At 40.8% G+C, this 72,089-nt stretch overlaps 1 protein-coding gene and 2 pseudogenes across 2 annotated transcripts; 1 reads left to right on the forward strand and 2 right to left on the reverse strand.

The window, feature by feature from the left end:
- Positions 1–1,388: 1,388 nt before the first annotated feature.
- GOLGA5 (golgin A5) lies at positions 1,389–44,983 on the reverse strand. Of its 2 annotated transcripts, XR_011073641.1 has the most exons (14): positions 44,818–44,983; positions 42,277–42,853; positions 34,486–34,713; positions 33,378–33,597; positions 32,804–32,927; positions 30,244–30,447; positions 26,242–26,412; positions 23,676–23,804; positions 20,298–20,396; positions 15,153–15,378; positions 12,815–12,920; positions 10,757–10,820; positions 9,162–9,425; positions 1,389–1,638 (listed from the first exon to the last, which is right to left on the reverse strand). XR_011073641.1 is itself a non-coding variant. In XM_068541330.1 (13 exons), exons 2-13 carry the CDS (start codon positions 42,821–42,823, stop codon positions 9,345–9,347), a joined length of 2,199 nt encoding a protein of 732 aa, XP_068397431.1. In that variant the 5' UTR covers positions 42,824–42,853; positions 44,818–44,983; the 3' UTR covers positions 8,948–9,344. The 2 variants fall into 2 exon arrangements, 1 of the variants encoding a protein (XP_068397431.1); XM_068541330.1 differs by lacking the exon at positions 1,389–1,638 and having other exon boundaries at positions 8,948–9,425.
- LOC137762868 (non-histone chromosomal protein HMG-14 pseudogene) lies at positions 37,032–37,356 on the forward strand (annotated as a pseudogene).
- A 7,107-nt stretch (positions 44,984–52,090) lies between the features above and the next one.
- Positions 52,091–53,055, reverse strand: LOC137771258 (serine/threonine-protein phosphatase PP1-gamma catalytic subunit A-like; annotated as a pseudogene).
- Between the last annotated feature and the right edge of the window lie 19,034 nt (positions 53,056–72,089).

Genomic DNA, 72,089 nt, shown 5'->3' on the forward strand with positions numbered 1-72,089 from the left:
TATGGCTGAAAATAAAGCAAACCCTCTTGTTTACCTTCTATAGAAAGGCAATTTCCTGCTTGGGTGGCTGATGGAGTGTCTGCTTCTAGAGCTCAAAGAAAGAAATCAGATGGCAGCAGGGAACACACACCTGCTTCCTCTCACACTAATAAACTCTCATCAGAATGCATCTGGCTTTGCCGCAGGACGAAGCATTATTTGAAAAAATATGGCAGGTTTTCTCCAGTGACTAAAAGCTACTGGAAAGTTCTTGCCAAGATGGTAAACAGAAGACCTGGTGCCAGACAGACCTGGTAAGCTGACATGTTCCGTAACCAAATAGTCCAAGCCCATGGCTATATGAAAACAAACAAAAGACATGTTTGATCTCATTTTTATAGCTAATTAGAGGACCTTGATGGGTCTCTGAACCTGTTTGCGTGTCTGTGAATTTAGAATTAAATATGAGGACCAAAGACCACACCTGTAGTCAAAACAAATAAACAAAACACAAACTTTCATAGTTAGGTTTCCCAAGCTTGATGCAGCCGAGGAGAAGGTATCCTCAGGAGGATCCCAGCAGGGGAGACGAGACGGGCTTCTTCTAGGGTTTGTGTTTGTGCTGGATGATTGTGGGGGGCATTAAAGAACCAGGGGCCTGTTCTGGGTTGGATGCTGTCAAGAAGCAGGGGCAACTGGGTGACTGAGTACTTCAGTGATTGTCACCTAGAAGGAGAGTTAAAATGGGGCTTGAGTTGTTATTGGTGAAACAGCAGCAATTGCTCAGAAAGGAGGAATGCTTGTCAGAGTCGGGGGGTGTTTAGTAATTTGGGGGCTCACAAGAGTGGCCTTTTCAATGTCTTCTTCTGAGTATTGTTCATGTTCAGCTGGGAACATGGCTGACTGTTTGTCAGTAGGGCCGTTTTCTACTTTCTCACTCCCATCCAGCTTTAAAATAAACATAGCACCCGATAAAAAACTAACACTCGGATACACTTTCAACTTAGAAAATGCTCTTTTTACCTGGGGAAATCCTTTGTGCTTCTTTCCAGCTTCTCCATTCTTAAAGATTAGGAAATCGAGGGTCAGAGACATTTTAGTGACTTGCCCAGCACCACAGCTGGCTTAAGCAAGCCAGAAAGTTGTAGCATCCAGCCTTAGGTTTATACTACTTTGTCACCCATCACTGTTCCTCATTAGTCCTGGTTTAGAAAGTTGTTTGTTCATTCCAGAATGCTGGCGTGATGGAAAGTGAAGAGGCAATTCAATTCAGCGTCAGTATTATGTTTAGGGAACTACTGTGTGATTGGGGTTCATAACCAGGGAAGGACACCGTATCAGAGTCTATTGCTGCTGTAACAAATTACCACAAACTAAGTGCCTAAAAACAACACAAATTTATTCTCTTACAGTCGTGGAGGTCAGAAGTCTGAAGTGGGTCTCACTGGGTTCAAATCAAAGTCTTGGCAGGGCTGTATTCCTCTGTGGAGGCTCTAGGGGAGAATCTGCTTCCTGGCCTTTTCCAGCTTCTAGAGGCTGCCTGCATTCCTTGGCTCATGGCCCCTCCTCCATCTTCAAAGCCAGCAATTCAATCATTCTGACTTCTGCTGTCATGACATCTCTGACTCTGCTGCTTTCTTCTTCCATCTTTTAAGGACCCTTATGATTACATCGGGCACAGCTGGTTAATTTAGGATAATCTCCTTTTGTTACAATCCTTAATCACATCTGCAATGTTCTGACATAACAAATTTATATGTTTCAGGGATTAGGACATGGACACATTTGGGGGGGTGGACGTTATTCTGCCTACTAGAGACACCTAGCCTGGTATTTTTTTGGTGGGGAGGGGAAGGGAGGAATTCTGACTTAATAGAGAAAGAAGCATCTAAGCTGACAGCAGGAGGGGCCAGGAACCAAGACGGGAAGTGTCTTTAAGCAGAGGGGAGGTCTGGAGGTGGAGCGAAAGCAGGGGGCATTGGTGGGTCCATTAGTCATCTATCGCTGGGTCGTGATGCAGTAACAACCAAACTCCCAAATCTCAGGGGCTCACAAAACCCAAGTTTTACTTTTTGTTCAAGCTACATGTCCATTGTTGACATGCGCCATGTTTTGGCTCTGCTCTACGTCCTCTTCATTCCAGGAGCAGCCCCTGTCTACAACACGTTGGGCTCATGGTGGAGGAACAAGTTAGGGGGCAAAACCATAAGATGATGCTTAAAACTTCTGCTTGGGAATGGCTCATGTCCCTTCCACTCACATTTCATCAGCCAAAGCAAGTCAGGTCATATGGCCAAGGCTGACATCAGCGGGACAGGAAGTAAAATCTTCCCATAAGAATAGGCAGTGAAGAGTTGGAACAGCAATAGACTAGGACAGTACAAGAGGCTGGAGGGTAGTAGATGTGGGGGTGGCTTGAAGCTCATGAGGCAGTGAGGGCAGATCATGCATGACTTTAAAAACCAGTTTCCTTAGAATGTAGGCTCCACAGAGATAAAGCCACGCACCTATGGTCAACTAATCTATGACAAAGGAGGCAAGGATATACAATGGAGAAAAGACAGTCTCTTCAATAAGTGGTGCCGGGAAAACTGGACAGCTACACATAAAAGAATGAAATTAGAACACTCCCTAGCACCATACATAAAAATAAACTCAAAATGGATTAAAGACTGAAATGTAAGACCGGACACTATAAAACTCTTAGAGGAGGGGCTTCCCTGGTGGCGCAGTGGTTAAGAATCCACCTGCCAATGCAGGGGACATGGGTTCGAGCCCTGGCCCGGGAAGATCCCACATGCCGTGGAGCAACTAAGCCCGTGCACCACAACTACTGAGCCTGCGCTCTAGAGCTCGCGTGCCACAACTACTGAAACCCGCGCACCTAGAGCCCATGCTCCGCAATAAGAGAAGCCGCTGCAATGAGAAGCCCGCACACTGCAACAAAGAGTAGCCCCCGCTTGCTGCAACCAGAGTTAGCCCGCACACAACAAAAACCCAACACAGCCAAAAATAAAAATAAAAAATAAATTTATAAAAGAAAAAAAAAAACTCTTAGAGGAAGACATAGGAAGAACACTCTTTGACATAAATCACAGCAAGATCTTTTTTGACCCACCTCCTAGAGTAATGGAAATAAAAATGAAAATAAACAGATGGGACCTAATGAAACTTAAAAGCTTTTGCACAGCAAAGGAAACTATAAACAAGACGAAAAGACAACCCTCAGAATGGGAGAAAATATTTGCAAACGAGTCAACGGACAAAGGATTAATCTCCAAAATATAAAAACAGCTCATGCAGCTCAATATTAAAAAAACAAACAACCCAATCAAAAAATGGGCAGAAGACCTAAATAGACATTTCTCCAAAGAAGACATATAGATGGGCAAGAGGCACATGAAAAGCTGCTCAACATCACTAATTATTAGAGAAATGCAAATCAAAACTACAATGAGGTATCAGCTTACATGGGTCAGAATGCACATTATCAGAAAATCTACAAACAACAAATGCTGGAGAGGGTGTGGAGAACAGGGAACCCTCTTGCACTTTTGGTGGGAATGTAAATTGATACAGCCACTATGGAAAACAGTATGGAGATTCCTTGAAAAACTAAAGATAGAATTACCATATAACCCAGCAATCCCACTACTGGGCATATACCCAGAGAAAGCCATAATTCAAAAAGACACATGCACCCCACTGTTCACTGCAGCACTATTTACAATAGCCAGGTCATGGAAGCAACCTAAATACCCATCGACAAACGAATGGATAGAGATTATGTGGTACATATATACAATGGAATATTAGTCAGCCATAAAAAGGAATGAAATTGGGTCATTTGTAGAGATGTGGATGGACCTAGAGACTGTCATACAGAGTGAAGTAAGTCAGAAAGAGAAAAACAAATATTGTATATTGACGTATATATGTGGAATCTAGAAAAATGGTACAGATGAACCGGTTTGCAAGGCAGAAATGGAGACACAGATGTAGAGAACAAATATATGGACACCAAGGGGAGAAAGCGGTGGGGAGGGTGGTAGTGGTGCTAGTGTGATGAATTGGGAGATTGGGATTGACGTGTATACACTAATATGTATAAAATGGATAACTAATAAGAACCTGCTGTATAAAAAAATAAAATTAATAAAAAGAAAAAAAAAAAAGAATGTAGGCTCCACAAGGGCAGGATCTAGGTTGCTTTATCTTTCTAGCCCAGTATTTCTCAACCTTTTTTTTTTTCATTATTACTCCCTACCCCAATAAAAATCTTAATGTCACAGATATAGTGTTATGTACTGCGTGTATATTTGGGCTTTATATATAAAAACAGTAAGATATTTTTCCCCATCTAAAAATCAATTTTCACCCCCTTGAAGGTGGTATCAGCCCACGTTGAGAATGCATGTTCTAGCCCCAGTTACATTTGTTTTAATTAATTCTTGAGTTCAGTTGACTTAAGCCACATTTGTGAGTTAAAGCACATTGTTAGTAGTTGATAAGTTTACACGCATAAACCTTATTATATATTTTGTGTAAACTCAGTTTAACTAGCACCACAAGAAGCTAATTGGCTAAAGAGGAGAGGTCCAGTGCAGTAGAGAGGAAACTTAATTCGACATTAGAAAAGAACCTGATTGTACCTACATGTTGCTTTGCAGAACTTTCAAAAAGTGAATCTAAATATCTTATTGCTTTCAGAAGGCTTCTCCACTGTAAGGCAGCCTTGCCTGTCTTTTGAGAGAGTCATTAAGCAAGACTGAACTTTCCCTGATGATTAAAGGTCTTCACTATGAACATCTAGGACCAGCGAAATCCTCAGGTCACCTTTTGCTTTTACATTTTAAATTACTATGGCTTTTCCCTCTTTGGGAAAACCCTGCCAAGCTGCCCAATCTAAGTCCTCGCTACTAGCAATGTGCCTGGCCAGTTACAGTTCTTTGCTCTGGTTTTGGAAACCAGAGGTGCTGCGTGGACGGGACAGATGCTGAGTGAAGGTCCGAGGAGCTCTCGAGGAGTCATGCGTGAATTTAGTGTTTTGCCTGATTCAGTCAATGAAGTTCAATGAACAACAACTGAAGGCCGATTATGTGTCAGGCAGTGTTCTAGGCGTTAAGGATATAATAGTGGATAAAAAAGGTAGTATCTTTGTCCTCATGGGATCAGAAATGTCATTTTGAGTTTACGAGCTCTGATAGCACAAGAGCGGTGGTGCCGGACAGTGAGCTGTGCTTAGGCTGGTTGATCAAAGGATGAGAGACATTTGCCTTCAGATATGAAGGGCTCTGCTCTTGGATTTCATTTTTCTCTTTGTCCTTGACTTGAACAAAGATGAGGCATTAACTATGAATGCGGAGACCAAGAAGTTATGGGGGAAAGTACCAATTCATTGACCTGGTATTTATTCCTTGCAACTACATAGGAAAATCACCTCCTTGGGTTCAGCCTGTCCTCACCTCAGCAAATTTAGCACCTTTCAGGGGCTTTGCACTTTAACCCACTGCCACTCCACTTTGCATGGCCTGTCACCTCATTCAGGCTCTGCACCAGTGTCACCTCTGCAGGGAGGACTTCCCTCTCTCCTCCCCCACGACTCTCTACACCTTTGCCTCATTTTTGTTTTTTTTTTTAAACATCTTTATTGAAGTATAATTGCTTTACAATGGTGTGTTAGTTTCTGCTTTATAACAAAGTGAATCAGTTATACATATACATATGTTCCCATATCTCTTCCCTCTTGCATCTCCCTCTCTCCCACCATCCCTATCCCACCCCTCTAGGTGGTCACAAAGCACCGAGCTGATCTCCCTGTGCTATGCGGCTGCTTCCCACTAGCTATCTATTTTACATTTGGTAGTGTATATATGTCCATGACACTCTCTCACCCTGTCACATCTCACCCCTCCCCCTCCCCATATCCTCAAGTCCATTCTCTATTCACAGCATTTAACTCTTAGTGACACATTTTGCATATGTTTGTAGTCTGCCTTCCCCACTCAAAGGTAAGCTCCAAGAGGGCAGGGACTTTTGTTCGCCACTCTATTCCCAGTTCCTAGAAGGGGCCAGCACAAGGGTATGTAATTTGAACTATCTTATAGTCTTGTGATGGCATAAGATTATTTTACCACCACTTTTTTTCTTCGAGACATCTTCTGTAAATGAGGTTTCTGTGTGTAACACACCTGACGGCTCAACTGTTCGTACAAAAAACAAGTTTCCTTTACTTGGAGGTGTTTGTGTTGGAATCTGTGTCTGAAGAGCAGACCACATGTTAGAACTGCAGAAGTTCAGAAACATTCAATCCACAGCCTTCTCACTCAGGAAAGAGTTCCTAAGAATACTAGCCTCAACATGTTCAGAATAACCACTAAGACATTTTTCTGTCATTTCTTTCTTCTGACCAATCACAGCCTGAAGAACTTTAGGCTATTAGTCCCTTTGGCTTTGCCAGTTCTGTCCTTCTACTTCCATCTAGACCAAGATGCCCATACTGGCCTTTTCCAATACAGCTGACCTCCTAAAGTAGGGAGCTGGAGCCCAGCGAGGCATATTTGAGTAGGTTGGGTTTTTTTCCCCTCCAGGGTGAGTTGTATGTAAGTCTTCCTAAATGAAGGCTAGAATGTCCAGCCCCAGACATTATTCCCTTATCGAAAAAACTAACCAGGGTAGACCTAGTTCCATGTTTTAACAACCCATGCTTTTCCTTTGAAGTCTCTGTTCTGCAGCAATAGAAATGGTAGGTTTTAGAAAGCACGAAGTCTAGAGAAAGGGAAATCTTAAGATAATAAAATAATCTTATTTTCCAACTGACAGCTATAAATACAAAGCGGTACATTGAGAAGAAAAAAATTCAGCTCTCACACAATCCTTTTAAGTAAGTCAAGAAGGTTTCGTGTTATCTGAGGATAAGTGAATGGGAGACTTTTAAAAATCCCCTAGTGTGTTAGTGGTCAAGAATACAGAAACTGAAAGTCAATTAAAGATTTAAGTAACTTCAGAAAAATAATCTCAGAAACACTTTGTCAAACTATTTCCAGGGCTTCCCCGGCGGCGCAGTGGTTGAGAATCCGCCTGCCAATGCAGGGGACATGGATTCGATCCCTGGTCCGGGAAGATCCCGCATGCCGCGGAGCAACTAAGCTCGTGTGCCACAACTACTGAGCCTGTGCTCTAGAGCCCATGAGCCACAACTACCGAGCCCTCGTGCCACAACTACTGAAGCCCGCGTGCCTAGAGCCCGTGCTCCACAATGACAGAAGCCACTGCAATGAGAATCCCGCACACCGCCAACGAAAAGTAGCCCCCGCTCGCCTCAACTAGAGAAAGTCCGTGCGCAGCAACGAAGACCCAACACAGCCAAAAATAAATAAATAAATAAACAAAATAAAAAAAAAAAAAAAAACTATTTCCAAAGCCAAGAATGTGTAAAAACTGAACAAAAGATTTAGAGCCATCCGAACAAAAGATTTAGAGCCATCCCAACAAAAACCAGGAGGACATGCAGAGACGGGAAGTCTGGCAATACACGATGATGAAGCAGGTGCCATTTTCCATTTTAAGTATGTAACCTGGTTTTAATCATTTTCCAGAAATGGTTCCAAATTAGAAGAGAAAAAAAAACCTTTAAAAGATATTAACAAGTCTAAACTCTTCACTCTGAGATAAGACTTGACTTCACAGCTCAGACTCTAATAGGCTATCACACCTGAATAAGAACTATGACATATAGGGACTTCCCTGGTGGTGCAGTGGTTAAGAATCCGCCTGCCAGTGCAGGGGACACGGGTTCGAGCCCTGGTCCGGGAAGATCCCACATGCTGCGGAGCAACTAAGCCCGTGCGCCACAACTACTGAGCCTGCGCTCTAGAGCCCGCAGGCCACAACTACTGAAGCCCGCACGCCTAGAGCCTGTGCACTACAACAACGAGTAGCCCCCGCTCGCCGTAACTAGAGAAAGCCTGCGTGCAGCAACAGACCCAACGCAGCCAAAAATAATTAATTAATTAAAAAAAAAAAAAAAAACTATGACATGTAGATTTAATAACATGTCTCTACCCTACCCTCCAAAATCTCATATCCACTTTTAGATGGTATAGAACTCTCTACCCTTTTCATTCATGTTAAATTGGAAAAAAGCCCAGACACACCTAAGATGACCTTTAAAACTTCATTCTCTGATGGAAAATAAGAAACATATACATCTAGGATACCAAAACTTTTGAAGAATTTATAGGACAATTAAAGTCATAGTATAAATATCATTAAGAATAGAAACTGGTCAGGTTTTCTGTTAGGCACCAGCAGGCTACTGCAAAGGCATTCCTGACAGGAAGGACTATACCCTTCGCCCAGCCCACAATCTACATATGCTAATTATATATGAAGAGAGACTGCCAGTGCCCGGCACAGACAAAATGAGAATTCAGACGTGTAGATGACAAGGAAAGCCAAAACAGACATTATACTGGACTTAAGGCAAAGAAAATGTCCCTTTTCAAAGAATAACTCTGTATCGTCTCTGCCTTGGAGTATTTTAAAAACACAAAGGGTGTTAAATCAAATTTGATTCCTAAATGCTACCAGAGGGGCTATGGGTGTCCTGAGCCCACCCAAGGTATAGGTAGAGAAAAGGAAAAGAGGTGAAGGAAGACAATGGATGAACGAATAAGAATCAAAGGAAGACAGCACGTGGGGTGGGGAGGGGGAGGAAAAGAAGCGCACACACCACTAATGCAATTACAAGTGGCATCAGCTCTGATTTCTGGCTCTGCTCGTGAATGCCCATCTGGAAAGGTCTTGTTTAAATGGGAGTGAAAAATTATTATTTTTAAAAGAAAAATGCACAGTAAATTTTACTTACGTATTTATAGAAAGATTTATACCAATCAAGCGTTTAACAATGTAAAAAATAAATCTACATTTGCAAAGTTAAATATATGAAAATACAAAGCAGACTGAATTATCAAAAAGAAAACATTTTATTTATATCACTAAATACAATTAGTTTCCCTGATTATAACCCATAATGAGTGTCACCTAAAATACAGGATGGTCTGTACAGAGGCAGACACCCCCAGCATCTCCGTGTGTATGCATATATACATTGAGCCCCTGACCTCAGGAAAAGCAAGAGCTGAGCTCGTTAGATTATTTTTGTTTTTAGAAACTCTTACCATTTGAAGGAAATCAGAGGAAGATTTCGGTAGCAGAGTACTTGTATAATAACTTAAAAAGTTAAAAGCTTGTAGTGATAAAATAATCTTGTGTACCCTTCTCAGGAATTTCAGGCAAGTGACCCTTCTGCAGACCCCAAAACTGGAGAGAGACGACCAATCACCAAAACAACCAGGCTTAGTTCATTTGCCATGTGGTTGGTCATGGTGCATTTCTGGTGTGTAAGTCAACAGAACAATCATGACCCAGAGGTGAAGCAAAGCCTGAAGAAAGAAAAAACAATTTATGGATTAGCCAATAAATCAATCCTCCCTAAAGGCCCACTGTGCAGTGCACTGAGGGCAGGAGCTACGTCTCGTTTGTCTCTGTATTCCTGTGGCTAGTGTGTCTGCAACTGTGCAGGCGCGCAGTACATTGTTTACTGGATAAACAAGGAAGAAACAACTGTATAGTCAAATGAGCTAAAAAGTGCAATGGAAGGTAATAAAGAGCTACAATACCTACAGCATTCTCAGTTGAGAGGAGCAAAGTCTTGAACACATTCAAAACATGCACACGTACACATAACTAACCCATCAGGGGATTACAATGCAGAGTAGATGGCCTGATTAAAACTGCTAGGTATACATGAAGTTGGCTGGAAAGGCTTGTTAGAACAGAGTTGTGGTTGGTGTTTTGAAAGAGGGTTTAGCCATGATTTGGTGAAGAGGAGATGGGAAGACATTCTTGACAGGAATAATGTATCAGGTTTCAGAGATCGATTTAGGGTCCAGAGCAAGGACCTGCAGTGATACATTTCCACTGACTCCCGCATGGTGGTGCTGACATGATGAGGTTCCATCACGAAGTGCCTTGCACACAAAACGTGCAACATGGCATCTCATGCTGACAGAGGGTGCCTGTGCTCCACATAATCTCCCCACCCAGATCTGGGCATGTTCTGAATCCTTTCTGATGCCATTCAGTAGTTTTTCTTTCGCTCTCCCCATCCCCCTCATCTTAAAACCTTTTTGTTGAAAGGAGTAACTCTTCCCTCCAGTGGCTCACAAGGAAATTTCTAAGTATGCTTTTTTTTTCTTCTCAAGAAAACTGCCCGTCTTAATTCAGTTCAACTACTTTTAGACATCCCCACTCAGAACAGTCAGTGGGCTTTTTAGGCTCACAGAAGATAAGACACGGCATCCCAAACTATGGTAACCATTTTATTACAGTTAAGAAATCTAAAAAAGAAAATACACCAACTTTGAGATCCCTTTAGGAAATAAAGCAAAACACACGGAAATAATTAAACTTTACTTCAAGATAAAAGTGAAATCAATTGTTTTGTATTGTATCACTGGAGGCGCTTAGAAATAAAGCTAATCATTAAACTGCACTACAGTTAGTCGGAAAAGCCATCAAGCAATTTATTTTTTCGACATAATGAATCATCAACATTACTTGCATACTTTAAGAAAAAAAATCTTAATTACCAAAAATGAGTTCTATTCTCTTTCAAAATTGATTGCTAAAAGTTTAGTCAAAAAGATCAGCAGCTGAAAAAAACTAGTTAAAAATCAAATGCAGCACTGTTTTTGCAAACAAGTTTACTTACCATATATATAATTACAAAAACTCGTGCTATGGGGTATCTTCGGAGAAAAATTCCCAGACGGATACTGTGCAAGTGGTAGGGGTGGAGAGAGAGGAGAGAGTTACACTCAAAACATGTTCCTGTGGTAATATCTCATCATGTTTTTTAAGACTTCACTCATTTAAACTATTTATGTGGCTACCACAAAAGACAGATTATTTCTGTTTTATAGTAGATTGTTAAATGATTACTTGAAATAACCATATAAAATATCATAGCAGTGAACAAATACTTTTATCATTATTTGGGGATTGACTGTTAAGCTTTTAGCACAAGCTATTCCTCTTAATTCTTCAGCTACAACTGTAGAAGGCAAACTTGGTCCCTCTAGCAATCATTTTTCTTTTAGGAACCAAAGGCAAGTGTGAACACATGAATAGGAAAAAAGAGTCTAGTTGGAATGATCCTGTAAATAGCTAATCTGGGAGCTTTAGCATGGACACATACTTCTAAAAGGTTCCCAACTACAGAAACTCAAGTAAACACTTTAAGTAAGAGTGGGAAGCACTACGATGTCCAGACCTATTACTATGCCTTTCTGCAACATTTTTTCCCTAAGACGGATACATGTACAGATACACCTTTCTTCTATGCCCTTCTGCTTCTTTCCTTACCCCTAGCACAATGCCGTGCCTTGCATATATGCTCTCTAAAAATTAATATGTATCTTGAATAAGTTAATAGTTGAAATAGATGTGCTCAATAATGTGGAGATAGTGACTATGGCATCCAAGGCTCATGGCTTCAGGAATCCAAATTAGTAAATCATCCTCATTTTTAATACCATAGCTCTATTCTGACACAGAAAGGTAAGAAAAGATTGCTCTGTTAGGCAACAATTCATTTAAACTATGTTTAATTATAAAAACTAAAAGGCAAGAGAGTTTAGTAGGTTATTTAGATATGAACTTTATCAAGGCTATATACATATACTGGTAAAACATTTTCTTTATAAGGTGGATGACTACTAGTATAAAAAGTTTTATTTATAAATATATATAACATATATATAAAATATATATGAAAATAAGTACTATTCATTTATATATAGTGGCATCTTTTATTCTAATCGTATGATGAAGTAAGGAGATAAAACATTCAAATGGATGCATTTACATGATAGAGGCTTTCTCAATGAAATTTAATGAGTTTTCAAACAGAGTTTATTATAGAAAGAAGATAAATGATCAGAGTTAAACACCTTCAACAAAATACAGGCACTGGCAGACCTCTTAAAGCAATTTCATGACACTGAAATATCAGCTCGGGGGACTTCCCTGGCGGTCCAGTGGTTAAGACTCCGTGCTCCCAACGCAGGGGGCCCGGGTTTAATCCCTGGTCAGGGAACTAGATCCTGCATGCCACAACTAAAAAAGATCCCACGTGCCGCAACTAAACATCCCGTATGCTGCAATGAAGATCCCGCGTGCCACAACTAAGACCTGGTGCAGCCAAATAAATAAATACGTTTTTTGTTTGTTTGTTTGTTTTTTAAAATTTATTTATTTTTGGCTGTGTTGGGTCTTCGTTTCTGTGCGAGGGCTTTCTCTAGTTGCGGTGAGCGGGGGCCACTCTTCATCGCGGTGCGCGGGCCTCTCACTGTCGCGGCCTCACTTGTTGCAGAGCACAGGCTCCAGACGCGCAGGCTCAGTAGTTGTGGCTCACGGGCCCAGTTGCTCTGCGGCATGTGGGATCTTCCCAGACCAGGGCTCGAACCCGTGTCCCCTGCATTGGCAGGCAGATTCTCAACCACTGCGCCACCAGGGAAGCCCAATAAATAAGTATTTAAAAAAAAAAACAGCTTGGGAATTCCCTGGTGGCCCAGTGGTTAGGACTCCGCGCTTCTACTGCAGGGGGCCCGGTTCAATCCCTGGTGAGGAAACTAATCCCGCAAGCCACATGGCGCAGTCAATCAATCAATCAACATGAGCTCTGCTGGACAGGACTTAATATGACTGAAATCACTGGAGAATGTTACAAAAATATGGTCCATCACTCATTGGTGCTGGCACTGCTTACCTAAACTGGTCAATTGAACTAGCAGCTTTGCGGACTTTTCCATACATTCCTGCCAGATTAGTTTCTGTGTCATTAAAAAGAACAGGAACATTTCGCAGACGTGTGCCTGTTTAAACAAGAAAATAAGTAATTAACGTACAGACACCAAAGTCAACTTTCTAACAAAATTACAGTTGAATATACCTTATGTTACATATGGAAGAAATTCTCAAGCTCAACTTTTAAGCAATAACCAAAGGTGAAAACATTAAAAAAAGACAGTTTAAATATGTAAACTTCCATACCTGCAAAAATCAAAATTTAAAAATTACGAAAATTATTTTCCCATGAAATTAGCAAAAATCAGAGTTTACCAAGTATTGGTGAGAGGCAGCATTAATGGGCACTTTCTTCCTGGGCCAGCAGGAGTGAGGCCGCACACCCTTTCTACAAAGGTGGTAACTCCCGAATTCGCATCTCCAGCCCAGTCCGCCTCCAACTCCAGGCTCGGCCGATCACCCTTTCATTTCCGTCTGGATGTCTCGTAGACATCTCAACCTGGCACGCCGCACACTGTTATCCTGATTGCCTGCCCTTGCTTCCCACCTTCTCTTCCTGCAGTTTTCCCCATCTCAATACACAACTCCACTTCTCCAAAACCTTTAACTCCTTTCTCTCAAACTCCACATCTAATCTGCCTGCAAAGTCCATCTGCTTTCCTTTAAAATAAATCCTGAACCCACCCCCTCCATCCCCACTCTGGTCTGAGTCACCAGCATGTCTTACATGGGTTAATACCATGCCCCTCCCTGGTCTCCCTGCCTCAGTGCTTAGCTCTCTGCAGTCTACTCTTGACACAGCAGCCAGAGACATCTTGTTAAAATATACAGGTCAGCTCAGTCACCCCTCTCAAGACCCTTCTATGGCTTCCGACTTCATTCAGAGTAAAAGTCCTTATACAGACCTAAACAGCCTCCTCCAAGTTCTGGCCCCTCATTCAGTCTACTCCAGCTGCACTGGTCTCCTGCAATATGCCAGCTATACTCCTGCCTCAGGGCCTTTGCACTTCTCTCTGCTTGGAACACTTTTTCTGTAGATCTCTTCATAGTCTACTACCTGACTTCCTTTGGGACGTTAATAAAATGCCACCTTTTCAACGAGCTCTTCCTTGACTACCCTGTTTAAATTACTATCCCCTCCCCACATGTGGCACCCTGCACATCTTTCTCTGCTCCATTTCCCTCTGTAGCACATATCTCCAGCTCATACCGCTTGTTTACTGCCTGTCTCCTCCTCTGTATTCCCCCACGACACCAGAATGTGAGATCTATGGGGCAGAGAGTCTGGCCTCTTTTGTTGACCACTGTATCTCTGCAACAGCACCTGATACTGAGTGGGCACTTAATAATTATTTGCTGATTTCGGGAACAAGAATCAAAAGCCTTTAAATGTGTGTACTTATTGACCCAACAATTCCATTTCTGATCATTTATCAATCTCCAACAATAAGGAACTGATTAAACAAATTACAGTATTTTCATGTGATAAATTTCTATAAAGCAATATATACATTATTGTATGAAATATATTATTAAAATATATTTATATGAAAAAAATTTAAAATCAATATAACAAGTACTGCAAACATATGTAGGAAAGAAGTCTGGACAAAGATGTTCCAAAATGTTATCTGAGGGCAATAGATTATCAGGTGATTTTAATTTCCTTTTTTTGGCATTTCTTTTTATAGTGAGCCTGTCTTATTAAAAAATATATATAAAATAACATGTTATTTGAAAAAAAGTTCTAAAAATTTAAAGCCAAAGAACTAAGATTTGTTGAATGACTACTTTGTAGCCAAAGTAGTTATGAAGTTCTAAGACTAAAAACCTGATCTGTTGAAACTTATGCTAAAATCTTCAACATTCTTCTTGATCATGTATTTTGAGAATCTATACATTTCTCCATTAAAATTATAGAGCACGGATATACTCATGTGACTATGTATTAACTTTAATATTCATAATTATGGTTATTAAAGCAAGTCTTACTTTAAGATTCCTGAAAGCCCCTCTCAACTGAATTATTTGTCCTCACCACCCTGTTAAGTGTCCTGGGCCTTCTTCTCCAGGTTCGAAATCAGTGAGAGATAGTATCAGCCCATTGTCCAGTTCATTAATGATCATATCAAACAGTGCATAGCCCAGGCCTTGAGAAAAGTGGGTGCTTTGTTAGATAAAGCTTCTTTTTAAACAAAAATGGTCTTTCTGTAACTTTTCAAATCATGTTTGAATTAGCAACATTGAAAATTAAGGCAATGAAATATTCTTTTGAGATTCCTTTTTTTTTTTTTTTTTACCTTCGCCACTGTCAACTCCAGACATGTTAATAGAAGACCCATTACTACTGCTTCCAGCGGTGGAGTTCATTTGCTGCTCAAGGCGCTCCAGCTGGAAGACCAGAGAGTTCTTCTCTGTGCTGAGACTCTCCAGCATGGTCTGCTTCTGGATGAGAGTCTCTGTCAGCTGATGGAGTCGATTTTCTAACTCTGACTGACTGCTATTGCTTAAAGTTTTATTCGTAAGCTGAAAGGCAAAGTATTCATAAGATTACTACATAAAACGAAAGGCATACAACACAGAAACCATGTTACTACATTCCCACAGGTAAACCGAGGCATCAAGTGATTTCTCAAAACTCTACGATTCTTTCACCATCTACAGAAGTGATTTTCAAACTCTATTAGTGGGCCATGAAATCGATTTTGGTGGGTCACAGTTGCCATTTAAAAAAACAGAACAGAATAGTACATAGAGGGCACAGCATATAGTGTGTGAGAGCATTCTTTTGTGAAACTTCTGTTTTGGTTTTATACGTGTAAGTGTGTGTGAGTATAGAGATGTGATTTAAATTTTATTTCTTGCTATGTCATCACAGTCAAAAATATTTGAAAGCACTGGTACACGGGACACAGTTCAAGTTTCTCAACCTGGATTCAAAACCCTCCATAAGTCAACAGTTGTGGTGCGGTGCAAAAACCACAATCTCTGTGCTGCAATTTCCTAGCTACCTGACCTTGGACAAGTTGCTACACTTCCCCGAATCTGTTTGCTCTTCTGTGAGGATAACAGTGCCTTCTGCACATGGTACTTTGGGATATGAAAGGAGAATTTTCCTAGTAGGGTCTGGCTGACAGTTGCTCCTTAATAACTTCATTCCATCTTCTATTTGCTCTCATCTGTATCATCTTCCTCTGCTCCCATTTGGCCTCTGCTCTGCTGTTCAAATTTTCCCTTTTGGGCAAACCCAGCCTCCTTCTCTTCTCCAGGCTCTGCCTCCCTTCAAAGCCTCTTCCTTGAAGCCCTTTCCAACTACTCCAGCCCGAGCTGATCTCAGCCTTCTTTTAGACTCCCGCTGACTATCTTGGCATTTATCTTCACTATGGTAACAATTTTGCCTCCTCAATGAAACTGCCAGTCAGCTCTGTGAGGGCAAGAATCACTGTCTGCATCAACACAGTCTGGAAAAGAGGCTGAGAGACTGATCTAAGTTGAAAACCCCAGCTCTGCCACTTCTTAGCTACAACCTAGGGCAAACTACAAACTACACTGAGGTATAGCTGACTTTTAGTTTCAGGTATACAACTTAATGATTTGAAATTTGTAGACACTGTGAAATGATCAACACAATAAGTCTAGTTACCATCCATCAAGCTTCCTTCCTTCTAAACCGCTTACAGCACTCCCACAAATTAATTGCAGGGCTAGGTCTACAACAAGTAACTACGAAATGGAATTATACTGAGTATAAACTAAGATTTACTTACTATTAAAAAGGAATGCTCAGTTTTAAGATTGTACTGTGATCCCCAATCTACTTACTCCACACTTCAATATTTTTTAGTTGAGGTAAAATTTACATTCAGTGAAATACCCAGATCTTAAGTATAAAATGAGTTTCGACAAACGTTATTAACTGTGCAACCAACACCCAGATCAAAACATAGAATATTTCCATCACTCCCAGACAACACTGCTCTGCTTTCTATAACCAGAATTTAGTTTTGCCGTTTCTTGAATTTCCTATAAATGGAATCATACGGTATGATCAGTTTTGTATGTGGCTTTTAAAAAGATTAATCCGGGGCTTCTCTGGTGGCGCAGTGGTTAAGAATCCGCCTGCCAATGCAGGAGACATGGGTTCGAGCCCAGGAAGATCCCACATGCCGCAGAGCAACTAAGCCTGAGCACCACAACTACTGAGCCTGCGCTCTAGAGCCTGCGAGTCACAACTACTGAGCCTGCGCACCAGAACTACTGAAGCCCACGCGCCTAGACCCCATGCTCCACAACAAGAGAAGCCACCGCAAAGAGAAGCCCGCGCACCGCAACGAAGAGTAGCCCCCGCTCGCCGCAGCTAGAGAAAAGCCCACATGCAGCAACAAAGACCCAATGCAGCCAAAAATAAAATAAATTTTTTAAAAAACTAAAAAAATAAAAAATAAAAAGATTTATCCATGTTGTTGTATCAGTAGTTTCTTTTTATTGCTGAGTAGTATGCAATGTGTTTATCCATGTACTTTTTTTTTTTTTAATTAATTAATTAATTTTTGGCTGCATTGGGTCTTTGTTGCTGCACGGGCTTTCTCTAGTTGTGGCGAGCGGGGGCTACTCTTTGTTGTGCGTGGGCTTCTCATTGCGGTGGCTTCTCTTATTGCGGAGCACGGGCTCTAGGCACGTGGGCTTCAGTAGTTGTGGCATGCAGGCTCAGTAGCTGTGGCACACGGGCTTAGCTGCTCTGCGGCATGTGGGATCCTCCCGGACCAGGGCTCGAACCCGTGTCCCCTGCACTGGCAGGTGGATTCTTAACCACTGCGCCACCAGGGAAGCCCCCACGTCCTTGTTGACAAGACATTTCAGTTGTTTCCAGTTTGGGCTATTTATGAACAAAGCCACTACAAATATTCCTGTACAAGTCTTTTTGTGGACATATGGCTTCACTTATACTGAGTAAATATCTGAGGTTATAGGTTAGATGTATGTTGTTAATCTTACCAGAAACAGCCAGTTTTCCAAAGTGGCTGTACTACTGTACCCTTCCACCAGCAGAGTATGACAGTTCCAACTGCACCACATCTTCAACACGTGGTATTGCCAATCTTTTCACTTTCTGCCAGTCTAGTGGGTGTGAAGTGCTGTATCTCCCTGAGGTTTTAATTTGCATTTCCCTGATGACTAATGATTTTGAGCACCTATTCATGTGCTTATTTGGCTATTCATAATCTTCTTTTGTGAACTGTCTACCCAAGTCTTTTGTCCATTAAAAAAAAAAATTAGTTGTGCAGCTCTTTATTTTTAGTAAGAGTTCTTATCCTGGTTACAAATCCTCTGTCAGCTGTATGTATTGTAAATAGCTCCTCCCAGTCTGTTGCTGACCTCTTTTCATTTTTGTAATGGAGTCTTTTTTTTTTTTTTTTTTTAATTTATTTATTTTTATTATTTACGACTGTGTTGGGTCTTCGTTTCTGTGCGAGGGCTTTCTCTAGTTGTGGCAAGCGGGGGCCACTCTTCATCGCAGTGCGCGGGCTTCTCACTATCGCGGCCTCTCTTATTGCGGAGCACAGGCTCCAGACGCGCAGGCTCAGTAATTGTGGCTCACGGGCCCAGTTGCTCCGCGGCATGTGGGATCCTCCCAGACCAGGGCTCGAACCCGTGTCCCCTGCATTGGCAGGCAGACTCTCAACCACTGCGCCACCAGGGAAGCCCCCTGTAATGGAGTCTTTTGACGAGCAAAAATTTTTAATTTTGATGAAGTCCAATTTTATCACTTTTTCCGTCTATGGTTAGTGCTTTCTGTGTCCTAAGAAATCTGTCTTCTCCAAAATTGCAAAAGATTTCCCTATACTTTCTTGTGGGAGCTTTGTAGCTTACGCCTAGCTTCATTCCAAATCAATTTTTGTTAATTTTACAAGTCTAACTAGGAGATAAAGATCAAGGTTCATTTTTTTCCACAAGTTTTTATCTAGTCCCATAAAATAGTTTTTAAAGAATGAAAAAATAGTCAAACTGCAATGTAATTTTTTTTTTTTTAAATTTATTTGGCTGCGTTGTGTCTTTGTGGCACATGGGATCTTTCGTTGTGGCAAGCAGGCTCTTCGTCGTGGTACACAGGCTTCTCTCTAGTTTGTGGTGTGCAGACTCTAGAGCACGCAGGCTCACCAGTTGCAGCACACGGGACCAGTTGCCCCGCAGCATGTGGAATCCTAGTTCCCCGGCCAGGGATCGAACCCACGTCCCCTGCACTGGAAGGCAGACTCCTAACCACTGGACCACCAGGGAACTCCCATGCAATGTAATTTTTTAACCAAGATATTTTTCTCCAAGGAGGCCCAAAGGTAATAAGATAAGCAGAAACAGCATTTTTTATTGTTCATTCAGTATATATCTTAACTCACTGATTGAGTGGGGTTTTGTTTTGTTTGCAGTGTATTAAGGGGTTGATATCTTTTTAAATTGTACTACTTCCTTCTTACTTAGATGAAAAATCTTTAAGAGATAACCTCCTATGGTTAATTCTTGATTAACAAAAATACCACAATATCTTAGACATAGTACGTACTCAATAAATATTTTTAAAATATTGGAATGTTTACCTAAGCATTAAACTGATTGGTGGTTTATGCTCCTTTCTTTTCTTTAATTTTCTGTTAGCAAGTCATCTTACCATTTGTAATCATTTCACAAATGTAGGAAAGGGAAGGAGAAGGGAACAGTCAAAATCAGTTAGCTGTCCCCAACTCTTATAAAAATTTAAAGTTTTTAAACATTTTAAGTTATGGACTACTAAGAAGTCTAAGAACTTAAAAAAATTAAATTATTTGACTTTTCATGTTCAAACAAAGTCATCACCTAACTGAAAAATGAACTAGTCAATCTTTATGCAAATTATTTAAATGATCAATAAGTTCATTATTTATTAAGTCAATCATGTGACTATAAGAGAGGAAAGGACAGTGTATAATGACAGGGTAAGTGAATGCACAATTTTGTCAGTTAATGATAAAGACTGGCAAATCTGAGTGGTAGGCACATGTTATTTTCTATGTTTCACATTTTCAGTTATAAAAAGGTCTTAGTGACTCTAATGAAAGATCTATTAATAAGAAAATGTATTGTTGGATTTTTCTTAGGAAAACACAATTATAAAACTGGCAATCAGCAAAACTACCACTGAAGTTAGATGGTATGAAATTCTGGAGTAACTCACATCTCCTTGGGTGACTGGTTACAAGATACCGGTATAAGAAGCAAGCCCTAGAATACAGCAAATGCAGACTCAAATGGCATTCGATGAAAATTCTATATCACATTGAAAATAACTTACCTCACTACTCCAACAATAGGATTCAGGTGAAAATACGGGAAAAGAAAGTCTTACTGTATCTCTGAAAAAAATGTAGTTTTACAATGGTATCTCTGCCCAAGTTGTGAATGCTGCTTCATACCTGATTCCTGAGTTTTTGAATTTCATCTTCTCGATCTTTAATTCTGCTTTGCAATGTGTTCTTTGTTCGATACAGATCTTCTTCCATGTAGTGGAATTCCTATAAAGTGAGGCACAAATAAACAAAAGCTAAGTTAGTGCTCCCTATGTCATCTCCAGTACCTGAAACAATGCCTGACACAAGGTAGGCACTTGATCAATATGTGCTGCGTATACACCGAATGAGTAAATGAACAGACTTCAAGGGATCTGATGAAAAGTTAATACTTCAGCATGATGTATCAATTTGTATATGATGACTATCTAAGCACAAGTCTTTTTTTTTTTTAAATAAATTTATTTATTTATCTATTTTTTGGCTGCGTTGGGTCTTCATTGCTGCGTGCGGGCTTTTCTCTAGTGGCGGAGAGCGGGGGCTACTCTTCGTTGTGGTGTGTGGGCTTCTCACTGCAGTGGCTTTTCTTGTTGCAGAGCACGGATTCTAGGTGCGTGGGCTTCAGTAGTTGTGGCTCACGGGCTCTAGAGCTCAGGCTCAGTAGTTGTGGCGCACGGGCTTAGCTGCTCTGCGGCATGTGGGATCTTCCCAGACCAGGGCTTGAACCCGAGTCCCCTGCAGTGGCAGGTGGATTCTTAACCATTGTGCCACCAGGGAAGTCCCAAAGCACAAGTCTTTATTGGTCATATGTTTTCATTTTTCTTGGGTAGAAAAATGTAGGAACAGAACTGCTGGATCATATGATAAGTGTATGCCTAGCATAAAGGAAGAAAACCTGCCAAACTGTTTTCTGAATGGTTTTCAAAATACCTGTACCATTTTGCATTCCTACAGGAATATGAGAGAGTTCCAGTTCTTCCACATCCTTTCCAACATTTGGTACTGTCAGTCTCTGTAAGTGTGGCTATTATAGTGGGCATGTAGTGATATCTCACTGTGGTTTCAATTTGCATTTCCCTGATGATTTTGGGCAGCTTTTCACGGGCTTATTTTTATCAGGCAATATCTTGCACCTGTTTTGCTCCATCACTGATAAAACACAGAGAGAGGAAAAAAAGAAATACCTCCAAGTTCACTAACAACTGCACCAAACTAGTTTGTACGATGGACAGGATCAGTAAGAGTCAGGTCAGAATTAAAGAGTAAAGCAATGCCAGGGAAGAAAGAGTAAATCATTAACTAAGTACCTTCAAAAGCATTATGCTTAACGGTGCAAAGTAAAGGGAGCTGTATGAAGAAGTAACGTGATAGGGAATCAAACTGCTAGAGACTACTTTAGACATTTAGTTCAACCTGCTCACTTCACAGACTAAAAAAACTGAGATAAGTGAGAAAAGAGAAAATGGGAAGGTAATTAGGTTAGGGAGGGAATCATAATTTACAAGAAGGTTTGCCCAGTTTCTTTTTTTTTTTTTTTAAACTAAATATTTCAGCTTACTTTTTTTTTTTTTTTAAACTTCGGGTTTATTTTATTTATTTATTTATTTATTTATTTATGGCTGTGTTGGGTCTTCGTTTCTGTGCGAGGGCTTTCTCTAGTTGTGGCAAGCGGGGGCCACTCTTCATCGTGGTGCGCGGGCCTCTTATTATCGCGGCCTCTCCTGTTGCGGAGCACAGGCTCCAGATGCGCAGGCTCAGTAATTGTGGCTCACGGGCCTAGTTGCTCCACGGCATGTGGGATCCTCCCAGACCAGGGCTCGAACCCGTGTCCCCTGCACTGGCAGGCAGCTTCTCAACCACTGCGCCACCAGGGAAGCCCCTGCCCAGTTTCTTTTAAGCTCTAGGCTAGCATAAAACTTAAGGCTGAAATTTACTTATATTACTTAAAGGACTATTTAATCCCAAGATTAAGTACTTCCCATCCAGAACATCTGATTACTAAATAAATAGCCTAGAGCTACATTCAGCTCCACTTTCCTTTACTTAACTCCCTCATTTTAGAAAAGGGCACTGCAAGTGGATGTGTAAAACCATCAGCCATAATAAAATGAAAGTTCTCTCACTAAACATCAAGAACATCAAATTCTTGTCTTTTAATATATACTAGCTCCTTAAATAAATTAAAATGCAATTTCTGAAAGGAGAGCTAATCTTACAACCAAATTATCTAAGATAGCCTATGATGTACCCTACAGGTTGTTACTCGGTGAATTTTTCTCTTACTACTCAGGAGATCACTGTCATAATAAAAACAAACACTTCCCTGAAAATAGAACCGGTTTCAGAAATGATAAATCCTAATGAAAAAAAATCTTTAAAGAATATAAATATGCAAAGCTGGAAACGTTATAAGTGATGCACTGAGAAATATACAAAGCTTTCTTTCCCTTTTGTAAAATGAAGAGAATAGTGATTTTATTGTGAAGATGAAATAAGATAATGTATGCTAAGCACCTATAACAACGTTGTTACTCAGTAAATTATAGATGTTACGAATATTAAATATAGATTCCTATTGTGAAAATGTGACTGTAAACATGTTTAACTGTGTTAGTACTGAAACTATCATATAAGTACATTAAAGTAAAATAATTTGGCTTGGAGAGCAGGCAACTGCTAATTGAATAATGAAATATAATTTTAAACATGATTTGTAAGTAAAGTCTGTTATAAGCATTTTTTCTCAAAACAGAAAAAGCAGTCTATTATGGCACTAATGTTGTATTTATATTTCTATTAAATAAAAGTTGCTACTGTTTCTAGAAGGTAAAAATCTGATAAAATACAAAAATCAACTGATGTTTTCAAGTGTTCTAACATACATACTCTGACAAGGAGATACAATAAAATACAGACAGAGCAGCAGAAAGAATTCTGGGCTCTGGGACAGGAATCCTGGATTCTATTCTATTCTCTAATTAGCTGTGTGATATTAAGCAAGTCTCAAAATCATTTTGTGTCGCTATTTTTCACCTGTTAAAACAAACAAACAGGGCCTCCTTGGTGGCGCACTGGTTGAGAGTCTGCCTGCCAATGCTGGGGACACGGGTTCGAGCCCTGGTCTGGGAGGATCCCACATGCCACGGAGCGACTGGGCCTGTGAGCCACAACTACTGAGCCTGCGCGTCTGGAACCTGTGCTCCGCAACAAGAGAGGCTGCGATAGTGAGAGGCCCGCGCACCGCGATGAGGAGTGGCCCCCGCTTGCCGCAACTAAGGAAAGCCCTTGCACAGAAACGAAGACCCAACACAATCATAAATAAATAAATAAATAATAATTAAAAAACAAACAAACAAACAAACAATGAGGAGGGTGGGTTAATAAGGTAGGAGGGACGTCTGAGCTCATCCTCTAAGAATTTCAGTACGCTGCTTTACTAGAAGTCTCCTCATATGACCGCTAGTGGACAGTCTTCCTAGGTAATCATCAATCTAAAATCCTTACCTGCTTCTGTCGGTCCAATTCGGCCTCTAGTTCCTGTTTAGCTGCTTTTTGTCCAGCTATTTGGTCTTGCAGATCCTGTAATTGTTCTCTTGCTGATTCCGCTTCACTAACCTGCTGAGCCTCCATATCCTAAAGAGATGAACCGTACATGTGAAAGCAATAATGAACTGTTCAGTTCAGTATTTACTGAGTGATCATCACGTGCTGTGAACAGGGCTCAGCAGGCACTGGAGGGATAAAGATGAATGAGACACAGACGCAGACTAAAAGGAGCACAAAAACTGGCACTTCATTACGTAACACGGCAAATGGTGAGAGAAATGAACAGGATGCCGCAGCAGAAACCGTTTGGTTTAATGCGCATGAGCAGACAGCGGCTCACTGGGAGACGTATCTCTCTACTCAAAAGCAACAATTTCAAGAATAGAAATGTAACATCAAAAAGGACTTCACTGCCTTAGTCCCCTGAAATTGCAGGTTATAATTAGTTTTTGTACATGTGTGGGTATCAACATACAGTAACATACAGTAAAAATAACTTTTCTCTCATATCACCTGAGGTTAGTATATTTCTTTTTTAGCTCTATTACTATTATCTGTTTTCACATCTTCCCATATTTCTCACTCTAACTTCTTCACTTGGTGTCGCTATTCTCACTTCCTCAAACTCAAAAACCAGCTTCTAGATATCTGTGAAATCCACTAGTGGCACAGAACATTGCTCTAGGTTTCTGTATTTTCCCTCTATGGGTTAATAAGTACAAGTCCATTCATACAGTACTACATGAAACAAAAACTGGCATCTTAACTTTGCTTTTTATCTTTTGGTACATTGTGTTATATACTCATCTCCACAAATTCTGGCACTTTGCGTATTGTTTGAAAGAACTGATAGATTAATGATACTCCCAGATAATCACAGTAAAATACTCTAAATTCACACGACTTTGTGGACTTAGTGGAAAACAGCAATAAGGTAAATTATTTTTCCCTACCATTTTCAGGGTGAGTAGAAAGTAGACTGATCTTTGTTATCAATTTGACTAAATCCGATGAATTCTCAAGAGATAGGCAGTAAGCGCAGTGGTTAAGGATACACGTCCTGGAATCGGACAGACTGGGTTCTAATCCTGGCTCTGCTACTTTACGAGTCATGGCAAGTTACTTTTCTTCTCTGTACCTAAATTTCTTCAAACTGTAAAATGAGAATGCATCATCTCCCTCACGGGGTTCTGGTAAGGAATAAATGAAAGGACATATGTCGAGGGCTTTGTGCAGCGCTTGGCACATGAAGTGCTCAGCAAATGACAGCTGCTATAATTAACAATTCTTCCATTTTGCCAGCCCTAATCCTACAGTCCTTATTATCAGTTTCATAAACTTCTTGAGAAAGGATAGGAAAATGTGTCAATGTCATCAATGATGCCGGGGTAGGGGTGAGATATTAAAGTAAAACAAATCATATTTTTCATAATCTCACCCAAAAGACACAGAATAGGTATGAAAAAGTTTAGCATTTATTCAATTTCAAATTCATGGGACTGAAGTCATTGGAATTCAAAATCATTTAGAGAAAAAAGATCCTACACTTTAAAGGACAGTAAGAAAAAACCCCAGAAATAATAGCAGCTACTATTTACTGAGACTATTATGTTTCAGGAACAATGCTAGGCCCTTTATACATAGTATACCTTATTCTCAAGAGAACCTTGTTCTCATCTGCAACCTACAGATGAGAAAACTAAGGCTCAGTGAGATGTGGTACCTGGTGTAAAGTAACACATCTACTAAGTGCCAAAGCCAGGATACAGGATCTGCATCTAGATCTGACAGTCAAACCCATGCCCCAGACAAGCCAGCCCATTCTCACAACTTCCACACTTGCCACTGTTGTTCATGTACATCTTACAAATCAATAATTTCCTAAGTCAATGCATGGATAAGTATTCTTGGCAGAAAGTTGGTTTGTTTTTGTTTTTCTTTTTTAAGAACAGAAGGCTCATTACCCCACACTTTTATCTTTCCCATCCTCAGAGACCCCTCCTATGTCAAAGGCCCCATGTTTAAGATAAATAAGTGGCCCAATTTTACCTTTAGATTAAATATATTAATTACACAAACTATAAATTATAAGATTATGCATGAAACTATAAAAGATCATCCCTAAGCCCATTCTAATATTAGACAACACTCTAGTTTTAGAAACAAGCCCAAATCTAATTTGTTTTTAACCACTAGAATGTTAGGTCCATAAATATGAAGATCGTCTGGTTCTGTTATAGCTCTAAGCCTAGAAGATGCCTGGCACATGGCAAATACCTGGTAAGTATTTGCTGAATGAATGAATCTAGTCACCTATCTTTCTTATTCCTGTAACTTTAAGTCAATCAATGGACAAGAAACCTATTGCTTTAGATTCACTTCTATATGGTAACTAATATTCCCAAAGTTTCACACATTATTTCACCAATACCCTTCCCCCAAAATACAGAATCCATCATGTCTCAAGCTACTAATATCTGAGGGTAAATGGCTGTCTGTGAAGCTGAACGGTAATGAATCTTACCTGTAATTCAGATCTCAGCTGATGTATCTGACCCATCAGTTTCTGTATTTCCTCCCTTTGCATCTCCTTCTCATGCCGAAGTTCTTCTAGTTCCACGCTATTTGCAGTACTGCTATCTAGGCCTTCAAATCCAGATCCTTCCTTTAAGCTGTTAATCAATTTTTCTTTAGACTATCATAAAAAAAAGAATAGCAAAGCAGAGATTAGCTTGTACACTGAATATCATCTACCACACACCAATTAAACTGTTATGGGAATATTCCAATTATATTCTCCACCAGAGAAAGTCCACAGAATGTTAAATCCATAGGGATAAAAATGCAACAGAGCTTTGCTGTACAGTGTTCTTGGACTGTAGTCCCCAGGACCATGTTATTGTTGATAACTTGTTATTAACAAGATTCTTCTCATACTTTCTTCTCATCCTTTCTTATACTTCACCCCCCGCCCACGATCACATTCCACTCAACAAATATTTATGGAGAACCTACAATGGGTTTGGCACTGTTCTAAGTGTCCCATGTAATAAAGACAATGTCACTCCAGATAGTGCCCTCTGCCTTATAAACTAAAAGGGAAGTGACAAATATCCGATACAAGGCAATAAACCCAAGCTGAGAGAAGGCTATACAGTAAGATTACCTGCAGAGTTCTGAGCAGAAAAAAAAACACTTCTGGGGAAGAGAAGGCTTTACTTGAAAGATAGCTCTTATACTGGTCCTGGAAAATGGCTAAGATTTTAAAAGGTGGAGAGAAAACAGAGGACAAAGCATAAAATGAAAAAGCACAAGGGCCCAAGAGTAACCTGGGATGCATTCAGACAGAATGTCAGGACCAGTGTGTGAGGGCTTCGGATACCAGGCTAAAATGTGTGAATTGTACTGGGCAGTCCAGAGCCAGTTACCAGGAAGTGATATGACCAGAGGTGCGTTTGAGGAGGGTAACTGTGGCAGAGGTTTAAAGCAGTAGCTCACAAACTATGGTTGATGGGCCAGGTCTGGCCTCTGGCCTTTGTTTGTATAGCTCACTAAGCTAAGAATGGTTTTTTACATTTTCAAAGGATTATAAAAAAGTAAAGACAAAGAATATGTGATGGAGATCACATACAGCCCTCAAAGTCTACAAAAGGTACTATTTGGCCCCTTACAGAAAAAGTCTGCCGACACCTAGTATAAAGGATAAGTTGGAAGAAGAGATTTGACATGGGAAGACTAGTTTAAAAAGTGCTGTAATCCTAGGCCAGTAATAAAAAGGACCATTGGTTCCTTCACCATAAATATTTGAAAGTCACTCTCCTCCATCAAAAATAGTTTCTCCTTTTTACGTGGTAGAATTATGGGTGATGTCTTCAAGCTTTTATGTATTTTTCAAATTTTCTATAATAAACATGATTAGATCTACATCTGTATTTATATATCCATACCTCCATGTAGCTAAAGAGCAGACCTCTCTACTGAGCTTCAGGCCTACATTTCTGATGGCCTTCCTGATACTTTCACCTCGATGTCACATCAATTTTGCAAACTCAGCATAATTTATCATAATCTCCTTCAATCCTAACCTGCTGTCTTTCCTTTTTTCCCTTTTGCAGTAGTACATGGGAACATCATTAGTACACTCAAACCAGAAACCTGGAATCATCCTAGATTCCATTTACCTTTTTCTCTCTTCTTCCAATTAAGTCTCCAAGTCTCATATATTCTACCTCCTACATTTCTCCTAGCAGTCCCTGGTTTGTCATCCTCACTGCCACAAACTTAGATCAGGTCCTCATAATTTCTTACCATTATTTTTGATAAAAGCCTCTTTATCATCTACATCTCACCATCCCACTCCTCATCCCTTCGATGTATTCAACAATTTACTGAGTACCTACTAAGGGCCAGGCACTGTGCTGGGGATTCAACGATAAACAAGACAGACATCCAACACTCCCCTGACCTCTTCATGGCTGCCACAGCTCTTACACCCAAATCTGATCATGCTGCTCAAATCCTCTGAAACCTCCCCACCCCCTACCATCACCTATAGGATAAAATCAAAACTCCTCTGCATGGTATGCAAGGCCTTCCACAATCTGGCATCTGCTGTCATTGAGTTTTCTCTCTCATCTCTTAATCTCTAATACTTGATGCTCTAGCAACAGAGAACTAGCTGCAGTCTCCTAAATACACCATGTTCCCTCAGGCCCGCTTTGCTCTGGCACAGGCTGTTCTATCTGAAATCTCCTCCCTATCATGAGTCTTCCTACTCATCCTTCAAGTTCCTCTTCATACAGCATCTCCAGTGATCCCTGACATCTCCAGGCAGGTTTTAAGGACTTCTTCTTTCAAGCTCCCATAGTACTGCGTCAATAATTTCATTTTATCAATTGCCTCACTTCAGTTTAGTGTTGTCCCACTAAACTGAATGCTCCCTTAAGAAAGAGGACACATCTTTTGAGCTCAGTATCCTCAGCACCTATCAAAGTGCCTAGTGAATAGTTAGGTGCTCAATTAAGTACCTCTTAGATGAATTAACAAATTACACCGATACAACACAAATAATTAGAAAGAAGAGTTTAGAGGAGATGGATATGATATTTCACGGAGGTAGAATAAAAAAGGTGTTCATAGCCAATAGGAGGCAGGCGCTAAAGGAAAAAGGTGGCGTCAAAATGACACTGCAGTTTCAAGCTTCACTGCCTAGGAAGGTGGCAATATCACTTACAAAAACAGGAGAATGGAGGGGAAGCTGATTTGGGGGTTGGGACATCCCACATAGAGAAGCATGGCAGGCATTCAGAAGCCAGGTGGGAAGTTGGAGCCATGCTGAAGTCACATCAAGTGACAGAAGCAGAGTATATGACAAAGCAAAATAAAAAAGAATAACAAAAAAGGACAGAAGAAGAGGACCCAACAGAAACAGCAGTAAAGAGAAGACAGAGAGCTAAGGCAGTACAAGCAACATTAGAAGGCAACTTTCAAGAAGGTAGGAGGATTCACAGGGTCAAAAAGCTCTACCAAAATCAAAGTAGATGGAAACTAGTCAGAGGACAGAAAGCATTTAGGTCACTAAAGACTTTTGAGAAGACAATTTCAGAAATGTAGTGGGGACTGAAATTACATAAAAGAGTTAAAGTTAACAGTTCTAAAATGAAGACAGCAGATATCACACGTCTGGCAGATGTCGCACGTCTGGCATTAAAAGAAAGGAGAAGGACAGCGAAATGGATCAAAGTGGTCAAAAGAGCCAAAAGCAATGTTTTTTCCTCAGTTAGGCGTTTCAAGATCTGGTCTTTGTTCTTCCACTAAGTAACCATGTGCTGTTGAGCAAGCTGAGCCAGAAGAAGGCAGCAGAGAGAAAGATACAGAGGAAGAAAGAGGACAGACTTATGGAGAAAGGGCTTAAATGAGGTGAAAGGAGATGGAATCAATGCACATCAATGATGGAAGAAAGAGGACAGACTTATGGAGAAAGGGCTTAAATGAGGTGAAAGGAGATGGAATCAATGCACAGGAGGAAGAATTATCCCAGAAAAAGAAAAATGAAAGGACACGTCTTCACTCTGATATGAAAGGCAAAGGAAAGAGAAGTTGAAAACTACATTAGATGACTACAGTCTTAGATCTAAGGGGGGGGGGAAAAGCTGGGAGAGGAGATCTGAGAGCTGGAGGAGGCCTAGACCAGTCACTCTGAAAAATTCAAAAGAGGATCAACAAGGAAGAACATAACAACTGTTAAAAACAAACACTGAAATTATTTATCACGGTGATTAAGGTGACAGGTTGAAGACCTGAACTAGGTAGTGGCAGAATGAATTTTTTTCTTAAAAGGAAAAAAGTGGTAGAAACGGGAGACATTTCATCTTTTTTATAATATTTCTAAGAAGAGCAAGGCACCTGAAGCAAGCCAACCCAGTCAAACAGTAACAAAGTATCTCACAGATCTGTAAAAAGTCTCAGAATGTCTCTCGGTCATCTGGCCTATCTTAACATTCACACATGTGCATCTCACACTTACCTGGAGTATTCTAGTAGCTTTTTGCTTGTAGTCAATTAATTCCTGCTTAGAGGACTCCAAGTTGGACTTAAGCATTTTGATTTGCTGCTGTAGCTCATCCGCTCTCTTCTTCTCATCTGAGTATTTTCTTTCCACCAGGGTAACTGCTTCTGCCAAATTCTGGCGCTCCGCTCCCATTTTATTAAGGCGTGCAGAAAACTCGCTCTGTGACAAAGTTTATATTATACTTATTATATCATTTTGCTTTGAGGTATACTTTACAACCATCCATTTAGATATCTTATGGGATTTATTAGCTCAGCCCAACAACATAACAGGAAGGTAAAAAAAAGTTCTTCATTTGTTAGGAACTGAAGAACAGGAACTCTAAGGTTGTGGTTCCCAAACATGGCAATTCATCAAAATCAGTGAGGGAGTCTGTTAAAAATACAGCTGCCCAGGGCCTTCCTTGGGCTTAACTGAATTGGAATTTCCAAGACTGGGCTTGGGAATCTGTTTTTTAAGAAGTTTCCCAGGTGAATCTGGTCACTTGGATACTAGGTCTGGTCTGACACTAGCTGATCAATGAATAAAGGTCTACAGAAAACTAGAAGGTCTATTAGAAAACAAATGGAAGACACAAGTACACAGCTACATCTTTTCTAATATCATGGCTAATGTTTTTCCTTTATTTCAGTTTTTCTAATAAACTATTCCCTCTAATTTTTTTAGCTTAAGAAACTTTTAAAGTACACTCTAAAAAACACATGGTCTGTCCCTTAGCCTAAATTTAGTTCTGAGAATTATTTATATTTTACCCTTATTTTCAAAAGCTCCCATAACCAAAAAACTCAGAAGGTGAGACAGAAGTCAGAAAGCTTTTATTAGTTTACGCCAATAACTAAAGCCCACAAACCTCTGATCCAATCTTAACTCCCATTTGGAAGAAAAGGAGCACGAGGACCATCAGCGAGGCACACTGAGCATGTGAAATGTGTCTGCAACTGAGAACTGCATTTTTATGTTTATTCATTTTAATTAATTTAACATAAATACTGAAGCTCAATTCAATTAGTAACAGATTTATGGAGATATAATTCACATTCCATAGAGTTCACCCTTTTAGGGTGTACAATTCAGTGTATTCCTGAATACAATTCAGTGTAGTGTTCTCAGAGTTGTGCAACCATTTGTCATTATCTAATTTCAGAACATTTTCACCCCAAATAGAAATCCTCTACCCATACGTCCCCCTCCCTCCCAGCCCCTGGCAACCATTTATCTACTTTCTTTCTCTATAGATTTGCCTATTCTGGACATTTCATACAAATGGAATCAACAATATGTGGCCTTTTGTGTCTGCCTTTCTTCACTTAGGATAATGTTTTAAAGGTTCATGCATGTTATAGCATGAGTCAATAATTCATTCCTCTTTATGGCTGAATGATATCTCCCAGTGCGGATATACAACATTTTGTTTATCCATTCAGCAACTGATGGACGTTGTATTGTTTCCAGTTTGGGGCTATTATGAATAATGCTGCTATGAACATTCATGTACAAGTTTTTGTGTGGACATGTATTTCCAATTTTCTTGGGTATATACCTAGGCACAGAACTGCTGCGGCATATGGTGACCCTATGCTTAACTTTTTGAGGAACTGTTATTCTGAGTATGTTTAGAACAACTTTTTCACCTATAAATTTTATGAAATCTAAGTACAGATCAAGTATTTCTGAAGAAAATTTAGAGAATGAATTGAGATGTGCTGTAAGTGTAAAACACACCATATTTAAAAGAATCAGTATGCAAAAAAGAATGTAAAATATCTCATGAATAATTCTTAACATTAACTACATGATGAGATGATAGTACTTTGGGATATTTTACTGTGGTAAATAAAATATATTAATAAAAAATTTTTAAAGTCTATATTACCTGTTATTTACTTTTAGGGCTGAACTATTTTCACCTGTTGAAAAGACAGTCTGAGCCAACGGTTCTCAACCCTGACTACCCATTAGCTACACCTGCAAATCATATAAATCCAAATCACCAACACCTATGCCCTACCTCATACAATGGGATCTGACTCCCTGGGAATGAAGACTCAGCATCAGAGTGTTAAAACCACACAGGAGGTTCTAATGTGTAGACAGAGCTGAAAATCACTAAACTAGATGCAAAAATTCACTTCAGTGTAAAACTCTAAATAAACATTATGTACAACTTTCTCTTGAAATAACAGAATCAGATTAAATTGGAATCAGAAAAAGCTTAAAAAGAATGAGATGTCTCAAATCAGCTTTTAATCAAATAATGGTAATGCTGGCTACACAACCAAATTAAATGAAAAGATGTATATATCTAATGAATATTAAGTATTTTAATTGTTTTTCAACATAGAAAATTAAATCTAGCAAGGATCAAGCTAAATTTTCAAATACTTAGTTTTTGCCACAGAAACAGAATTTTCTGAAATGCACTGCAGAATTTTATTACAGTAAATATGTTATGAACAGTGTAAAGCGATTCCTCCTCATCCAAATAATAAAAGAGCCCTGCTGTCCCCATTCTAACCTGCATTTGTTTATAGCTCTCCTGCTCTCTCTTCAGAGTGGCATCTGCTTCGTGCAATCTCTCCTGAAGAGTTTGTAGAGCTTGATTCTGCAGGCTACTACCTTCGCTGTGATCCTGCATTATTCTAAAAGAAAAGACATCCCTTGAAATAACTCATTTCCACAGTATACAAGTGAAAAGGTAGAATAATTTTTAGAGCATTGGCATATTAGCACAAAAAAGATGGTTTGACTAAAACATTCTTAGAGAAATCTCTTTCCCTTTTCATGGACTGTAATCTATATTTTTAGGCATCCAAATATAAGCACACGCCACACATCACTGTACGTCAAAAGATTAACGACACTGCTCTTCAAATATTTTTAAATTCAGAATTTGCTAACAATGCATCTCAAGATTCAGATAATAAATCCATTTTTAACCACACACATTTCCAGCATTACCAAGAGCTACATTTTCTCTCGTAAATTTACAAAGTTAAATTTTCATAAGACAGTATTTACTACCATGTTTATCATTACTTGCACTGATAAACATTCTAGCTCATTTTCTCATTATTAATAGAATTAGCTACCGTGATTTTTCACTCTGTAAGGCTTCCAGCGCTTCTGTGCGAGTATTCAGCAGCTGGTCAGCTTCTTGGAGTCTCACTTTCAGTACAGCCAGCTGGGAATCCTTTGCAGCCACCGCTTCAGTCAGGTCATCTACTTGTGCTCGAAGTTCTCGAGTTATTCGATCACTCTTTGAATGGTCAACATTCCACTTTTCAACTCTTGCTCTTGCTTTGTTTAATTCTTTAAAAAAAAAAAGAAAAAGAAAGAAATTTCTCCATACAAGTAAACACATCTTTCTCAGAGCACACATGGAGTCTCCTTTGAATCCCTTTAGTACTTATTGCCAAAATTAGGAGCTTACAAGTATCTTCAAAATTTTTGCTCCAAGAGGGACCTCCATTTTCCAAGGCCAACATTCATATCTATATTACAGTTAATTGGTTGGAAACAGGCATGAAGCTAGCTGCTCTTCTACAAATGTTTTTTTCTGGAGATATGTCATAAAGCATTTGGGAGCCAACACCAGTAGACAGCCGAGAGTTCACAAGATTAAAATGGTCAGTGGATTTTTGGAGTTCTGCTACAGATAGGAAAGAATGCACATCCAAATCAAGGGCAGACGATGTACACCCCAGTAAGACCAAAAGAAACAAAAACAAAACCTGAAGATAAACACTGGAAAGAAATGTTTCTTTCAATTACTGTGGCAAAAAGATGTTCTTTTAACCTAGAAAATTGGTGCAGAAAGAGCAATGCAGTGCAGAGTGCCAACCAAAAAAAAAAAAAAATTAAATATTGAAGCAAACTGTACAGGGTCTCTGGAAAAACTATTTCTATGTCTAAATTAGTCTGGGTTAAAGTGAAGCTTCTTCTAAAGTCAGTCTAACAAGGCTTAAACTATCTTCCTATTTGTGGTTTCTAAAGAATGACCAAATAGGCCAGTGTTCTGTTTCAGGTGGGTGGGAGGATGATTGGTCCCATTTCCAAATCTGGGCCTTATATTTCTGTGAAAACACTATTTTACAAGTCCCATCTAAAATCTTTCTAATAGTTTAGATATAATCAAGTTTTTAGTTTATTTTTGAAATGCTAAATTCCTAACCCTGGGTAATTTAAATAAGGCTCTACCCTCTTGAGTTTCCTTGGATCTCTGAAGTAATGAGGCCATTTCTTGATTTAAAGACTGAACTTCATTCCTCAGCAGTTGATTCTCCAGTCGAAGATTAGATAGTTCATGTGATCGCCCGTCATCTTTAGGCACTGGCTTGTGATCAGCACAGGCAGCACCTGATGATACATTTTCCTTTGAAGAAATCTCTTGGCCTTCATGGCCAGAATCTGAATTATTAGAGGCTTCTGTAAAAAAAAGCAAATACATCTTTGTTACATTGGAATGCTCACTATATACGCACTAGTAGCTTACTGTGGTAGAATGCCTTTTGGCTCAAGTTGACTGCGACTGCTATAGCTAAAACACCGTAAAAGGTAAACTTAAATTTTTAATAGACTTCCCTCTGATGAAATTTCATTCTCATACATACAGCCTCTAGATCTGTAAGGACCCTCAAAGTGTGGATACACTGAACAAATGGTGATAAAGAAAAGATACAAGAATACAGTTCTGGGAAGGGGAAAAAAAAAAAAAAGCAGAGAAATTTACATGGTTGGGTTTAGGTAAACAAGGGTTTTGGTCTCCCTTCTGTCTATGAACCATTTTTGAAAAAAAGGGAGAAGTTTCAACATTGAAAATATTGGAAAGGCATAAAAGAACAGCTGTGGGTTTCAAGGCAAGGAGAGTAATAACAGGTCAGAGCAATTTGTTATATACCAAACTGGAGTCTAAACTGCCTCACCCAAAGAGATACTCATTAATTCAGACACTCATTAATTCAGTTTCATCTTGCTTTTGTTACTAAATGTGATGCAAATACAGTTTTTACTTACTTCAAAAAAATTAAGTATGTGCTAAAAAATGAACTATATCTAAATGAAAAGGTTCTCAACATCTTTAGTGATCAAGGAAATGCAAATTAAAACCACAACAAGGACCAAAACACACCCGCTAGATGGCTAAAATTAAAAAGACAACACAAAATGTTGGTGAAGATATGGAACTCTTATAGACAGATTGCTGGTGGCAATACAAATGATATAAATACTGTGGGGAAGTATTCACAATTTCTTATGAAATTAAACATGTACCTACCTTTTGACCCAGTAAATCCATTCCTGGGTATTTATTGAAGAGAAATAAAAACATTTTCCCACCAAAAGACAAGTACCAAAATGTTCATAGCACCTTTATTCACAAAAAACAAAAACTGGAAAAACCCCAATGTCCATAAAAGAGACTGGGTAAATTGTGGTATAATACTACAGTAAAATACTACACAATAAAAAAGAATTATTAATATACTCAATAACATGAGTGACTCTCACTAACATGCTGAATAAAAGAAGTCAGGTAGGGCTTCCCTGGTGCCGCAGTGGTTGAGAGTCCGCCTGCCAATGCAGGGGACACGGGTTCGAGCCCTGGTCTGGGAGGATCCCACGTGTCGCGGAGCAACTAAGCCCGTGAGCCACAACTACTGAGCCTGCGCGTCTGGAGCCTGTGCTCCGCAACAAGAGAGGCCGCGATAGTGAAGAGGCCCGTGCACTGCGATGAAGTGTGGCCCCCGCTTGCCGCAACTAGAGAAAGCCCTCGCACAGAAACGAAGACCCAACACAGCCAAAAACAAATAAATAAATAAATAAATAAAAATTAAAAAAAAAAAACAAGGAAGAAGAGTATTACCGAGTTAAAAAAAAAAAAAAAAAAGTCAGGTAAGAAAGTATTCATACTATATGATCTCACTTTTTGCTGGCAAACATGAAGTTTTAGAACAGACAAAAATAATCTAAGGTGAAAAAAATCAGAACAATGGGTGCTTGGGGGATGGGTGGGGAGATTAACTAGAAAAGGACATGAGGTACTCTCTGGGGCAAAGGAAACATTCTTTATCATGATAAAGGTGTGGGTTTCATAGGTGTAGCCATTTGTCTGTACAACTAAGATTTTCGCATTTCAATAACGTGTAAAAATGATGAGACAAACAGGGAAATCTGAATACTGACTAGATATTAGATGATACTAAGGAATTATTAATTTTATGGTGATAATGGCGTGACTGTTCGTTTTTAAAACTTGTATTTTTTAGAGTTAATAAAATATTTATAGAAGAAATGATATGAGATCTGTGATTTGCTCCAAAATAATTCTGCGGTGGGTAGAGGTAAAGACAGAGATTGAAAATTTGATGTTATAAATGAAACAAGAATGGCTATGAGCTGTTGATCATCATCACTGGATAAAAGTTAATATGGGGGTGGAGGGGAACCATCAGTCTCTACTTTGGTATATTTGAAATTTCCAAAATAAAGATTTTTTTTTAATGAATAAAAATTGAGAGAATTTAAAAAATTATTTTTAATTTTATAAGATTTTAAAAAGAAAGTATATATCCAAACCTGTAAGATGTATCTAAAGTAGTATTTAGAAAGACATTTACAGCCTTGAATATTTACATTAAAAATGAAAGGAAGAAGCTCGGGCGGCGGGAGGAGGGGCAGCGGCCAGGCAGCCCAGCTTTGGCGCGGCCCGCAGGCACCCGGCACGCGCCGGCGCCGCCGCCACGATGCCCAAGGGGAAGGTCGGCTCCGCCGAGCGGGCGGCGAAGGAGGAGCCCAAGAGGAGGTCGGCGAGGTTGTCAGCTAAACCGGCTCCTGCAAAAGTGGAAACGAAGCCAAAAAAGGCGGCAGGAAAGGATAAATCTTTAGACAAAGAAGTGCAAACAAAAGGGAAAAGGGGAGCAAAGGGAAAAGAGGCTGAAGTGGCTAACCAAGATACTAAAGAAGACTTACCTGCAGAAAACGGAGAAACTAAAAACGAGGAGAGCCCAGCTTCTCATGAAGCAGGAGAGAAAGAAGCCAAGTCTGATTAATATCAGACACCTGGTCCTATCAGTGGTCCCTGTCTCCCTTCTTGTACAATCCAGAGGAATATTTTTATCAACTATTTTGTAAATGCAGGTTTTTTAGTAGCTCTAGAAACATTTTTTAAAAGGAGGGAATCCCACCTCATCCCATTTTTTAAGTGTAAATGCTTTTTTTAAGAGGTGAAATCATTTGCTAGTTGTTTATTTTTTGGTACAACCAGAAAATAGTGGAATATTGAATACGGGAGGCTTTGATTGTCTTGGGTGTCAGCTTAACATTCCACAGATGGAGGGTAGCTTTTATATCCTATAATACAAAGCACACTAAATGTCAGTTTGAAGTCAGTTGTGCATTTAATGTCTTAAACACTTTAAATTACTTCTCTTCTCTTCCCATGTTGTTTTTGGTAGAATTGTTTCCTAAAGCAAACCACTCACCCCTTGATCTTGGCTCACCTGGGCAGAATTTTGTGCACTCTGTAACATCTTTGGTCGTGGTAGTCCAGTTCTTCTAGTAACTGTTAATGTGCTGTGAACGATTGACAATTTGAGTATGTAGTGTACATGATATTAAACTGAATTAGTGGGACTTACGATGTAACAGCATATCAATAGTTGAAGATACTGGTACTTGATATCCTGTGAAGGAAAATTTGCCTCCAAATTTTAAGCTGGAGAGTCACTGGAATAACTGTTCAGAAAAGAATCACAACTGCATGATTTTTTAGATTTTTGGTACGTATGTTGAGAATTGTGTACAAATTGAAATGTCTGTGTACTGATCCTCAAAACAACCAAAAAAATTTCAATTATGAAAGAAAATAAAAAAAGAAAGGTAGGGGGCTTCCCTGGTAGCACAGTGGTTGAGAATCCGCCTGCCAATGCAGGGGACACAGGATCGATCGCTGGTCCGGGAAGATCCCACATGCCGCGGAGCAACTAAGCCCGTGTGCCGCAACTACTGAAGCCTGCACGCCTAGAGCCTGTGCTCCGCAACAAGAGAAGGCACTGCAATGAGAAGGCAGCGCACCGCAACGAAGAGTAGTCTCTGCTCAGCGCCAACTAAAGAAAGCCTGCGCGCAGCAACGAAGACCCAACGCGGCCAAAAATAAATAAAATATATTTTTTAAAAAATGAAAGGAATTAATGAGTTATGCACCCATCATAAGGATTACAAAAACAGCAAAATCAACCCAAAGAAAGCAGAATAATAAAGATCAGAAATTAACAAAATAGAAAAGAAACATACTAGAGGATCAACATAACCAAAAATGGTCTTCTGAGGGAGACACTGTAAACTACGTTATGTCAATAAATTTTTAAATGTACATGATGATGAAACGCATCAAACTGTATACTTTAAAAATGTGTAATTTACTGCATGTCAGTTATACTTCATTAATGCTGCTTTAAAAAAACAAGCATTTAGCAGAGTGCCAGATATTGGTATTCTTCAGGTAGTATTTGTGATCAAGCTTTGATTTCTGCAGGGTTAATATAAGTGATTAGTGTCTGTGTTAAAATTTCAGCTGTGACATTATTTTCCTGAAATTAAGTAAAATAAATATAATCCTCCCGAAAGTATATGAAATAGACAAATTCTTAGAAAAAAAATATAACTTACCAAAAACAGATTTAAAAAGAAATGGAAAGGGCTTCCCTGGTGGCGCAGTGGTTGAGAGTCTGCCTGCCAACGCAGGGGACACGGGTTCAAGCCCTGGTCTGGGAAGATCCCATATGCCGCGGAGCAACTGGGCCCGTGAGCCACAACTACTGAGCCTGCGCGTCTGGAGCCTGTGCTCCGCAACAAGAGAGGCCGCGATAGTGAGAGGCCCGCGCACCGCGATGAAGAGTGGCCCCCACTTGCCGCAACTAGAGAAAGCCCTTGCACAGAAACGAAGACCCAACACAGCCAAAAATAAATAAATAAATAAACAAATTAAGAAAAACAAAAAAACAAAAACCCTCTTTACCTCTATTTAGAAACCAGAATTTAAGTTCAATCTGTCATCTTTAAAAAAAAAAAAAAAAAAAGAAATGGAAAACCAATTGAATCGATAGTTAAATCTTCCACTATGAACACCCCAGACCCTGATGGTTTCACCAGTGAGTTCTAGCAAACATTTCCTGAAAGTTAAGTTTGGTTTTAGGTTTAAGTAAATCAACTGATTTGTATACCATATTAATATTAAGAAGAAAAATTATGATATCTCAATACATATATGAAAAAAACACTGCTAAAATTCAACATAAAAACTCAAATTAGAAATACATGGAAACTTCCTTAACCCGATAAAAAGTACCTATGAAAAACCTAACACAAACTGAAACACTCAAAGCATTCTCTTTACGACAAGGAACAAGACACAAAATTGGTTTTCAAGTACAAGCCAATGTAGTAAGGCAATAAAAAGAGTTTTTAAAAAGATAAAAGGGTTAAGCAGAAAACAGTCATTATCTACAGATATTATTGTGTTGTTGAAAATTTAAATGAATGTATAGAAAAATATGAAGCTTAAGAGCTATCTTAGGTTGCCGTGTGTGTGTGTGTGTGTGTGTGTGTGTGTGTGTATTTACAAAAACCTATAGACAGCAACAAACAGAAAGTAAAAAATTTTAAAGCATACCATTTATAAGAGCTTTAAAAAATATAAACTACCCAGGAATAAATCTAACAAAAAGTATGCAAGACACTTATGGAAGAAACAATAAAATCTTAATGAAAGACATCTAAAAAATAATTACACCATGTTAATAAGTTAGAAGATTCTATGTTGTAAAGATGCTGATTCTCACCAAACTATCTGTATGTCAGTAGAAGCAATGGACTCCCAGTAAAGACCAACAGAAGTTTTGTGGAACTTGGCAAGCAAATTCTAAGACGCATATGGAAGTACAAAAGTCCCAAGAATAGCCAAAACATTCTTGGAGAAGGACAAGATGGTAGAATCTGCTAAGAAGGACAAGGTGGTAGAATCTGCTCTTTGAGATATAAAGACATATTATAAAACCACATTAATTAAGACAATGTGGCACTGACACAAAGACAAATAAACCAATGAAACAGAATTAAGTGTCAGAAACATACCAACATATAGGTGGATATTTGATATATGACAGAGGTGGTATTGCAGATTAATAGGGAAAGTAAATATTTTCAATAAATGGTGCTGGGATAACTGATTTCCATTTGGGAAAAAAAGGGAACTAGATGCCTACCTCACACCATACATAAAAAACAACTTTAGGTAAACATCCAAATATGAAAGGCAAAAGTATAAAACCTTTCCTATAATACAGAAAAATACCTTTATGACCCGAGGATAGGAAAAGATTTTCTAAGACACAAAAGACACAAACCATAAAGAAAAAATTGATAAATCATTATATCAAGAACTTCTATTGAGACATTATAGAAAAAGGAAAAAAACAACAAGGTAAAACTGGAGGAGGATGAGAAAGAATTGCCATCTAGAGCATATAAAGAGTATCTATGAATCAATAAGGAAAAAGACATGCTTCCACAACACTCTGACCATACCTCAACTGCTGCATTTACTATATTACATGTATATTATCTGTGTACATGTGTATCTCATCCAATAAACTATAACCCATTCACTTCTGTATCCTGGCCCAATAGGGTCTCAATAAATGTTTGTATAATTAATCAAAAGATAGTTGAGAAGAAATTTAGGATTGTTCATACCTAGTTAATTAACTGCTAGTGCATGCATCTGTCTTGAAAGCCCAAAACCCGTCTCTTTACCACTTTTTTATCTTGAAATACAAGAAAGATTTTATTCACTAAGAGCCAAGACCATGGAAGAAGCTAAATGGTTTAAGAACATAACAAGCTCCTATGAGTTATCAGCTCTATAAAGAATCCCTGCAAGGACCTATCATGTTTATTGTTATTTTAAAATGCTTCCTACGTACTCAAATTAGCCACATTATCATGTAAACATTTTTTGCAGGTGAGAAAATGTACATGCTGAGGTAATTTCATAGCAAATTAAACAACCGAAAACCAGAATTCTAAGTTCTTACTTCACTACTAAGTCAATGCCTTTAACCCTCCAACTTAGATCAAAGTTCAGTTTCTCACGCTTTACTTTCAGGGTAGGCAGGGGGAAAAACACACCAAAAAGCTCACAATCCAGAATATAAGTGAAGTACAGCCGCCTGTTATTTTTATAATACCAATGACAGAAAGAAATGAATTGGAGATAGTTCCAAATCCAAAACTATATGTTTCCTTTCAGATTTCAAAATTTTCTTCTTTATATCTTAAAACATCTTAGAGAATCATTTTGGATATAATTTCTTAAGATGCTGGGCTGAGGACTTCCCTGGTGGCGCAGTGGTTAAGAATTCGCCTGCCAATGCAGGAGAGACGGGTTCGATCCCTGGTCTGGGAAGATCCCACATGCCACGGAGCAACTAAGCCCATGCGCCACAACTACTGAGCCTGCGCTCTAGAGCCCGCGAGCCACAACTACTGAGGCTGCGTGCCGCAACTACTGAAGGCCACGCACCTAGAGCCCATGCTCCGCGACAAGAGAAGCCACCGCAATGAGAAGCACACGCACTGCAACGAAGAGTAGCCCCCGCTCGCCGCAACTAGGGAAAGCCCACGCGCGGCAACCAAGGCCCAACACAGCCAAAAATAAATAATAAATAAATTAATTAATTAAAAAAAAAGATGCTGGGCTGGGTAAAGTTACCAACAGACACCATTCAAAGGTCCCTACTGTAACCGTACATTGGCTAATAGTGTTCTATGCTGTCCCCCTTATTTACACCACACACTTCAGAGAGCCTGCCCTTGCGCCAGCACGGACAGGTAACAAAACAGAGCATGACAAATGCTACCAGAACATTTTAGGCTATGGTGACATCCAATTTGGTTAACTCTAAAAGAAACAGAGGACTGATTAACTACCGTGGCTTTGGCTCCCAGAAGGATGTTCTTCAATGGTTTTGATGGCGGTTACACTGGTGTTCACAGAACTGTCGCTTGTTGTCCGAGAACTCTGCAAGACAGGTGTTTTGCCCCTTTCCTTTTTGATTTCCACTTTCCCAGTAGGCTCTTTCTGTGAACTATTAAGAAAATCAAACAGCAGCTCATCATCAGGCTCTGACTTTTTTCTTCGAACAAACTGGGATGAAGGCCTAGGAACAGATGCATTTTCAATAGGATGGGAGGCCTCCACCGATGTCCTAGATCCTAGTTTCACATTTGCAGTCCCAGCTAAGATGGTGGCTTTTTGATTCCTAATATTATCAGCTGCTGAGGAAATGTAAGTCGCTTTAGGTCCTGTCTGATAAGTCAAATCTGTATTTTGCTGGTGAAGTTCAGGATAGTCAGTATTTTTGCTATAAACAATGCTGCTGGTGTTCTCTTTTCTACTGAGAGCTGTTGCAGCCCCTTGATCAACTCTGTTTAAAAGATCTTCTGCCTTTCCAGCAAGATCAGCAAACCAGGACATGATGGCAGCAGAATAATCCTGTTGGTGAACCTGTAAAAAGGATATAAAATGATCAGTGTGGCTTAACAGCAGAGCACAGCGATTAAGACCAGGCTCTAGAGTCAGACAGTCCTGGGTTGGAAAGCCTGACCCTGCCTCTTACTATGTAATTTCAAGCAAACTACTTGACTGAAACTGAGAAACTTCACCTAGAAAATGAGGAAAATAAGTGTACTTACTTTACAGGATGGTTTTAAGACGAAATACTACATTAAAAAACACTTTGAAAAATGCCTAGCACACAGTAGGCACTCATTTGAGTAGCTGCTACCATAATTACAACTACCACTACTACTGTTATTCCTATTTCAACAAAGTGTAAATACTGCAGCACTATCATGGATAATTTAGGTGTGCATATACACGTCTAAAATATACCTTCAATAATTTAGATTCTCAGTACCTACTATACGCACATTAAGCTAAGTTCAGAATAAAACAATTACGATTGCATAAACATTCATTTGATGCATATATTTGGGTACTTATCCAGTGCCACAATAAATCAAAATGATGATGATGAAACAACTAGTTTCCATGACATAGAAGAGTAGCATATAAAAAAGTCAACAACCATTTCTTGAATGTGCACATTGTTCCTTTTGCCTGGAGCGCTCTTTCACAGTTAACTTTTTTTTTGTTCTTGGTCTTCACCTGAACGTCATCTGCCCCCAAAATAGCTCTTTTGTCCCATCTAAATTAGGTCCTATCATTCTCTGTTCACACACTGTTCTTTTCCTTCACATCCCTTCATGTTTTATATGTCTTTTTTCCCCCTGTCTCTCCCTTTTGGGGAAGGGGAGGCGGGGAGTGGGTGGATAAACGCCATAGCTGTTTTGCTCACCAATGAATTCTCAGCACACAGTAGGCACCCATAAATACTGCGGAATGGAATTAATTTTTATGTTAGGTGCCCTGCAAACATTATCTTTAGCACACATAATTTTCACAACCACATTGTGCAGTAAGTAGCAATACCCCTTTTTCACAAAAAAATGGGGGGAAAGGTTTAGAAAGATCCCAGAGTTTAGACAGCAGCTCAGACAGGCAAATCTAAGTCAGCCAAACCCACTTTTTAACCCCTGAGTTCCCCATCTAGCCTCCCAGTATCTGAACAACCTCAAGAAGAAACTCACCCTCTAAACCTGTTCCTTACAAAATGGGATGATTACATGCCCGTGTATTTCACAGAGCTTATGTGAAATCCAATGAAAATGGAAGTGACATGCTCCATAACATATAAAACTCCCTACAGAGTATGTATCATTCCTGAGTAAACACTGGTGGTAAGTAGGGAACAAATGATCTCTCCTAATAAAGCAATCAGAACATGCTTATTAACTTATATCTTGCCTCTCATTGTAAAGTTTTAAAGGGCTTTAAAACAAAAGCCTGTGCCTTAAGATTGAGTACCCAATTAAATGTTAAGATGGGCCCTAGGCACTTGCCCCGCGGACAAAAGAACAACTCTAGCAGACTTCCGAGGTACAGAGCCCTCAAGAAATTCCGCCCAGTAAACGGCCCACGCCGAGCTGAAGAGAGAGAGGGTGAGAGCGCAAGGGATGAGGATGGGGATGGGTCGGCCGATGGCGGTGGCAGGGCCTGCACGAAGGCCAAGTGTCAACACAGAGGAAGGGAGGCTGGGGATCAGCTGGTCAGTCCCAGGGACTCTGTTGTCAATCCCAGGTGGGCGAGTACAGACCCCCACTTCGCTCCCTACCCACTGCACTGAGCCTCCGGAGGGGGAGGAGCGACCAAACCAGGCTGGGATGGGGGAGGGAGGAAAGGGGAGGGCACTAAGCCACGTCCGTGGAGGCCCAAGGGGGCTCCCCTGCCCTGTTCCCGAGCCCCCGGCAGGGCGGAGAGATCAGGGTCTCCGCTGAGGGGATGCCGCCCCCGCCTCTAAGGCCGTTAATGCCCCAAGGGGACCCCTCGGCCCCCCGCGGCCACCTCACCTGAGGACCCTGGAGCGGCTGCACCGCGGCCTGGTCACCCTCCCAGGCCGCCCGTCCTCAGCAGCCGGCCGGGAGAGGGCCCAGGTTGAGCAGACCAGGCCCTCGATCAGCCACGGCCCAGCTACTCTTCCGGGAGACGTGGAAGAGCGGCGAGGACCCCAAAACAGAGTGGCTTCCGAGCTGCCTGAGCGGGCGAGAGACTAGAGCAGCCACCTGGCGGCGGCTCAGGCGGCAGCGCCGCCGGCTGCGGGGCCCTCGCGCCTGGCCACTCCCTTTTCCCGCCTGTGGCGAGCAGGGGCGGGGGTAGGGCCTGCGTGCGTGTGACGTAGCTCGCCTCCCTAGGACCGCGGCCCGCACGCGGCCGACACAACATTGGAAGCCGCGCCCCATCTGGGGGCGTGCCCCACGGCGGCCCACGTGGGTGGCAGGGGCGGTGCCCCGCCGGAAGGAATTGGAGGCCGGAGACGCAGGTGCAGCGCCCGGTGTTTACCTTTCCCCATTCTTCCTCCGCTCGCCTAGTTTTACGAATGAGGATGTTGAGGCCTATCCTTAACGGGGGATGAGAGTACAGAAAACAAGAACTAGTGGCAGAGACATATTATATAAACCACTGAATGAACAAGACAATTTCAGAGCTTTACCGGAGCTGTAAATACAAGATAATGGGGAGAAGTGACTGGAGGTGAGGGAAGCACTTTAAATGATGTGGACAGGGAAGGTATCTCTCTGAGGAGGTGACATTTGAGCTGAGACCCAAATGATGGAAAAGGCCAGTAAAGGGCTTTCCATACAGCTGTATTGTAATGTTATGCATACAGTTCACTGAATATTTGAAATAAGTCTAAAATCCACATTTAATAACTCAACAGATACTCAGCACCTACTTTGTGCACAGGGTTGACTTAATTTGGCCCTAATGACAAGCCTACAACATAGTCCCAAGGACCCTAGAGGTTAAGTAACTTGTCTAAGATCATGTGCCCTAGTAAGGAGTCCATATTACTGCAAAGCTTGAGCCGTTAGACTCAACGTTTTATTGTCTCCAAATTAAATATTGGGAGTAATTACAGCTCCTTCTTTTTTCCTCTCAAGTCAGGTTTAGACCAGTCCAGTGAGCAGAAGAACTTTCAGCAGCACCAGGAAATAATAATAGTAATAATGATAATAATAATAGCCTCTAATAGTTATTGTGTACTTATTAAGGGCAGTATACTGTGTTAAGCACTGGACGTGCTTCACCTCATTTAATTCTCAAAACAGCCATAAGGAAGGTACTGTTATTATCCTGTGGTAGGTGGCATTGTTGTTCCCAGCTATTAAGTGACTCCTCCTGTTAAGGATGTAAAAAATTAAGAAACAGAAACCTAAATTAAATAGAGTCAGGAGACCAGAAGGGAGAGTGCTCTCACCCAAGAAGTAGAAAGACCCCTTTTCTTTCCTAGCAACAAATCAGCCAATGAAAAGCTGTAGACGCTTTGTTTACTATAGCCCTTCCAACCCCTTTCCCTTTCTATTACAGCATTTTCCTTCCCTTGCTGTGTGGGGACTTACATGTGGCTCACCATGGTTGCAGACCCCAAACTGCAATTCTCTGCTGATTCCAAATAAACCCATCTTTCCTGGAGAAATACCTGGCAGCCTAGTTGTTTCAGGTCAGCAAGGATTATACATCATCACCTGTTGCCTTGTGACTGCAACGCATCCTGTAGGAAGAGTGTCCTTTCCAGCCTTACTGATGTCAGGCTTGATCACGTGACTTGCTTTGGCCAATAGAATGTGAATAGAAGTGTCTTTCACCACATCTGAGCAATAGTGTTAAGAGCCATTATGTATTCCTACCAACGCTCTTAATCTTTTCCCTCTCTCATGAGAATGGCCTGTCCCAGATGGAGCTGCTCCCTCAGCCTGGGTCCTGGAGGGAAAGATATGTGAAGCAACCCACGCCTGACAAGTCACATGAGTGCAAAAGAAACCTTTGCTTTTAGAGATTTGAAATTGTTTCTTATTCAGCCTTACCTAATGAAATCTAAAACATACCCCATTTAACAGATGGAGACACTGAGATTCAGAGAGGTTTAGTTACTTTCTCAAGGTCACACAGGAAGTAGGTAATACATCTGGGATTCAAACCTACGTCAGTGTGACTCCAGAAACAATATTGTTAATCAGTGAAGGGATGAGAATGAAAAGAAGTTGAAGCAGAGCCAGATCTCCCATATGAAAAAAAAAAAAATGGCAGTGGGCAGGCTACCCCAATGTTTCAAGAATTCCCATGTATACTCCCTGAGAGAGTCAGCATATAGAGACATACTACCCAGAAGTCATCGGGGCCAGGCTGGATTAGCCAGAGAAACAACACAGCCAACAGAAAGAGGTTACAACTTTGCCTTGTACAAGACACACGCGAAAAATACTAACCACAAAAGAAAAGATTGAAATTTGGACTTTGTTAAAATTAAGAATTTCTTTTCATCAAAAACAACAACAACAATAACAACAACAACAGCAACATTAAAGCCTGCAAGGCTTTCATTAAGTGAAAGGCAAGCCAAAGACTGGTAGATAATATTTACAATACATGTATCCGACAAAGGATTTATATATAGAATATATAAAGCTCTCCAACAAATCAATAAAAAAATATCAATCAACCCAACAAAAATAGACTAATATATAAGCATTTCACAAGAGAAAATATCCAGTTGGCCAAAGCACAGGAAAAAGTATTCAACACTATTAGTCATCAGAGAAATACAAATTAAAATCACAATGAAATACCTTTACACATCCACCAGAATTGCTAAAATGTAAAAAGATGAAAAATACCAAGTAATGATGAGTTTGTGGAGCCGCTAGGACACTCATGCATTTTTGACAGAACTGTAAGTGATAGAACCACTTTGGAAAACTTGAGCTCTGTCTTTAAAGCTAAACATAGGCCTACTCTATGGCCCAGCATAGGGCTACCCTATGAGTCAGCAGTTCCACTCAAGAGAAATGGAGGTGAAGTGTCCATCAAAAGACATGTACAATGAAAAACAAGTAACTATACATGCAACAACATGGATGAATCAGACTTACTTGAATTAAAGAAATATTGTTGAGTTAAAAGAAGCTAGTCCCAGGGGCGGGGGAGGGTTGGATTGGGAGTTTGGGACTAGCACATGCAAACTATTATATGTAGAATGGATAAACAACAAGGTTCTATTGTATAGCACGGGGAACTATATTTAATATCCTGTAATAAACCATAATGGAAAAGAACATGAAAAAGAATATATATATGTATAACTGAATCACTTTTCTGTACATGAGAAACTAACATAACATCGTAAATCAACTATACTTCAATTAAAAAAAAAGAAGCCTGTCTCAAAAGACAACATACTGTATAATTCCATTAATATGAAGGTCAAGAACAGGTGAAGCTAATCTATGATTATAGAAGTTATAATAGTAGTTACCTTTGGGGGGCCAGATATTGACTAGGAGTGGTCAAGATGGAGGCACCTAGAGTGCTGATAATGTTCTATATCTTGACTTTGGTGTTGATTATGGGTATGGATACATATGTAAGAGTTTATAAACTCTGTACTTAACAACTGTTAACTTTATTTCATGTATGTTATATCTCAATGAAAACAATTCAAAAAAAAAATACACATACCCTTTGAGAAGGTAATTTTACTTTTAGGAAATTATCCTACAGATATACTCACACATATACAAAGTTATTAATTGCAGCATTGCTTATAATAGCAAATATTGGAAACAAGTTAAATGTTCGTTGATTTAAAAATCTTGGTACATTCATCCGATGAAGTACTATGCAGATGTTTAAAAAAAACAGAAGCTCTTATTCAAGGATACGAAAAGAGCTCCAAGAGCTTAACAATATCTGATGTTTTAAAAAACCAAAAATTGGGGCTTCCCTGGTGGTGCAGTGGTTAAGAATCTGCCTGCCAATGCAGGGCACACGGGTTCGAGCCCTGGTCTGGGAAGATCCCACATGCCGCGGAGCAACTAAGCCCGTGAGCCACAACTACTGAGCCTGCACATCTGGAGCCTGTGCTCAGCAACGGGAGAGGCCGCGACGGTGAGAGGCCCGCGCACCGCGATGAAGAGTGGACCCGCTTGCCACAACTGGAGAAAGCCCTCGCACAGAAACGAAGACCCAACACAGCCAAAAGTAAATATAAATAAATAAATAAATTTAAACGCATTGCAACATAAATACATTAAAAAAAAAACAAACCAAAAATTAAAAACTGGTGTTTGTAATATGCTATCATTTGTGTACAAATATCTTTGATGATTAGAGTCTGTCTCTTGAGGGACACTTTCTTTCCCTCCTTGGAGAATTCAGCTGGGCAACAGGAGTAAGAGGGAGGTTTATTCTTCAATGAATCCTTTTTTGTATGTATCCTTTGAACTCTGTACCATAAGAATCTGTTATTTTTTGAAAGTTAATAATATAAAAAAACCTTTCTAACTTTGAACACCCTTGGAGGCTGAATGCATTCCTCACGTCTTCACAGCCCTGCCTCTCAGATAGCCTGACGCCCTTCATTTATGTCACCTGCCCAGCCCTGCAGGCTTTCCCTAGGGATTTTGTGACCTTCTTTGGAAGATGTCTGTGTTTCTTCAACTCCGGGTTTCTGTGATTCTACTCCTTGTTGAGCAACTCTGAAGAATGAGATTGTGAACCTCTTTGAGCATTTTTAGCTTCCAGCAGCAGGAGGCACTTAATGCTTAAAAATATATACGTACGCTTGTATGTTTGTATGTATGTATATTACATCTGGATTGACAAGTAAAATGAGTATTGCTGGATCGTTTTGTTTATAGAGCACAGAATGTAGTATTTCCATGAATCAACGCTGGGTGACACCCAGGAATTTCATATTTCCATACCTGTTTGGGAGTTCCTCCAGATTGACAGACCATTTCTGGTGTTTTCCATGTCACCTGGAATGCTAAGCTGCTCCCAGAGATGAGTCCCTCTGCCACTGCAGCCCTGATGAAACCTCCTAGGCCCCCATTCACCCCACATCCTCAGCCTGTCATTGCCCCTGCTCAGAGACCTCCAACCCCCACATGACCCAACATTGGCAGCAGGTCTGGGTGGAGAAGAGGCTTTGTGCTGTCCTGGAAAAAGCAGATGCCTGAGAGTCAACAAACATCACACGCCTTGCTTTGGCATCATAGGCAATTCCATTTCTCTCTCAGGGCCCCCGTTTCCTCACCTGTAAAATGGGTGGTTAGTGGTTTTTAAGGTGTATGTGAGTGATTGTTATACCGTAGGCTTCTTTCTTTAAAGGAAATCTTTATGTCTATGCCCTGTATATAAAATGCATCCAAGTCAAGCAGTCCTGATTGAAGAGTGTGGACAAGAGGGTGTGGGGTGGGGAGGAAGGTATGCAGAGCCCCTCCCAGTCTTTCCCCATGCCCTACCAAGAAGCTCCTGATATAGCTACTAGGGAGTTTAAAATGTCTTTGCACTCTTTGCACCCTGTACTGGGTTTGTTTTGTTTTGTTTTGTTTTGTTTTGCAGGGGGTGAGCCACAAGGCTTGCGGGATCCTAGTTCCCCGACCAGGGATTGAACCTGGCCAGGCAGTGAAAGCTCCCCAAGTCCCAACCACTGGACTGCCAGGAAGTTCCCTGGGTGTTCTTCAAGAGCCTCACTCTGAGATTCTGGGATCCTGTGGAAGGCCAGTCCAGCTTGGGTGCAGGGAATTGACCTACATCTTATCTTCTTTGTGCCATGGACCCTTTTGCAGAATTGTGTGTGGGTGTGTGTGTTTTAACAAGTTCATCATTTAATAAGTCTGAATTCATTTTCACCACATGGTATTGTAAAGGGTCATCTGTTGAAACACTGTAACAGATGATAGTTTTAAAAAGTCACAGATATCCTGAGTTCTGTATAAACTAGTGGTAGTAAGTTAGTTCCTTTGTTTTGACTTATAAGCCTCAATTTCACTGTAGAATAAAGAATGTAGACCAAAGAAAGCATAATTGGTCACTCATAAAGAACAGTATTGTTTCTATAATTTAAAGCTTTCTGAATGAGCGGGTTCAGGCCTGATGTAATGGTACGAAGATTATTTAATGAATAGGCTATATGGAAATTGTACAAAATGTTATTAACTTTAATCATTAATAGCTTAAGCAGAACTATGTTACTAATTGCTATTCAAACTCAAAAACCTGTTTTTGAATCCCCAGGAAGGCAACATGTGTACACAACCAAGCCACCTTATACTTAGAGGAGTGTCAATACGTATTTCAACAGAAACTTTGGCTTTAGGAAAGAGTTAACAAACATTTAAAATAATGGCTCTGGGGCTTCCCTGGTGGCGCAGTGGTTAAGAATCCGCCTGCCAATGCAGGGGACATGGGTTCAAGCCCTGGTCCGGGAAGATCCCACATGCCACAGAGCAACTAAACCTGTGCACCACAACTACTGAGCCTGCGCTCTAGAGCCCGCGAGCCACAACTACTGAGCTCGCCTGCCACAACTCCTGGAGCCCGTGAACCGCAATGAAGATTAGCCCCCGCTCCCGCAACTAGAGAAAGCCAGCGTGCAACAAGGAGGACACAACGCAGCCAAAAATAAATAAATAAAATAAATAAATTTATTTAAAAAAATAAAGTAAAATAAAATAATGGCTTTAATCATCATTTTAAGTATATAGTAGGGGAAAGTGTGCTTTAATTAAATATACATCATACCAGTGATGCTGGCAAGGTTGAAAGTTACTAGTTTGTACATGACAAGACAGTAAGAGAAAAAAGCAATCCTTTGAAACAAAGTTTTAAAAATATATGTTCACAGTGGTTTGTATCAACAGTACGCATTTTATGACAATAACTTGTACAGATTGAGCACCCTAGGGCTCTCTTTATATCCTAAAGAAAACAAGCATTTGCATTATTCTTGGGTTGTACTGAATTTAAAATAAATCAGTTGCACACTTACCCCCTAGACAGGATAAACTGTCCTGGGGTGTACAGCTTTAATACCATCATTAAAATTGTTTGCAAAAAAATCCAGAGAATTAAAAAACAAAACAAAACATTTTTTTCTTGGGAGTGGAGAGTCTTTTATTTGCTGTTATAATTAGCAAATATCATTCATTAAGTCAAAAATGGAAGGAGCAAGCCCACAAACACTATTTGAGCAAGCTGACCAATATACATTACGATTTAAAAAATGAAGATCATATACTATATGTTACAAGTCCCAATTAAGCAGTGTCAAAATGACACCTACTTCTTTGCTTGCTTTGTGATCATACCCCTTGGAGGTGTTAAAGGGGCTCCTGGCATTCCGCTTCTTTTTCTCTGCAGGCTTTAAAATCTGAAAAGAACAAATTAGTGCTTTGTCCACACTCAACATGGCACCTCCATTGTCAAACTCTCCACAATAATCAGTTGCAGAAGACAGAGTGACCAACTGCCTCTTTGCAAAAAATTCATACCATTTTCAACCACCTGATGGGCTCTACATATAAGATCCAAATTATGCTGATAGAGAAATTTGGCAACCACTTCAGCACCAAATGTGAAGGACAACTCCTCTGTCATTTTCACCCCAGCCTAAGACATCTTTACCTGGGTCAGACCACAAAAGATCACAAAGAAGACCTTGATCTGGTATATCAGTTGGCCGCACAGTTCTCAGAATCTGCTGCATAGATTGAAGATCTGGTGACAAACCTCCATGACAGCAGAATGTTTTCTCATCCGCAATGGCTGCTATCAGTAAACAGTTAAAGCAGTCTATGAAAGTTTTCCATAGTGTAATGTTGTATCTTCTTTCACATTCATCAAAAAATTCCATACATGCTATTGATACTGACACACTCGTGGTTTCCTCTGAGAAGAAAAAAATTCTCGGGATATTTGATTTTCTTTAGCCAATAAGAGGCAGATATTCTCTAAGGACTTTTTCTCCCTGTCCCCAAGAAATAGATAATTGCTTTCTGGTGGGAAACCACCATACTCCAAAAGTCAAAGCAAATCGTAGTATTACCTGTGGGTACCACCACTATTTTTAGCGGTGCTTCAAGTTCTCGTAGGATGGGCTGACTGAGAAAGATCTCTTGGGACGTTAAGCACAGTTCTCTGATGTCATTCTCTTGTAGCTGGACATGCCTGCCTGGCTTGGCCCCTCTAACCTCCAACAGCCACTGGATGAGGCTGTTGAGGTTGAGTTTATTCGTATCTGCCATCGCCGTCCCGCTGCCCACCCTCCCGCAGGTGCGGCCCTGCACCCGGGATTCACAGCTCCTTTCCCCCGGCCAAGAGCACAGAGGCGGCCCCAGCGGTGGTAGCAGAAACTGTTGGTGGGTCCCCCCTAACGGCCCGCTCCCCTGCTTCCTCTTTCTCTCCCCACTGGAACCATGAGGCAGAATTGTGTTTTTAAACCATAAAATAATATGCACAGTATGGCAAAAGAAATTATAGTGGAAATATTGAAATACAGTTATCAAAATATTTTAAAATTGTATGATTCAATAATCTATATACTTTTTAAATTAACACATCAAATAACAGTGTGTAAAATGAAACCCGGACGATTTCCCTGGAGGTCCACTGGTTAAGACTCTGCACTTCCAATATAGGGGGCACGGTTCCATCCCTGGTAAGGGAACTAAGATCCCACGTGCTGCCAGGCAGGACCAAAAAAAAAAATTAAAATTAAAATGAAACCCGGCCTCCCTACTGTGGCCCACAGGGCCCTGCAGGATCTGGCTCAGGCTGTCCTCACCAGCTCCATCTGGAACAGCTGTCCCTCAGACTCACAGCGTCCAGTCATCCCACCCTCAAGAACATTGGCCTTGATGTTCCCACTGTCTTGGAAATTGCCCCTCCACACATTCCCCACCCCATCATCACCCACAATTCCCAATTCACACGGCCAGTCCCTTCCCATCATTCAGGCCTTGGTATAAAATTCTCCCCCTCTGGAGGTTTCCCTGGCCACCCTGAGTCAACTAGGTCCTGTCCTGCTCCACACGATACCTCATTCTTTTCCTTTATAATATTTATAATTATACAATTTTATTTTGTATAATTATAATTTGTGCAATTATAATTATGCAAATTTATAATAATCTGTATAATGTAGTTTTATTTGTTTATTTACTTAGTGTGCATCTCCCCTCCATGAAGGCATAGACCACATCTGTCTTTCTCTTGTGTACCTAGCACCTAGGACAGGGCTTACTACTTGGTAGGTGCATACATATTTTGTTAAATGAATGAATGCAGTGGTCCCACCCTGTGGATTAGAGAAGCTGGTTCCACGAGATAGGTAGGTACCTCAGAATGAATCTATTGCATATGTAGGCATCCAGCACAATACCTGGCACACAACAGGTGCATAATAAATGGTAGGTATGATTTTTATGTCTCTCTGAGTTTCCCCCTGCGTGACCTTCTGCTTCTTCTTCTGCATCCATAATCCACATCCAAAGTCCTTGTTCCACCCAAAATGAAGGCATGGGTCTTGCCATGGACCTCCTGCACCCCTCCCATCCAGCCTGCCTAACCCACAAGGCCAATCTATCTCTTTCCTCCCAAAACTCATCTCAAGTAGTTCCCCTACTTGGTTTTCAAGGACCCCAGAAACATGGGGGTGGAACATTCTACTGAAATGCTGGAGGCATTCCAGCATGCAAGCATAAAAAAGCCTGGTGGAGTTCCTCAGGCCTGAGAGGAGGGGTCTTCATCACCCCTCAGGGGAGACATCATCTTTGCAATCAGGTGTGACTTTGGTGGCGTGGCCAAGGGGCAGGGCCAACCCAGCCCCCTTTCCTCAGGAGGCCGAGAAGGAGGTGAGAGTCTCAGGAAGGAGGGATAATGGTGGGGCTCCCCGGTCACGGAGGGCAGAAGGAGGAGAGAAGTGTGCCTGAGTCTAGTGACGGGGCCCAGGAAGGGGGCACTCCTGGGTCATTGACATCAGTCCCACGTAAACTGACTGTTAATCATGATTAGGGGATCCGTCATCTGAATGCAGGTGGGGTAGCTGTGTGAAGCCACATAGGAGGCAGCCAAATAAATGTGTGCTTGTTTCAACTCATGTCCCTCCCGACTGGTCTGTTCTCCCCTAATTAGGGAACTGTGGCAGCCTAGCAGGGACTCGGTGCCCAGCGTCACCCAACCAATGTTATTCCCCCAACAGGTACCCTCTGCTCCATCCAGACAGGTGCCCCCCCCCCATTCTGAAGACAAGCCTCGTGAGTCCCCCAGCTGCTGGCCTTCTTTCACTCTGGCCACTGTTTTCCATTCACCCACTCTTTCCGTTTTGTTGAGTTGTCTAGTCTGTGCCAGGCACAGCTATGCATTAAGGAGACAGATAGAATGTCTGCTCTCAAAGAGCTCAAAGTCTGTGGGGATAGATAAGAAAACTGACAATTACAAACAAGGTAGTAAGTCCTGCAAGGGAGGCCGGAGGAATGAATGAATTAGTGAATTAGTGAGTAAGTCTGGGTGTGTGAACATACCTCAATCTACTCAATCCTGTAGCCCCCACGCATAGTGTGACCAGTCTTATGTCCACCTTGTCAGTGGGTAGGAGCAGACAGGTCTAGGACTGAATTCACAAGACCATGCCACTCTCTTAAAAGGATACATGTGAGATTTCTAAGGCAGAGACTTGGGGAAAGTGGGATACTTAAAAGGTTTCTCCTTTCTATGAGCAATAAGGAATTTTTCTCCTGATCAGTACAAACCCCTTTTCTTTCTTTAAACTATCTTTGGAAAATTCATTCATTGACTGATTCAACAAATATTTATTAAGCATTTACTATGCGCTAAGTACAAATCCAGGTGCTGGGGATAGAAACAAAAGGGACCAAAACAAAGATCCCTGTTCCTGTGGAGCTTATATTCTAACGAGAGGAGACAGATAAAATAAGTCAAATTCTGGCATCTGAGATGGTGGTAAGTGCTATGAGAGAATACAAAGCAGGGAAGGAGGGGGCACTGTTCCAGGTGGAAACTGCAATTTTCAATAGCATGGTCAGGAAGGCTGAATGAAAAGCTGACGCCTCTGTAAAGACTTGAAGGAGGTAAAGGAGTGAGCGCAGAGGACATGGGGCAAGGGAGAGGAAGAGTGCTCCAGCCAGAGGGGAGTGTGAGTGCCGGGACCTGGAAATCAGGGGCAAAGGGGGCCAGGACTGTAAGAGCAGAAGGGGCAGAGTGGCTGGAGGTGAGGGTGGAGAAGCAGGCAGGGGTCAGATAATACGGGTCCTTCTAGGCCATGTGGAGGATTCTGCATTTTATGCTGGAAGTGTTAGGAAGCCATTAGAAGGTTTCCAGCAGAGAATTGCTTTAACTCACGTTTAGCAACGTGATATACATTTTATGTGTCCATGTGACTGGGTCTGGGCATGCCCAGATATCCGGCTCAACATTATTTCTGAGTGTGTCTGGGAGGATGTTTCCGGATGAGATTAGCATTTAAATCAGTAGACTGAGTATAGCAGATTGCCCTCCCCAATGTGAATGGGTATCAGCCAATCCACTGAGGGCCTGAAGAGAGCAAAAAGGCAGAGGAAGGGAGAATTCGCTTTCTGCATGACTGTCTAGGCTGGGACTCACACCATTGGCTCTCCTAGTTCTCAGACCTTCAGACTGCAACCACACCATTGGCTTTCCTGGGTCTCAGCTTGAGGATAGCCAATCACGGGACTTCAAAGCCTTCATAACTGCATGAGCCAATAGCCAATCCCATATCTTTATCATACATACATACATACATACGTACATACATACTGTTTCTCTAGAGAACCCTGACTAATACATCCCTCTGGATGATGTGTTGAGAATGGATTGAAGGGGTCCAAGGACAGGAGTAGGACAACAGTTATCGGGTGATTGCAAAAACCCTGGTGAAAAAGGAGAGCGCCTGCCCCAGAATGATAGCTGTGGAGGTGATGGAAGTGGTCAAATTCTGGATCTGTTCTGAAGAGAACCCATAGGATTTTGCTGACAGGTCAAATGTAGGGTATGAAAGAAAGAGCAGTGTCAAGGATGAAAACTTCAAGGTTTTCTGCTGGAGGACCCGGAAGGAGGACTTGACATGAATCAGGAAGAGCAGGCTTGGTGGGGAAGGTCAGGAGTTCAGACTTGATTAGGACAAGTATGACATGCCGAGTGGAGATGTCAGGTAGGCAATGGGATGTGTGAGTCTGGAGTTCTGGGGAGAGTCCTGGCTGGAGAGAAAAGCTTGGGGCCATCAGCACATGGATGGAACTTAAAACCATGTGACTGGGTGAGTCAGCCAGGGAGTGAGTGGGGACAGAGAGAAGGAGAGGTACAGGACTAAGCCCTGGACCCACCAATGTTCAGAGATCAGGTTAAGGGAAACCAGGAAGTGTGGGGATCCTGGAAGCCTCGTGAAGAAAATGTTGAAAGGAAGAGAAAGTGATCGACTGCATCAAATTGTGGGAGAGGGCATGACTGCATATATACAAAATAGCCGGAGTAGGTAAATCGATAAAGACAAAGAGGAGATTTGGTGGCTGCCAGGGGTTAGGGGAGTGGGGAGTGACTGTTGATTGGGTATAGGGTTTTCTTTTGGGGTGATGAAAATGTCTTGAAACTCGACAGAGATGGTGGTTGCACAACATTGTGAATGTATTAAATGCCACTGAATTTTACTTTAAAATGATTAATTTTATGTTATGTGAATTTCACATCAATAAAAAAAGTTCTGTGAGAGATCAAGCATGCTCAGATTGGGAAACGACTGGTGGATTTCGAAGTGTGGAGGTCTTTGGTGGTCTAGACAGGAGTTGTTTTGGGGCTGTAGAGCAAAAACCTAAGGACAGTAAATTAAAGGGAGAATGGACACGTGAGGGCTGCCGGAAGGCCACAGTACTCCCAGGAGATTTTTACCTCTCCACCCAGAGCCAAAGCAAGGATCGCATGTTTTCCTTCTGTCATTTTATTCATTAACCTCAAGGCTCACTCACCTCTGGAATCTGGTTTTGACCTTGGCATCAGCAGATTTCTTATACTTTTTTCTTTCTTGCTAACTCCTTCGTGCATTTAAAATGATGGTTTTTTCCAGCTTCACAAATTTTGCCAATTTGGTGGGTGTCCAGTGGTGTCTCATTGTGGTTTTTCATATGTAAACATTTATTGTATGTGTACACCTTGATATTGTCAATACAAATTGGCACTTGACATTGGCACTTGCCATCTAGCTCTACAAGGATTAAATCATGAGCTACTGCAGCTGCTGACTTTCAACACCCCCTGAAAGGAGTTCAGGGTGGAAGGCAGAGATGAGGCACTCTGTGCTCTGGGAAAAACTAGCAGAACAGGTCTTCAGATAGTTAAATATTTTCAGGAGATGATTTTATGAGCCCAATTCTTGTATCTCCTCATATCTAGAAAAACACTAAAATCCTTCATGGTAACATCTGCTTCTTGTGACTAGCAGAAACCTTCTGCAAAAAGTATGTGCTTGATTGCATGCACTTCCCCTTCACCAAAATCATATAGATACTGACCTTCCCCTCTACCTCTTTGGAACAGTTTCTCAGAGCTATCTGAAATGCTGTCTCCCGGGCTGTCGTCCTCATTTTGCCCCAAATAAAGCTTAACTCACAACTCTCACATTATGCATTTTTTTAAGTTGGCAATATACATGTATATAAATATGTATTTTATAAGTATATAATGTGTATATATAAAATATATTTTAAAAAATATTTTTATCTAGTGTTTTTTAGGTATTTTAATGTAGGAAGAGTTCAGGATATTTTATACACAACTTGCTTGGACACAAATTTCCCCTGCATTTTTTTAACCTATTTTTACAGTGAAACATAACACACGTAGAGGAGTGTACAAATACATATCACATACATGTACAAATATGACCTTGCCAGTGCATCAGAGGCCCCTGAGTGTTCTTTCCTACCATAACCCTCTTCTCTCCTGAAGGTAGCAACAATCCTGATTTTTATGGAAATCAGTTCCTTATTTTTAAAGAGATCTGAGATATTGTGATTTATAGGAAATATATATCTGGTCATTCAGATGACCGACATATATTTCTCTGTATATAATTTTGTCTTTGTCCACAGTTCCTGGCTCTAAGCTCCCCAAACGCTTGGAATTTCCTAAGTGTTGAGAGTGATGAAAAGTGTCTTGTTGTGTTAGTGAGGTGATGGAAGCACTAAGGGTAGAGGCTGTTTACCAGGAGAACCAACCAACTTTCAGTCCCACCCTGTGGGGAGGGGAGAGGGGCTGGAGGTAGAATAAATGGAATACATCACCAATTATCAATGATTTAATCAGTCATGCCTCTGTAATAGAGCCACCGTACGAAACCCAAAAGGACAGAGTTTGGAGAGCTTCCTGGTTGGTGAATATGAGTGGATGGGAGGCAAAGTGGCCAACAGAGGGCATGGAATCTCTGTGCCCCTTCCCACTTACCCTGCGCTTGAAACCAAGTCCCCTAAAACAGAGTTCCCCTGCTGAGTTCAGGATTAACCTCTCTATCCAAAATTTTATTCCCTTTCTCGTCCAACCCCTATTCCCCTCAGGACTGAGAAATATCAAAGAAAAGGGGGATTGCAATTGAGCAGGGCCCTGTGGGGCCTTCCTGGTTATAAAAGCCCTTCTGTGTCTCCTGTTTCTTGTTTGTGGAAAAAGGCTTTGGTCTCCTAGGCCTTCCTTGAGTTCCAAAGAGCAGACTCAAGCAATTACTAATTAGGGAAGTGAGGGAATGCAGAAACAAAGGGAAAGCAGTCAAGAAACAATAGTTCAGCAACAAAACAGAGTCTTAGTTCCTCCTCAAGGGATATATATATATATATATATATATATAACAATCTGATGCCTATCTTTGAGTTGTTCTGCAAAAATGAAGATCCCACCCTGCCCCCTCTTCCCCTGTTCATCATAGTGATGAAGACTATCTGCAGACCACAAGCATGTGGACCCCAGACTGGTTGGAATCAGGAGGTGGATGATTAAGATTCCTGAAACACCACCCTGTTACCTCACCACCCACCCATCAGAAAAAGGTTATGCACGCTGCAGCCCTCACCCCAAATGTTGCCTTTAAAAACCCTTCCCTGAAAGCCATCAGGAGTTTGGGTCTTTTGAGCATGAGCTGTCTGCTCTCCTTGCTTTGCCCTGCAATAAACACTGTACTTTCCTTCGTCACAATCTGGTGTCAGTAGATTGGCTTTGCTGTGTGGTGGGCGAGCAGACCCAAGTTCAGTTTGGTAACACCCTATGCAGTTCTCCATCTGGCTTTTCCAGAGTTCTATCCTTTCACAATAAACCAGTGACCTAGTAAGTAACATGTCTCTCTGTGGGCGATTCTAGCAAATTAATCAAACCCGAGGAGGGCGTTTTGGAAACCTCTGATTTACAGTCAGTTTGTTAGAAGTACAGGTAACAACCTGGACTTGCAACTGGCATCTGAAGTTCAAGGAGGGGTGTTGGAAGCTCCAATCTTTAGCTGGTTGGTCAGAAGCAGCTAACACAGATAACAACCTGGTCTTGTGACTGGCCTCTGAAGTGAGGGGTGGGGGGGTGAGGGGCAGTCTTGTAGGACCGAAGCCTTAACCTGTAGAGTCTGATGCTAACTCCAGGTAGATAGCGTCAGAATTGAGTTGAACTCTAGGACACCCAGTTGGTGTCTGAGAATCGTTTGTTAGTGTGGGGAACACCCCTCACCCCCACCATGTTGGTATAAAAAAAGGAACAAAGAATGTCACTCATCCTCCAGTTATACAAAGGGTTAAATCACAACCTAGGGCAGTTGCCCCGTGACTGTGCACCATGAGGAGAACTCAGAATGGAAGAAACAGGTGAGGCATCCTGTGCTTTGGATAAACAGGATGAGGATCCAGATAGTTAAGAACAGGCTCCTAGATAGCTAAGATGCATATCTCAGGAAGAATCTCAATGAGCCCAGATTCTTGCATCTTCCCATACACAGAAAAGCACTAAACTCATCAACCTGAGATACCGTTTGTGATTAGCAAGCACTAAACTCATCAACCTGAGATACTGTTTGTGATTAGCGGTAACCTTTCACCAAGATGTATGCTTCACTACATGTTTTCCTAGACAAAAAAATTCATGTGTATACTGATTCCCGCCCTACCTCTTCAGAGCAGTTCCTCAGAGTTACTGAGAGGCTGTTTCTCAGGCTATCATCCTCAGTAAGATCCTGAGCAAAATGCAACTCACAGCTCTTAGGTTGCGTGGCTTTTTTTTTTCAGTAGGCACTGGAAATTGGTCTCAGAACACCAAAAAAAGGTCTATCCCCTGTCACTTACAACTTGGCACTTGCCATCTACCTCTACAAGGATTAAATCATGAGCTACTGCAGCTGCTGACTTTCAACACCCCCTGAAAAGAATTCAGGGTGGAGAGCAGAGATGAGGCCCTCTGTGCTCTGGGAAAAACTAGCAGAACAAGTCTTCAGATAGTTTGATATTTTCAGGAGACGATTTTATGAGCCCAATTCTTGTATCTCCTCATATCTAGAAAACCACTAAAATCCTTCATGGTGACGTCTGCTCCTCGTGACTAGCAGAAACCTTCTGCAAAAAATATGTGCTTGATTGCATGCACTCCCCCTTCACCAAAATCACATGTATACTGACCTTCCCCTCTACCTCTTTGCAGCAGTTTCTCGGTGCTATCTGAAATGCTGTCTCCCGGGGTTCATTAAAATTCTTCCCAAAATGCATCAAACTATCTAAGCACCTGTTTGTCCAAAGCACAGAGCATCTTGTTACCATCTTTAATTTCCTCTGTCTGAAGCACAGAGCGCTTCATCCTGTTATTGCCATAATCTCTTTGTCTGAAGTACCTAGTGCACTGTCAGTCAGCGGCTGCAGCGGGTTAATCTTTGTAAACTTGGATGGAGAGTGAGATGCTCTTTGCTCTTCTTTCGCTTGCACATCCTCACAGGAAACAAAGCAGACTGTACAGTCATAGATGCAGGTAGAGGGGTGGATGTTCTCAGGGTGCTTGTAGAGGTTCTCTTCTGATTGATTGACTTTTCTCAGAAAAACAAGAAATGAGGTCACCAGCTGAAGATGAGGATTGGGGAGGAGGTCATGGGGTTTTAGGAGTGAGAAAATGTGAAAGTGCCACTTAGCAGACTGGGAACCGAAATTATAGGGAGAATATGGGTGATTTCTGGATAGCATCCAGGGCCCACTTCAAGCTGGGCCCTGAACTTACAGTGAGATGTATCAGGCTGGTTGCGTGATCCCCTGCAGTGGCATTCTGCCTCATAAGCCCTGGGCCAAGCAGGAGGAGCAATGGATTAGCCAGGTTCAGCTAAGCAAGTTTGAGGAAATGAGAGAGCCCATGAAAGTGGCCATGGAATTTAAAGTGGGTTAAAGGGTGTGAGAGCATGAGGTAAGTGGCAGACAGCAAAGCACATTGGGTGAAATGGATTGTAGAGTCTGGAGGGTTACAAGGACTTTTAGGGCCGAGGTCCTGGAGAGAATGAAGTGGAAGGTAGGATGAAGTGGTGGAGAATGGGATGCTTGAAATTATGGAGGATTGGGGGTTCCTGGTTGCTATGGACTGAATTGTATCCCCCCTAACTCATGTATTGAAGCCCTTATCCCCAATGTGATTGTATTTGGAGATAGGGCCTATAAGGAGGTAATTCAGGTTAAATGAGGTCATAAGGGTGGGGCCCTGATGAGATAGGATTAGTGTTCTTAAAAGAAAAGAAACCAGAGAGTGCTCTTTCTTCGTCCCCATCCTCTCCTCCCCACCAAGTGATGACACAGTGAGAAGGCCAAAAGCCAGAAAGAAAGCTTTCACTAGAAACCAAATCTTGATCTTGAACTTCTAGCCTCCAGAACTATGAGAAAATAAATTTCTATTGCTTAAACTACTCACTGTATGGTATTCTGCTATAGCAGCCTGAGCAGACTAATACACTGATAATGACATGGTCTGCTCTAGGATATGACATGGGATTTGAGGGCTCAAGGTGTTGGAAGGAATAGCTGTGGCTATATTGGAATCACTGAGAATAGTGACAGGCATTGTGCAGGAGAGAGTGACAATGATCCAGGAACAAGAAGCTTGTTCTTCAAGGAACAAGGATCTTGGTTCTGGTGTCAGTAACGACTGTAATGGGGAGAGGTGGTGGTTGGTAAGGTCTGAGACTCAAAGATGGATATTGTTAGGGAGGACACAAGGCAGAAAACGGAGGCTCTGAAGCCAAGTGGTAGAGTAGAAATCCCACCCAAAGCCTCGCCGAAATCCCAGTGCCGACCCAGCCCTGTCTCTCACTCCCTGGGCCCCCTGCCCTCCCAGGCTTATTGGAGGGGTGAGTGAGTCAGTGCTGGGAGAAAATTCTGAACATGCTGGAGGGATCATAATCTTGGCTGAGGAGCCACTGAAGAGGCATTGAGCAAACAAGAAGCATTCTGTTCACCTTGAAAGGATCCAGTTTCACCCCGGAATGTGATGACAGTGGATGCTTTGTAAAATTACATGAAAATGCCCTTGGTGAAGGGAGCTCTCCAGGGGAAAGTGTACTAGAGCCACAGGCTACAAGCCGCCTCCATCGACAGCAGTGCCTGAGCTAATTTCATTGCCTCTTCCAAAGAGCGGGAGTGAGGTACAGCTTTCACTCCCACCTCAGGGGCTTTGCAGTTGTTCCCTCTGCCTGAAGATATTCACAGAACTTGTTGCATTAATTCAGGCTCCCTATCCTAACGGCCCAATAATAGAGCCTACCCTATCATTCACTATTCCCTTATTCTGTTGTCTTTTCCTTCATAGCATTTATCATCATTTGATGCTACTTTATTTGTTTATTTCTGTGTCGACACTAAAAGGCAGGCCCCATGGAGGCAGGAAGTTTGCTTTCTTGTTCATTTCCAAATTCAAAAGCGCCTGGAGCAGTGCTCAGTAAATTTTTTTTTAATGTGAATGAATAATCTTAATCTTGAGGAAAGTTATCTGGGTGGGGTCCTGAAGTGAAATTATTTTACAAAAATAATGCCCAGATACAAATACAAAAGGAGACATGCACAAGAGTATTCACTGTAAACTATTTATGATAAGAAAAGACTGTAAACCACCCGAAGGGCCATCAATAGGGATAGTTGAGTAAGTTGTGCTCCGTCCTCAAAGTGGAAGACAATGTACTCTGCCAACATTCTCCATCATGAAGTTACTTGTTTTTCATTCTGAGTTAATAAATACTTTGTGGGGAGACATTTCAAGACTATGTAAATATCCTGTTTCTCAACCAACATTCATCTGCTGGACTTAACATCCGTTGATGTTGCTTGCCTGAATTCATTATTGCTATGACGATTGCCAAATGATGATTTTCTGATTCCATCATTCCTACTACATTTATTAGTTAGCATTCTACTGCAAGTAAGTAAGTGCTTTCTTGTCTCCTCATTCATTTATTGATATCAATGTAGACTCATAGATTCCTGTTTGACTCAATGGAATATAATCTGTTACTCTTTTTTAAAAAAAAGATTTATTTATTATTTATTTATTTTATTTATTTTTGGCTGCGTCACGTCTTAGTTGAGGCATGTGGGATCTTTCATTGCGGTGGTCGGGCTCTTTGTTGCGGCGCACGGGCTTCTCTCTAGTTGTGGCGTGCAGGTTTTCTCTCTTTAGTTGTGGTGCGCAGGCTTCAGGGCGCGTGGGCTCTGTAGTTTTGTGGCACACAAACTCTCTAGCTGAGGCGCGCGAACTCAGTAGTTGTGGTGCACGGGCTTAGTTGCCCCGCTGCATGTGGGATCTTAGTTCCCTGACCAGGGATCGAACCCGCGTCCCCTGCATTGTAAGGTGGATTCTTTACCACTGGACCACCAGGGAAGTCCCTATAATCTGTAACGCTTATTAACTGTTTTGATTTTCAAATTCTCCTAGAATCTGGCTTCTTTGTTCTTTTGACATGTGACTATCATTTTTAGAGCACTTCCTTACTTTCTGGGACAACCACAAGAGGTTTTGGGCTCATCTTATACTTTCTGTGCCCTCCTAGAATCAGTAATTTCCCCAAGGATCCCTGGTTCATTTTGCTAGAAAAAAGTGGTATTTAGAAACCAAGATTTGGGGGCTAAGTGTGTTCATTGTTACTTGCTGTTTACTTGTGCATCTTTATATTTTGAGAACCATGAGTTTACACCAATACTTCCAATCCCAATCCAACACCACAAGGTTCATTCCAGACTTGCCATTTTCATATTTGTAACTCTCCTCTCTGACAGTGAGAAACCTGCTCTCTATTATCCATTATCCTCAATATATTTATGTATTTGCTCAATCCCACTTTATGTAACTAATCTCCCAACCCTGCTTTGTCGCTGCGCAACTTGGCCACCTTCTTTGCTGAGGACCCCACTGCCAGGGCACTGACCTGCTGGGCCAATAATCTTATATGAGCCCTGATTGCTATTGGGGTACCTCCAAACTTGGCAACTTTCCTCACTTGTACCTGTTCAATCACTTCTCAACTGGGTTATTAAGTAAGGAAGCAAAAAAGGAAGGCAGGAAGCCCATATGAATACTTCACATAAATATAAAACAAAATTAAGTTTAAAAATAAATCCCCCATATCAAAAAATAAGAATGAAATACATCTGTACATTGAGTTGTGGCATAACCACACAAACAGAAACTATTTCAATTCACTTTAACACAAAGTAATTTGACTGCACATTCCCACAGACATATATACTAAGAACAAAAAGAGCTACAAGAGGGAATTCCCTGGTGGTCCAGTGGTTAGGACTCTGCGCTCTCACTGCCGAGGGCCTGGGTTCAATCCCTGGTCGGGGAACTAAGATCCCACAAGCCACGTGGCCAAAGGAGAACAAAAAGCTACAAGAAAACTTAAATGGGTTTCAACAATAACCCAGAAATTCCACTCCTTAGTATATATATGAGTAAAAAAAAATATGTCTACACAAAAACTTGTACATGAATGTTCATAGCAGCATTACACATAATGACACAAGTGGAAACAACCAAAATGTCCATCAACTGTTGAATGGATTTTAAAGTGTGGCATATCCATACAACTGAATATTATTCAGCCATAATAATGAATGCAGTGCTAATATATGCTACCTTGGGATGAACCTTGAAAATATTATGCTAAGTGTTTAAAGAATCCAGACACAAATGAACACATATTGCATGATTCCATTATATGATGTGTACAGAACAGGCAACTTTATAGAGACAGTAAGTAGATTAGTGGTTGCAGGGGGGCAGGCAGAGAAGAATGGGAAGTGACCACTAATGGGTATGGGAATTCTTTCTGGGATGATGAAAATATTCTGGAATTAGATAGTTGTGTTAGTTGTACAACTTTGTGAATATGATAAAAACCATGGAATTGAACTTTATGGTATGTGAATTATATCCAATAAAACTGTAATTTAAGAAAAGAGGGATGAACCAGGCATGAGGTGCTTCCTGACTGAAGTACACACCATCACCTACGTAGCATTCTTGTCAAAAATTAGAATCTGAATCTTATCAAGTCTTCAGAAAGGAACATGTTAAAAACACCACAGAGATATAATAGCTAAATCCACAATGAGGGAAACTCTACTGGACAAATAACCTGATTTCCTCAACAAATACATTGCAAGGTAGAAAAACAAACAAAAACTATAACAAAAAACAAGAGAAAGAGAGTGAGAGAGAAAGGCGGGGTGGGGGGTGGGGCAAGAGGAACCTATAGATTCCAATGTATGGATGTTACTTGGATATTGATTCCAACAAATGAAAAAGAAAAAGCAAAAAATAATATGAAACAATTGGGGATATTTGAACAATGACTGGATTTTGACAATATTAAGGAATTATAGTTATTTATTTAGTGTGACAATAATATTGAGATTATGCTTTTAAAAATAGTTCTTTTGTGTTGATGAAATAGTTCTGTATCTTGAATTCTTGATTGTGGTGGTGGTTACATGAATCTATACATGTGATAAAACTGCATAAAACTATAAACACACACATACAAATGAGTGTATGTAAAACCTGATGTAATTTGAATGAGGTCTGCCAACATACAATGGTGAAGCAGGCATAGGGTAATCGGTATAGATTCTCATGTTCAAAAATGGGGGACTAGGAAGCACACAAGAATCACTAGTCCATAGCAGTGGATTCTGAAATCCAGGAGGCACATGTTGTTCGTTCCCTGATTAGGGCTCAAGGCTTGAGAAGATTCACTATGGCTCTTGATTCCACCCTCTACGTCATCTTTCCTTTTCCATGAAAGGTAGCCTGTCTTTACAACGAGGTAGTTTTCTTAGATTGTGTTCTGCCTACAGAATCTGGGGGGTCCAAAGACTTCCTAATTTCAGTCCAAACCAGTGGTGTTTCTCCTAATATAATTCTCTTTAAAATTTTGTAGATCTCTTATGAATCTTACTGGAGTTTACGTTATTAGGCAAATCAACACCCACGAATCTCTAAGATAATCTCTTCTCTACTTGGGCTTTGCCTGAAACTGCCTAAGAACAATGTTCTTAAAATTCTTAGAAGTCCTATTGTTTGAACCATTATTTGAGGCACTGCCTTAGATCTTTCTAACATGTTAGTAAAGGATTTTATAGTCCACCCTTGGCTTCATCTTTTTTTAAAAAATTTATTTATTTTATTTATTTATTTTTGGCTGTGTTGGGTCTTCGTTGCTGCATGTGGACTTTCTCTAGTTGTGGCGAGCAGGGGGCTACTCTTTGTTGCGGTGCGTGGGCTTCTCATTGTGGTGGCTTCTCCTGTTGCAGAGCACGGGCTCTAAGCACATGGACTTCAGTAGTTGTGGTACGTGGGCTCAGTAGTTGTGGCTCATGGGCTCTAGAGAACAGGCTCAGTAGTTGTGGCACACGGGCTTAGTTGCTCTGCAGCATGTGGGATCTTCCCAGACCAGGGCTCGAATCCATGTCCCCTGCATTGGCAGGTGGATTCTTAACCACTGCGCCACCAGGGAAAACCTTGGCTTCATCTTTAAACCGTGTTTTTATAACTTGTGTTCTGATTTTTTTCCCAGAAGTCATTTCTTAATTTTAGCATTATTTGCTATCTATAGATTCTGGGAATTTTCAAATCTGGCAAGTCCTGAAAAATTTATGTTTTAGAGTTATTTCTTTAACATATGTCTTTCTTCTTGCATTTTACTATAGGCAACAATAAGAAGTCAGGTGAATATTCAACCCTCTGCTTAAAAATTTTCTTAGATCACTCACTTAATTAGATAGATTGTCTACTTTCCATGTTACTATGGATTACAATGTGGCTAAAATTTCTGCCATTAAATACCAAGATTCCTTTGCTTCCAGTTTTTGATATTTTCTTCATTTTCCTTTAACCTTTCATGGTCAGCCCCCCTGGGGGCCATTAAGCTACTTCTAACTGCCTCTTTGAGGCCCTTTAGGCTTTCATTAACACTCCTCAAGGTACATCCAGTTTCCACCCTTTGCCTGATCTCAAAGCCAATCCCACATTTTTAGGTTTTTGTTAAGGCAGCACCTACTTCCAGGTATCAGTCTCTGTGTTAGTTATCTACTGCTGCATAACAAATTATCCCAAAACTTAGTAGCTTAAACAATATGGTGTTATATATTATCTCCCACAGTCTTGTGGGCAGGGATTTGGGAGCAGGTTGGCTGGGCAGTTCTGGATCAAATTGTCTTATGAGGAGGGTCTTCCATGAGCTGCAGTCATCTGGAATCTTGGCTGGCACTGAAGGATCTGCTTCTCACCTGATTGGCAAGTCAGTGCTGTCTGTTGATGGGTGGCCTCTGTTTCTCTTCACATGGGCCTCTCTATAAGGATGCTTTAATGTCCTCATGGAATGGCAGCTTGCTTCCCCCACCAGGGCTGGAACATAGTGAGGGAAGTGAGTCACTTAGAGGGCAAAATTGAAGGAGGCACGCACTCTCAGGGTTATACAAGTGTAGGGTGGGCACCTGAGAGTAAATGCCTCCCTATATTTTGCATCCTAGGTGCCTTGCTTATGTCATCCTAGACCAGAGGTCCCCAATCCCTGGGCCACGGACTGGTACCGGTCGGGGGCCTGTTAGGAACCGGGCCGCACAGCAGGAGGTGAGCGGTGGGGAGAGCGAGTGAAGCTTCATCTGCCACTCCCCATCGCTGGCATTACCACCTGAACCATCCCCCGGCCCTTTCCTTTGAAAAATTTTCTTCCACGAAACCGGTACCTGGTGTCAAAAAGGTTGGGGACCTCTGTCCTAGACCCAGCCTTGTCCCCCACAGTGAGCAATCCAAGAGGCCAATGAGGAAACTGCAATACCTTATGACTCAGACTCAGAGATCAGAAACCAGCACTTTCACCGTATTTTACAGGCTACCCAGACCATCCAGGATTCAGTGTAGGAAGGGAATAAACAAGGGCATGAGTAACCAGAGGTAAGGATCACTGGGGGTCATCTTGGGGGCTGACTACAACAGATAAGATATAATGTCTGGGATTTACTATAAAATAATGTGGATTTTGGGAATTTGGTGGGATTCAATACAAATCAAGCAAGACTGACCATCGGTTGATCAACAACTGATAGGTAGGTACACGGAGGTCCATTATGCTGTGCTGTCTACTCTAGTAAACGTTTGAGATTTTCCATAATAAAAAATTAAAACAAGAAAAGACAACGTGATATGAGGTAGGCATTCTGCTCAGCCAGCATGAGCAGAGTTTGAGCTCTTCACTGTTTTCACTGTGTCTCATGGAATGTTTGATACACACTTGCCTAGTTGATCAGGATTGCCTGTTTTTATTTTAAAAATATGAGTGAGAAAAAGAAGTTGCTGAAGGATGCTTATATGGTATAATAACATCTATTTAAAACTTTTAAATCTGTGAAATGATACTACGTAATTTTAAAAGATATTTATTTATTTAGGCTGTGCCAGGTCTTAGTTGTGGCACGCGGGATCTTCATTGCAGCATGCGGACTTCTCAGTTGTGGGATGGGCATGTGGGATCTAGTTCCCTGACCAGAGATCGAACCCGGGTCCCCTGCATTGGGAGCGTGGAGACTTACCCACTGGACCACCAGGGAAGTCCCAATACTATGTAATTTTTAAAAAGACTTTTCTCGTTTTTTAGAGCAGTTTTAGGTTTACAACAACATTGAGAGGAAGGCACAGAGATTTCCCGTGTACCCCTTGCTCCCACACATGTATAGCCTCCCCCATTGTCAATATCACTCACCAGAACAGTACACTTTTTATCAAGGATGAACCTACACGGACACATCATAATCACCAAAAGCCCATAATTTACAATAAGGTTCACTTTTTGTGTTGTATATTCTATGGGTTCAGACAAAAGTATAATGACATATAGCCATCATATTACAATATCGTAGAGTATTTTCACTGCCCTAAAAATCCTCTATGCTCTGCCTTTTCATCTCTCCCTGCCCCGTCCCTAGCAACCACTGATCTTTGTATTGTCTCCATACCTTTGTCTTTTCCAGAATATCATATAGTTGGAATCCTATAGTATGTGGCCTTTTCAGTTTGGCCTCTTTCTTAATAATATGCATTTAAGTTTCCTCCATTCCTTTAATTGTACTATATACTCTTTTTAAATTTTTTTAAAATTAATTTTAATTGGAGTATGGTTGCTTTACAATGTTGTGTTAGCCTCCACTACACAACAAGATGAATTGGCCATACATATACAGATATCCCCTACTATATACTTTTTATGGATGTATACATGCCTAGTAAGAGTATAAAAATTTACAGGAATAATAAACATTAAGTTATGATAGTAGTTACTTCTGGGTTGAGGAAGCAGCGACAGAGGGGCCTTCAGACATAAGTTTTTTCAGGGTCAGAACAAAATAACATGATGTTATCACTTGATAAGGCTGGACTGTGGGTATATGGACATTTGTTATTCTATAGGCTTGTCTTACATTTGAAATATTTCAAAATAACAAAGTAAATTATTTTTTAAAAAGCCAGGATAGCCACTGCTGTTCGCCATTATACTAAAAGTCCCAGTCAATGTAATGAAATAAGAAAAAGAAATAAAACATTAAAAAATTTGGCAAAGATCCAAATACTGCCCTAGTGCTTGAAATAAAGAGATCTTTTTTTTTTTTTTTTTTTTTTATAAAGAGATCTTTTAGAGGACTTGGGTAAAGAATTTTTTGGGAGGGGATAACAAAAGAGCATTTGTTCAGGGGTAGGAATAGTATGAAGACATCAGAGGTTCTTCTCTGAATGATATAAAGGAAGGTAAGAAGTCCTGGGAGTTTATTAGCATAAAGCATCCCTAAGAAGATGAGTGTTGAATCTATTCATACACTCTGCATAACTTTTCATAGATTCAGGGTCTGTTCACTCATTTATGAAAGCATAAAGTTGTTTGGGAGTCCTTTATTGAGTACAAAGCTTTGTTAGCCATTTACCACTTCCCGTTTTGATTTTTTTATTTCCTCAGTCAGCCATCTCACTTTTAACCAAGTGCTTTGTTATAGAAAAAGAAGAAAAAAGAGGAACTTAGGTCTACTTTTGTTCAACTTTGGTTAACTATTTTTACTTTTGAAATCATGTTAATTACTATCTGTGTGTTCTGCTAAACGTCACAAGGCAGGCTCACTATGCAATTCATCCCTAGTTTGGGGAAGTCATGGGTTCTGGCATATCAGCCAAAGATAACAGTGGATTTTGCCAATATCTTTTCATGCTCATTGAGGCTGTAGAAAGAAGATGCAAAAGAAATAATACTGATAGCATTTCTTTGATTTACTGAACACTAAAATTGAAAAAAGTTTTATTTGGGAAAGGAAGGATAAGAAAATGAGACAACATGATACCAGGAACTTGATTCAACAAGTGGTTTTCAGGGCATGACCAGAGATCAGCCCAGATTCAGCCCAAAATCTTAGACTCTTTGATGTGTAGCAACACTTAGAGAGGCATCTGGGCTGGAAACCAGAAGAGCCATGTTCAAGTCCTGCTTTGCAGCTAACTTGTTGTATGATCTTAGCTGTCATGTTTCCTTCAGCATCTCCGTTTCTTTAATTGCAAAATCAGGGTCCTGGGCTATATCATCTCCAAAGTTATTCTACATCCAAAAGTCAGAAAGGGACTTCACTTACTCTAGAAAGAATGTCACCTGGAGTAGGAACCACAATGTTGTTCTGGTCAACTCTCGCACATTCATTTGGTATTCAACCAACATTTGCAAAGTGCTCACCATGTTTTG

The sequence above is a fragment of the Eschrichtius robustus genome, chromosome 1, assembly GCF_028021215.1.
Source record: "Eschrichtius robustus isolate mEscRob2 chromosome 1, mEscRob2.pri, whole genome shotgun sequence".
In the NCBI taxonomy this organism is placed as follows: domain Eukaryota; kingdom Metazoa; phylum Chordata; class Mammalia; order Artiodactyla; family Eschrichtiidae; genus Eschrichtius; species Eschrichtius robustus.

Bases quoted from the DNA above. Each gene is read 5' to 3' on its own strand.
- GOLGA5 (XM_068541330.1), bottom strand. From the start codon at position 42,823: ATGTCCTGGTTTGCTGATCTTGCTGGAAAGGCAGAAGATCTTTTAAAC. The intron at 34,714-42,276 runs GTAGTTAATCAG...TTTTTTTTACAG, and splicing joins TTCTGGGAGCCAAAGCCACG to AAGCCTCTAATAATTCAGAT. The intron at 10,821-12,814 runs GTAAGCAGTGCC...CCACTTGCACAG, and splicing joins AGTTCAATTGACCAGTTTAG to TATCCGTCTGGGAATTTTTC.